This window comes from Rutilus rutilus (assembly GCF_951802725.1).
Source record: "Rutilus rutilus genome assembly, chromosome: 9".
Classification (NCBI taxonomy): domain Eukaryota; kingdom Metazoa; phylum Chordata; class Actinopteri; order Cypriniformes; family Leuciscidae; genus Rutilus; species Rutilus rutilus.
The window spans coordinates 4827194-4893059 of NC_140223.1; the positions used below are offsets into that span (position 1 = coordinate 4827194).

A 65866-nucleotide genomic window follows, 5' to 3' on the forward strand; every position below is an offset into this window, starting at 1 on the left:
CCTAGAATTTGCATAAACCCCGCCCCCTGAACACGATTTATTGATTATCAAGACATCAATGACTAGAAGATAACTACACATCAGCTTCATAAATTCATCAACTAACCATTCAGAAATGTCCTGTTGCTTCTACATGTTGTCACTTCTTCTTGAGTCTCTCCATCATTGTCTGACTCCGGTTTGAACATAAAAGACTAAAAGTTTTTGAAATGTTCAGAGCATGTGTGTGTGAGGTAAAAGGACACAAGCTGTTGAAGCTCCGCCCCCTGTGCCGGGAGCAGCAGCTCATTTGCATTTAAAGGAACAGACACAAAAACAGTGCGTTTTTGCTCACCCTCAAAAAGTGACAATTTTAACATGCTATATAAAAATATCTGTGGGGTATTTTGAGCTAAAACTTCACACACACACTCTGGGGACATCAGAGACTTATTTTACATCTTGTGAAAAGGGCATTATACCACCCCTTTAATGTTTTTAAACAGGTTTCCATGTGCAAATGTTCAAGAACTCATGGTTCATATCTATTTATGACCACTGAAACCAGAGTGAACACTGGGACTTTGAGCAACAATGATATTTGGGAAACCTGTTTGGAAAAGATCATTATTTAATCAATTGGGTTTGGTAGCAGTGCCACAAAAATAGCAAACTTCACTATTTATAAATCACAACGGGACATATTTCTGAGCTCAAAAAAAAAAAAAGAAAAAAAAAAAAAGAAATGCATGTTGAGATTCAATCTTATAAATCAGGAATCGATCAAAAAGTGACTGTATGAACAGGGACTAAAAGTTAAGATTTTTGACGTTTTGATTAAAAATTGAGGCCCAAAAAAGAGAAATATACACGGATGAATCATTCACGATTAGACAATATGATCTACAACATGCATTTAGAAAAAAAAGGTGAATTTTAATTTCATGCTGAAAATAAGAGGGATCACTGAACATGTTTATATGATGAAAATCTGATATATTAAGTAGTAAGTTTTGTTTTTAGCAAGATTGGGCAGTGCTACTTATTAATCAGCAAAATGGCAAATGACATCATCTACTTTTCTTGGTCTTCAGCTTGATTCATTAATGCGCATTATTACACGCCTCCATAAAAACAATAGAACTGCGCAGACTAGAACAGAACAGAATAGAAACAGAGCAGAAAAGAATAGAACAGAACAAAAGAACAGAAGAATAAAACAGAAAAAAACTGTGCAGACTAGAACAGAACAGAACATAACAGAATAGAGTAGAATAGAATAGAAATAGAACAGAATAGAAATTGAACAGAAGAATAAAACAGAAAAAACTGTGCAGACTAGAACAGAACATAACATAACAGAATAGAGTAGAATAGAAATAGAACAGAATAGAAATAGAGCAGAAAATAATAGAACAGAACAAAAGAACAGAATAGAACAGAAAAATAGACTAGAACAGAACAGAAGAGTAAAACAGAACAGAATAGAAATAGAGCAGAAAATAATAGAACAGAACAAAAGAACAGAATAGAACAGAAAAATAGACTAGAACAGAACAGAAGAGTAAAACAGAACAGAATAGAAATAGAGCAGAAAAGAATGGAACAAAAGTCCAGAAGAATAAAACAGAATAGAACTAAAATAGAACAGCGCAGACTAGAACAGAACATAACATAACAGAATAGAGTAAAACAGAATAGAACAGAACAAAACAAAACAATAGAATAGAGTAAAACAGAACAGAATAGAAATAGAACAGAACATAATAGAACAGAAGAAAATAGAGCAGAACAGAATAGAAATAGAGCAGAAAATAATAGAACTGAACAAAAGAAAAGAATAGAACAGAAAAAAAGAACAGCGCAGACTAGAATAGAACAGAAGAGTAAAACAGAATAGAACAGAATAGAAATAGAGCAGAAAAGAATAGAACAGAACAAAAGTCCAGAATAATGAAACAGAAAAATAGAACAGCGCAGACTAGAACAGAACAAAATAGAACATAACATAACAGAATAGAGTAAAACAGAACAGAACAAAACAATAGAAAAGAGTAAAACAGAACAGAATAGAAATAGAAAAGAACATAATAGAACAGAAGAAAATAGAGCAGAACAGAATAGAAATAGAACAAAACATAATAGAACAAAACAGAATAGAATAGAGTAAAACAGAACAGAATAGAAATAGAACAGAACATAATAGAACAAAACAGAATAAAATAGAGAAAAACAGAACAGAATAGAAATAGAGCAGAAAATAATAGAACTGAACAAAATAACAGAATAGAACAGAAAAATAGAACAGCGCAGACTAGAACAGAACAGAAGAGTAAAACAGAACAGAACAGAATAGAAATAGAGCAGAAAAGAATAGAACAGAACAAGTCCAGAATAATAAAACAGAAAAATAGAACAGCGCAGACTAGAACAGAACAAAACAGAATAGAGTAAAACAGAACAGAACAAAACAATATAATAGAGTAAAACAGAACAGAACAAAACAATATAATAGAGTAAAACAGAACAGAACAAAACAATATAATAGAGTAAAACAGAACAGAATAGAAATAGAACAGAACAGCGCATACTAGAACAGTATAAAGTAGAATAGAATAGAATGGAAAAAGAAACAGTAGAAAACAGAATGGAACAGAACACAGCAGAACAGAACAGAACAGAATAAAGCAATAAGATAGAATAGAACAGTGTGAATATGCCAAACTTATTGGAAACTGTTGAATAAAAAGATTTGCTATTTTTTTGTGTGATATAAATGCAAGAATTGAAATCCTAAAACCTGTTCCGTCATCAATAAAATAAAAAAATGAAATAACTTAAAATGAAAGATGACAAAATCAAGGATGTATTTGGTATTATCAAAATAATGGTATAATCAAGCTGAAGAACTCAATATCTGCAATTAAATCCTATAGCTCATTAATTACATAAGCAGATTTGCTCATATAAAAATTAGGCACATTTAATATTCATATATACAATCTATAATTCCCCCTACACAACTGCTGTATATTGTGTTACCTGAACGTGACATTTACTGGAGGACCGGCTCTATTGTACACCGAATCGAGATCTTCACGCTGTCAGTCGGTGTGTGTGTGTGTGTGTATGTGTGCAGCGGTGCGTGACAAATCGAGCAATTCAGTGTTTCTGCTGTTCTAATTATTAGTGTGTGTTTGTGTGTTAACGTCTGTAATGCCAAACAATGAACATCAATACACACACACTAGAGCAGGTCTGAGTTCACCTGTGACCCCTCAGCCTCATAAAACATGAACTCATTTACGGTTACACACGTGTCCTGACGTCCTCCGACCTGAACAACAACAGCTGCAAGACATACAACAACATCATCATGGCCATCACTGTACGGGCAAAATGACCTTTACACGACTGTCTCGCTCTGCCCTTCAAAAGTCTGGGATCGGGAAGATATTTAATGTTTTTAAAAGAAGTCTCTTTAGCGGCATTTATTGGATTAAAAATACAAAAAAAATAAATAAATACAAAAAAAAAAAAACTGTAATATTGTGAAAAATTATTCCAATTTAAAATGGCTGTTTTCTATGTGAATATATAGTAAAGTGTAATTTATTCCTGTGATCGAAGCTGAATTTTCAGCATCATTACTCCAGTCTTCAGTGTCACATGATCCTTCAGAAATCAGTATAATATGATGATTTTATGCTCAAGAAACATTTATGATTATTATCAAACATTTATTTTATTACGTAAAAAAAACAAAATTCAGGATTCTTTTGATGAATAGAAAGTTCAAAAGAACAGCATTTATCAGAAATAGAATATTTTGTAACATTAAACGCTGCCGTTCAAAAGTTTGGAGTTTGACTATAAATTCAAATAGAAAACAGTTTTTTTAAATTGTCATAATATTTCACAATATTAGTTTTTTTTAATCAAATAAATGCAGCCTTACTGAGCAGAAGAGACGTCTTTTAAAAACATTCTTACCAAACCCAAACTTTTGAGCAGCAGAATATACACACACACACACACACACACACACACACAGTATAGTATAGATAGATGGACATTTAAAGCCCCTCCAAATGCGTGAATTGTCTGTAGAGTTACACTGAACTCTCTTCAAAAATACCCACTGAAAATGTTTTTTTTTTAATTTGCAACACGACAGTTTAATGTACATATTCCTCCCAGGACTTCTCGACGGACACAGAGCAAACCTCAGTGACAGTGTTGACATGTAATAAACTTAATACTGCAAGTGTGCATGTGCATGAGAGCAGCGAACAGCTTATGATTCCTGTCCAAGTGATCGGGTCAACTACCTAAACTTGGTTCTGTTATTCATGACATTACGGAAACAGACTCTTTAAAAACTACTTTTTGTTTCTCAGAACTTAGTTATACTGCACATTTAAAGTCTTAAAGTGTTTCTTCATCAACTAACCATATCAGTTTAGTGTGCATGTTCTCGGAGAGCTAAAATACAGCTGTAGAAAACTAATGATTTGTTTCTGTAAATTAGCGGAAGGGTGTGAACCGCCCGCCCCCCCCACAGATGATCAGAGCTGACGGGGTGAACTCAAGGTCAGCTTCACAGGAACCAGCGAGAGAGATGTCATCCAAACACAATCAGATTATAAATCCAGAGCACATCTTTAGCTGAGCAGCTGCAAGTCTTGCAATATTTTATTCTGAGTTTAATTGCGCAGGAAAACAGGATTTACATCAGCACTGGACAGACTGAGCTCCACACACATTCATCAGAGACAACAGTACACACACACACACGAGGCATTCAAATCTAATGTTTAGGAGGAAAACAAAAATGTCTTGTGTTGAAGAATTAAAAAACAAAAATCGATTTTTGTCCGAATCTGAAGCACCTGAAGTTTCTCCGGAGGATTTTTCTCCAGATAATCCAAATTAGACGGTTAAATGCATACGTACAGTCTAAGATAACAATTCAGGCATCTCCAAGTCTTTAACGTGGTGTGATGGCTCAGCCAATCAGAGTTCAGAATGAACACACACCCCGTCTCTGAGAGGTTAGCTATCGCTCTTCGTGCAGTCGAACAGTTTCCACTCCTGAGCGAACTTCAGGACCTTCTTACGCTGGTCGTCGAAATTCTCGCGGATCGGTTTGCGCCATCGTCTCGGTTCCAGGTCGAGCATCCCTCCCAGGATTTCCTGACGGACACAGAACAAATCTCAGTGACTATTATTCGCATGCATCATATTTGTGTCGCCCTGCAGTCAGTCAATCATTTCATCCCTTAAAACTCATCTTTGATATTCAAATCAAAATGATGTGTTTTTTCCTTGAAAAAAATTCTTAAAATAGCTTGAATGTAACTCGACACCCTCATTTAGTATGCGTGGTTATATGAATATGCAAATGAGCCCCGCCTCCACTCACTCACATCAGCTCAGAGATCCACTCGTTCATGAATTTACACATGGTTTGTCTTAAAGCATATTAAAAAACACCATATAGACATATAAACAATATTTTTCACCACATGAGGACTTCAATTCCAAGAGCACCTCTTATGATTGTTTTCCATGTTCATCTTTCTTTAGTGTGTAATGTTGCTGTTTGAGTTCTTCTCTATATCAGTGTTTCTGAACTCCCTGAAACGCCTCCATTGTAGTCTTGAGTTTCTTCCGGGAACGAACACGTCAGAATATTCCTCATTATAATAATTCTTACGCAGAATAAAGGGGCGGGGCCTGGTTGAGTTAGTTAGTAGTGTGTTAATCTGGTGGTTATGGTAAGAGCAGGGCATTTCCCAAACACACTCGAAGCGCTCGACCAATCACAACACACCGCTCCAGCCGACCAATCAGAGCACAGTGTGCTTTTCAGAAGGAGGAGGAGCTTCATAGAGACAGGAACTAAACAGAGCGTTACTGACAGACTGGGAAGAGAGGAGCCGCAACAATGGAGAATATGAGGAAAATAATGTGTTTTATGAACATTCAAGCATGAAATCCTGTTTTAGTAAAGCCCCGAAAACAAAATCAAGACTTTGTAAGAGAGTAAACATGCCCAGAGTCACAAGCACAAGTGCTACTCTCAGACTTACTTTGCCGAAATAGTGTGGGAACTTCTGCTCGTTCTCGATGACGTGAGCAAAGCCGCCCTGCAATCCGAAATCCACGGAGAAGTACGGCAACCCTCGAGGGACCTGCGGAGACACAAACAACGTCAAATACTGAGACAGTGGAGGGAGAACAAGAGACATCAGGAGAAGACAGGAAGAGCTCACAGCTTGTCTGATGTCTTTCGATGAGAGATCCACAACTTTCTTATTCATGGCCCATTCCTCGTCCGCTTCCATTATGGCTTTCTGATAAACAAATAAACAAAGAAGTTTAATGAGCGTGTTCACATTCACATAAGTGTGTGCATTTGTTTTAGTGTTAATATTGTTAATGAAATCTATGACGAAAAATGTTCATTGACTACCTTTTTTTTCCCCATGACTAAGACGAGACGACACCAACGTCATTAAACGGAAACTGTGACTACATCAACATGCAATATTGTTGACGGAAAATGTAGTTAAAAATGGAAACTCGACCATAAACACTCATAACAGACTGTTTTCAACGCACTACAAGCATTGATGTATACGCTTGCCAGATTTCAAGAATTTAAATCCCCCAATCTGCTTAAAGGATTAGTTCACCTTCAAAAGATTTTTTGCTGATAATTTACTCACCCCGATGTCATCCAAGATATCCATGTCTTTCTCTCTTCAGTCGAAAAGAAATAAAGGTTTTTGAGAAAAACATTCCAGGATATTTCTACACAGAATGGACTTCAATGGCAACTAACTATACCAATGTTCAAAGAAGGTTCAAATGTCCGTCTCAATGCAGCTTCAAAGTCTCGACACGATCCCAGTCGAGAAATAAGGGTCTTATCTTGCGAAACGATCAGTTATTTAAAAAAAAAAAAAAAAAAAAAAAAAAATTATATATATATATATATATACTTTTTAACCACAAATGCCCGTCTTGTACCATCTCTGAGATGCGCCACGCATTGCGTCATCACGTTGGAAAGGTCACGCGTCACGTCATCTATCTAAGTTATTTGTCTGTGTTCTCCGGTTCAAAAAGGTTGGGAAGGGCGAAAAACTCCATCTCAGTTTCTCCTCCAACTTCAAAATCGTCCGACATCTTTGTTTTAATTTATTTTTATAATACTTTTTTTGGTTGCTGTGACCTTTCCAACAGTCCGAAAAGATGAGTAGGGAAAAAATGTCAGTGGCCTCCACCTGTAAAACCATTCCTGTTTCGGGGGTTGTCTCACTGTTGCCCATCTAGTGCACCTGCTGTTAATTTCATTAACACTAAAGCAGCTGAAACTGATTACCAACCCCCTCTGTTACTTAACTGACCAGATCAATAACCCAGGAGTTTAACTGACTTGATGCTAATCTCTGATTAAAAAGTGTTCCCTTTATTTTTTTGAGCAGTGTATATATATATATATATATATATATATATATATATATATATATACACATACAGTGCTATGCATAAGTTTAGACGCCCATGCTAAAGTTGACTAAAAAGAGGGATAAAAAAATCTTCTTTTGGAAATTGAACTTAATGCCTTAATTTAAAAAATGAGGAAAAATCCAACCAATTTTCACCACACCAATTTTCTTTGTGAATGAATAATGTATCGTAAATAAATAAATGTTTTTCCTTAAAATACAGAGTGCATAAGTCTGGACACCCCTATGTTAAATTCCCATAGAGGCAGGCAGATTTTTATGTTTAAAGGCCAGTTACTCCATGGATCCAGGATACTCTGCATCCTGATAAAGTTCCCTTGGCCTTTGGAATTAAAATAGCCCCACATCATCACATAGCCTTCACCATACCTAGAGATTGGCATGGTTTTATTTCAGTTAGCCTAATAGCTGGTTTGATTTGCATTGACAGATGATCTTATGGAAAGTACTCCATAAGAAGAAGTATATATATATTTTTTTTTAGAAAATGACAGATCGTTTCGCTAGATAAGACCCTTATTTCTCGACTGGGATCGTGTCGAGACTTTGAAGCTGCATTGAGACGGACATTTGAACCTTCTTTGAACATTGGTATAGTTGGTTGCCATTGAAGTTCATTCTGTGTAGAAATATCCTGGAATGTTTTCCTCAAAAACCTTAATTTCTTTTTGACTGAAGAGAGAAAGACATGGATATCTTGGATGACATCGGGGTGAATAAATTATCAGCAAAAACTTTTTTGAAGGTGAACTAATCCTTTAAATGAAAGTGTCATTCAGTCGACTAAATCTGAGATCAAACCTTCTCCAGTGATGAACCGTAATAAATCCAAACATGAATCTTGACTATATTTGCGATTGTGGTTGCTGAATAAATGCACTTATGCAACCTCTGTGTGACGATACAAAGTGTGTTTTGCTGTTAAATAGAAAAACATAAATGTAATTTGGAATTATTAGATTAGTTAAAATTATTGAGAGAAGTTTCTTCACAGACATTCTCTTGATTTGTGCATATAGGAGAAAGTACAATCATGTAAAAATACATTTCTCAAATGACAATATTTGTTGTGATTATAATTTTGAGCAAAATAATCAGGATTATCATTTTAACCATTAGCCGGCATGACGAAAAAGTTTTCATTGACCAAAACTAGACTGAAATAAATGTGCCTAAAATGCTCAGGCGACTAAACCTTGACTAAACAAAAACAAGGTTGACCAAATATGAAAAAAACTAAAAAAGTACATTTGAAACAGGACTAAGTCTAAGACTAAATTATAAAATAGCTGACAAAATGAACTAGTTTGTTTGTTGAAATTCCTGAACAGTCAGATTCCAGAAGTAAAAATCCTATTAATATTCATTATATGTAGCAAATGGTTCATTAAAGTCCCCCTGTGGTGAAAATCCAGCTTTTAATGTTGTTTATGTAAGACAAACTCATGTGTAAGTTCATAAGTCGACAGCATTGCTGAGTATTTCCTCCTTAAAACTGCAGTGAACCAAAGACAGTTTCAAACACACGCTTTGAAATCGCTGGTGTTTCTGACGTCACAAACTACCTTGTAACCAATCAGATCAACGTGTGATCGTCAACCAGTGGATCTCTGAGCTGAGTGAGTGAGTGGAGGCGGGGCTCATTTGCATATTCATAGAACCGCGCATACTAAATATAGTTACAGTCAAGATATTTTAAGGCATGAAGAAAGTTTAAAGGCATGAAAAAACGCTTAAATGTGTCATTTTGGTGATCAAAGATGAGTTTTAAGTGATAAAATGATTGACTACAGGGAGACTTTAACAATACGCCACAGCTACCGTTGCACTCTATTGTGAGGGTGTTTGTTCCAAGTGTGTGTGTTACCTTAAAGTAAATGGGTGCCATGTCTCCGAGCTCTTTGGGCATCGGCACACACTCGTACACCATGTGCAGGTGTCTTTTCGGATTCATATGAGTCTCCATAAACACGCAGTCCAACTCCTGAGACTCAAACATGCGGACCAAAGCACGACGGAACATCTATAAGAGAGCGATATTAGAGATAAATCTGCTGTGTGAGTGTGTGTGTGTGTGTGTGTTAGCGTGTTCTTTCCAAGCTGTGATCTAGAGATCCGGGTCAAGATGTTGTATAGTTACTGATCCTGAAATATGTGATATTGATGTTAAAATGTGTGTGTTTGGGGATGAGGCAAAACATGTCTGTATCATTATGTATAATAAATGCATTATATATTCAAAGATAAAGGAATCTACATTTTTACATTTACTAAACAACATCTTAATGGCGTTTGGCCACTTCCAGAACGTGTTTACAAGAACGCTTGCGTCTGTACCTGTATTTCGCTCCATATGTCCTCGTCCAGGCCTGTGGCCGCTGTGTGATGTTGGATGGGAACGATCAAACAATGACCTTCGGTCAGAGACACACTGTTCGGCAGACACAAGTACACCTGCGAGAGAATCACATACACACACACATGCGTCAGAGCTCAGAGCAACGTTCAAGCTTGCGCATTAATGAGGACAGCTTGCTAAAACCTAGAGCCCGTCCCGCAACCTGTCTTCTGTCATCCCAAACACACATGGACAAACTGAGCATCTGGGAAAATCCTCTTAGCGCACCCGAACACACGACACACGCAATGGACAGGCTGGCGGAGAGATTAGTCTTTTTTTGCTAAAGATATATTATTGTGTGTGTGTGTGTGTGTGAAAGTCTGTGAGTATGTGTGTGTGGAGAGTGCAGCATTTTAAGACGTCATATAAACAACATTTCAGCCTAAAATCTTCATGTTAACGTCATGCATCAGCTACAAAATTATGAGTTTGGCAAAAATATGATTTTTTTTTACAGGTTTAAAACTCACAATTATGGTAATTCTGTATGTACGGTAATGATTTGAAGTTAAACACACTATCCAAATAACTGTTTTCTGTTTTAATATGGTTTAAAATGTTATATATTTCTCTGATGGCAAAGCTGAATTTTCAGCATCATTACTCCAGTCTTCAGTGTCACATGATCCTTCAGAAATCAGTCTAATATGATCATTTGAGGCTCAATAAACATTTATGATTATTATCAATGTTGAAAACAGTTGTGCTGCTAATTTTTGTTGTTGTTGTGGAAACCATGATACACTACCATTCAAAGGTTTGGGATAAGTAATGTATATATATATATATATATATATATATATATATATATATATAAAATACTAATTTATTCATCAAGGATGCATTAAATTGATCTAAAGTGACAGTAAAGACATTTATAATGTTACAAAATATTCTATTTCAAATAAATGCTGTTCTTTTAGAACTTTCTGTTCATCAAAGAATCCTGACAAAATGTTTCACAGTTTCCACAAAAATATTAAGGATGCAAAAATGTTTTTCAAAAATTGATGAAAATAAGAACCAGTATTAATAATTGAGCACAAAATCAAGCATTTTTATAAGATTTCTGAAGGATCATGTGACATTAAAGACTGAAGTAATGATGCTGAACATTCAGCTTTGACATCAAGAAATAAATTACATTAAATTAGAAAACAGCTATTTTAAAGTGTAATAATATTTCACAATATATTATATTTTGCTGATTATATACTGATTATATACTGATTTTGCTGTATTTTTGATCAAATAAATACAGCCATGGTGAACAGAAGAGACTTCCTTCAAAAACATTTAGAAATCTAAATTAAAATGATAAATCTAAATGAAAAATCTAAACTTGTGTATGTGTGTGTGTATATATATATATATATATATATATATATATATAAATATATATATAAATATAAATATATATATATATTTGAATATAACTGCTTATTTGATATATATTATTTAAGCAATAATTCATATCATGTGCATCTTAGAAAGTCAAATTTCCTCTCAGTGTCAACAGATATTTAACTCAAATATGTTTCAAACCTGAGCCTCTAAAAAAAACTACAAGTTATCCCAAGTTTCCCAGCATGCAGAAGTGTTTGTGGTAAAGCTGCTATGAAACAGTAACGTGTCGTGCCTTGTTTCCGACGGCTGTGATGAGATGTTTGGGAAGTTCAGGACTGTCGAAACAGTGTCGGCATTTCTCCATCCGGCCCGCTAACCTCCGCGTCTCCTGGACCGCTTTATTCCTCTGCCTCTCCTCATCTAGACCCGCTCTTTCCTTCTGCGCCGCGCTCGACACAAACATGTCATCCAGCGTGTAGTTATCGCCGTCAGTCTTCCCCATCATCTGAAAAACACGTCCATTAACGACCCATTCACAGAGCTGGGTTCAAATTTATCTCAAAATACTCCACAGATATTTTTATAACATGTTAAAATTGTCACTTTTTGAGGGTGAGCAAAAACGGACCGTTTTTGTGTCTGTTCCTTTAAATGCAAATGAGCTGCTGCTCCCGGCACAGGGGGCGGAGCTTCAACAGCTTGTGTCCTTTTACCTCACACACACATGCACCGAACATTTTATTAGCCTGTTATGTTGAAACCGGAGTCAGACAATGATAGAGAGACTCAAGAAGAAGTGACAACATGTAGAAGCAACAGGACATTTCTGAATGGTTAGTTGATGAATGCTTTTTGACCAAAAAAAAAAAAAAGGAGTGAATGGATTGTTTAATTGTATGGTGATTGTGTCCACACACTGCTAACATCATATAAAAGTGAATCTTGCATCCGATGACCCCTTTTAAAGGTTCACTTTACTTCATTCGCATACACACTTTTATCATTAAAGGTTTACTCTGCATGTCTGTGAGTTTAATCTTTTAAAGGCTGAAAGCGGGTTCAGGACAGAGGAATGAGGAATGTTTTATGAGTTCTATAAATCCTGCTATTCTTGCACTTTAATAGTAAGACAAGTACGTACTAGTAAATGGAAATCTGTCTTTTATTGGGACATACTACAATGTTACAGATCCTCTTAAACTACAGCAATATTGGTCCAAAATACTTAGTACATTATCTTGCAACCTTTATATACTATTTACAATAATAATAATAATAATAGTGAATTTTAGTTATAATGCGCTTTTCTTAAACCCAAAGCGCTACAGTAAAATAGAACAAAAAGCAACAATAAGAACAATACATTTAATTAACAATTAATTGAAAACAACCTTAAATAATTGAGTCTTAACCAACTTTTTTTTTACTAAGTAAATTAATATCAATATACTATGATTTCATGACACCCTAATTATTATCTTCTATGATAATATGCAAATTAGGAAGGAGCCATGCACTTTTTCAGGAGGAAAAGAGGTCAGAAAATGAACAGCCATAAATATTAGTATTGTAATTTTACAGTTATATAATTATTATTATTATGTTATTATTTCTTATTTTGTTTTTTGTGGTCATTTTTATATTTCTATTTAGTAATAATAATAATAAATATTATTAGACTAGTATGCAAATATTACATCACAATAATTTCATCACAGTTGGTTCTTCATTCTTATTAATGTTAGTCAAAGGGAGATTCTCAAACTTAAAATATATATTTTTATTAAAATAAGAATTATTATAATTAAATATTATTTTATAGCCATATTGATATATAATGTTTTTTTTTTTTTAATTGGCCAAATTGCGCAGCAATTGTGGATTTGAAAAAAAAAAAATAATAATCACATTTAAAATTCCAATTTTACTAATCAGGAAAAATTGCAACTGGATTTTTCGCCCAAATCTTGCAGCCCTACCGGCATGTGATCTGATTGGGCAAAAGGGGTCTTGAAACCCAACTGTGGAGTAGCGATTGGATTGGTCGTCGGGAGTCATGTGATCTGACTGTGCGGATTTACTGCTGATTGCTTGTAAATCTGCGGGTCATTAGTGCGGGAGTAACATCCAGAAAACAGCAGTGGCAGATGTGACCAGGCCACAGGATTACGCTAACAGAGTGTGTGCGTGTCACGCTCTCTTCAGACACCAACACACACTAGCGTGAGAGAGGCTTATATTATTAACGGTGTGGTTCAACAAGCAGACAAGGAGGCGATGTATCCGTAGCAACGGGTGATCTGTGTGGGAGCGTGTGTGTTCACACTGGCATGTTTGATTGACAGATGGAGAGGAGTCGAGGTGAGCGCGAGAGTGTTGGAGAGTCTGGATGAAATCAGACTAAATCTACACTTATTCTCCGCATCGCTGCGTTCAGACTCCAGCTGAACCGTGAAAACCTAGACAGCCCAGAGAGTTTGAGTGTGTGTGTGTGTGCAGTTCTGTTGGTAATTGTCTGGATTACATGGACCGCAGAGGAGATAAACACACACACTACTAGATTTGCATTTTCAGAAGAAAATAGTAGAGCTTGCAAGGCAGAAAAAGAAAAGTTTCAGGTAATCGCAGGTTTATGTAGGACCACGTCCTAGTTTCAGTCGAGCGCTTGTGAATCAACACACAATACGATACGACACTGTAACGCTGGCTGTTAAATAGATGCAAAAAAGAGCAGTATGCAGATATGCTTCATCACTGTGAGGGAGATTTTAAATGATTCAAATTTAAAATGATGAATCATATAAATAAATTATATAATTATTACAAAAATAGTCAAATAAAAAAAACCAAAACACTAAAGCACATTTCATTATGCAAATAAATGCAAGCGAGAAAACTATTTGCATTTTTAGTAAGCAAATATTACACTGATATCACTGCTGTTGGTCATATTTCACATTTTGGACAGTCTATTAAATGTCAGTCAATGGGAGATGTAGAACTTTAATCGTACTTTTTTTTTTTTATCTTCTGGTGCTGTTCTGACTTTTTGACCGAAACATTTTACTTTTTTTTGGTGTGACTTTTTGACTTCATCGGAATGGTTTGAAACTTGGTTTTGGCACTTGTGTGAACACAAGAAAAAAAAAAAGTCACGGACATTATTCGAGCTTAAAGGGTTAGTTCACCCAAAAATGAAAATTCTGTCAGTAATTACTCACCCTCATGTTGTTCCAACCCCGTAAGACTTTCGTTCATCTTCGGAACACAAATTAAGATATTTTTGATTAAATCTGAGAGCTGGCTCACTCCTCCATAGGCTTCTAAGACACTATAACTTGCTGGCCCAGAAAATGTATTAAAGACATCGTTAATATAGTCCAAGTGACTCCAGTGGCTCAATCTTAAGTTTATAAAGCGACGAGAATACTTTTTGTGCGCAAAAACAAACAAAAATAACGACTTTATTCCACTTTTCAGCGACGAGAATACTTTTTGTGCGCAAAAACAAACAAAAATAACGACTTTATTCCACTTTTCATTTCCTTCTCTCTGGGCCTTCGAGGCGTAGCGCGTCTGTGTTGCACGTCACACGTATCACACACATGACCAGCGTCGCCCAATAGTGAGCCTACGTGGTGACGTGCAACACAGACGCGCTACGCTAAAACACTACGTGAAAAGACTCGAGGCCCAGAGAGAAGGAAATGAAAAGTGGAATAAAGTCGTTATTTTTGTTTGTTTTTGCGCACAAAAAGTATTCTCGTCGCTTGATAAACTTAAGATTGAGCCACTGGAGTCACTTGGACTATATTAACAATGTCTTTAATACATTTTCTGGGCCAGCAAGTTATAGTGTCCATAAGCCTATGGAGGAGTGAGACAGCTCTCAGATTTCATCAAAAATATCTGAATTTGTGTTCTGAAGATGAACGAAAGTCTTACAGGGTTGGAACAACATGAGGGTGAGTAATTACTGACAGAATTTTCATTTTTGGGTGAACTAAATAGTCCTGAAAAAAAAAAAAAAATACTTGCACTTGTATTGTTGACGGTCTAAAATGAGCGCATTGGAAACTAACGAGAGACGAATTTCCTCTAGTGGAAGCGTTTGGTACTGCAGCCGAACACAATCTCACTGAAAGCTAATTTTTTGAGATATCAGGCTTACATTTGGAGCAAAACTTGTTTAGATTTATTTCTTTGATTTTCTCACAGTTTCAGAGTAAAACGTGTTTTGGAAAATGTATATTTCATATAATTTTTTTTTTTTTTGTGCCTTTTTCATAATAATAAACAAACTTCTATGATTTAAAAAAATTTTTTTTTACTTTTCACATAAATAATCTGCCAAGTGTCATCTTCAAAAAGAGACCGAACTTAAGTGTGTGCTTGAGATTTATGACAGCCTTAATTTTCAGATCTATGCCCAAAATTCATAAATGGATCATAACTATTCCATAAATAAAATTGAGTACCATAAAATTTCCTAAAAATATACAATATAAAATAAAAAAACATTATTGAACTAAAATATAGTACATTCATTTAGTTGAAATAAAAATAAATAATCCGGCCGCACCAGAGGGTTGAGCATAATATTTCATAAAATGATGACCACAAAGCAACAGATGCAAAAAAAAAAAAAGAGACCAAGCACATTTAAAAGTATGCAAATACCATAATGATGTCACTGGGCTGTCAGTTAGATTTTGAATAACAAACATTCCGTCAAAGTGATGTAGATGTTCTAAAAATGATCTGCCAAAAAGTTTGAATGAAGGTAACAATGTCAACCAAGACGAAACTCAATGTTTGAGAAATATCACTACAATGCTGCCTTGCATGCTCTGCGATTACCCTGACTGACTAAACACTCAATTTTGCCTTCTGCTGATGAAATTGGTGAAATAAATATATTAATAACACTTTTAGCTGCTATGTTATGGTAACTTGGCAGAGAGAGAGAGAGAGAGAGAGAGAGAGAGAGAGAGCGAGAGAGAGAGAGAGAGAGAGCGAAGTGCCGCTAAAATGTGCAAATGTTTGTCACTTTCATATTTCTGGTCTCCATGGCGACAGTGACGTCTTAGTTTATTCTAACAGATTTGAGTCGCCCTGCCCGGTTTAAAGTCTGCGATCGGAGGAGAGACTGAGAGATTGATCACAGGAATACTCTGTGGCTTTTACCGCCACCATCTGCCGATGTCGGTCTGGCTCTCGACGACGGATGAGCACAGGAAGATATATGTGTGTGTGTGTGTGTGTCTGTGCTTCAGAAACTCATTTCTGACACACTGAGCATTTCAATCTTTTCTTTCCAGAAACTACGAAACACTGGAAAAGGAAAAATGTTTAGGCCTAAATTTAAGATAATTTAATTGAACTGCATGTAAAATTGACATGTATTTGGATGCATTCAATTTAATGCAATGCATTTTTTTTAACTGTATATTGTATACATAAATATATTTAAATGAACAGATCCATGACGCTTCTAAACAATTATGATTATCTAATTCAAATAAAATTGATGCACATTTTTAAAAAAGTAGCTGTTTCATTTATGAATGACTTACAAAGATGCATCACATTATGTTCAGTAGTTTGTTTATATTAAAACTGTGTAAACCAATTTTATATGCAATTCAAATGCATAAATCTTACATTTATAAAGATTTTTTGAGTGTATCTCACAGGAGACAACTCAAATGTGTAGTCATTACATTGCAAAACACAAAAAAATTATTGCATCGCATCACTACTCTCATAAAAAATATATTAACAACCTTGCTTTTTCACTGCAAATGTTTTTATGAACGTCCCTTTAGAATTACAGACTGTTCCACACTTTCATTTTTCTGTGGATTTTCTTTATATCTCCCAATTGCATGTTATAAAGTCAGAATTGTGTGATATGAACTCGCAATTATGAGATAAAAAGGCACAAAATGTCTTTTAAAATGTCTATTCTGTGGTGGAAACGAGCTCGCATGTTCATCAGTGTTTGGTGTGTGAGGAGATGGGCGCTCACCTTGGCGGCCATGCGCGAGTAAAGAGCGTTCTGATCCTCCGCAGAGCTCATCTTCTCCCGCCTGACCATCTCGCGCAGATCCATACCATCATCATCCTCAAAGTAGCGCACGCGCTCGCCGTCCTGATGCGTCTCAACCTATAAAATCACACAAGAGGAGAAAATGTGACTTCAAGACTTCAGGCAAATGTTCATTTAAAGAGGACCTATTCTGCTTGTTCATCTTTGTTTATTGTGTAATGTTGCTGTTTGAGTTCTTCTCTATATCAGTGTTTCTGAACTCCTGAAACGCCTCCATTGTAGTCGTGAGTTTATTCCGGGAACGAACAAGTCACAATATTCCTCATTATAATAATTCATACGCAGAATAAAGGGGCAGGGCCTGGTTGAGTTAGTTAGTAGTGTGTTAAACTGGCGGTTATGGTAAGAGCGGGGCATTTCCCAAACGACCAATCACAACACACTGCTCCAGCCGACCAATCAGAGCACAGTGTGCTTTTCAGAAGGAGGGGCTTCATAGAGACAGGAACTAAACAGAGCGTTACTGACAGACTGGGAAGAGAGGAGCTGCAACAATGGAGAATATGAGGAAAATAATGTGTTTTATGAACATTCAAGCATGAATATTTATGGAAGCTTGTTTCCGCCACAGAATAAGGAATAAAAAAGGTAATTGCGACTTTTTTCCCCCACAAAATTATATCTCGCAATTCTGACTTTATAACACACAATTGCGAGATATTAAGTCAGAATTGTGAGATATAAACTCGCAATTTCCAGTCAGTCTTTTTTTCCTTAGAATCAGACTTTATAACTTGCAATTGCGACTTTATATCGCACAATTCTGAGAAAAAGGTTGCATAAAATGTTTTATTCTGTGGCGGAAACAGGCTTCCATAAAAACCTGTTCTAGTAGAGCCCAAAAACAAAATCAAGACTTTGTAAAACAGCATAATAGGTCCCTTTTAAAGTAAATAAACTCCAAACAAAGCACCAAAGATAGCAAAATGCACATGTGAGCGTGTGTCTCACCGCTTTCCGCTTCCTCCGTCCTCCTCGAGGCTCCAGTGTTTGCGACGGGGCCTTGACCGGCCAGGCTCGTCCCGACGCGTCGGTTCTGAACAACACCACTTCCTTCTCCGAGTCGGTCGGCGCAGACGCTTGTTGGGTCTGGGCTCTTCTTTGAGCTCGGCTCTCTTTGGCTCGTCGGGCAGCATCCATCTGAGCTTTTAGTTTTTCCATCAGGGCCTGTGGATATTCACACACAAGTTTGACACCAGCAAAACATGCCATCGGTTTCTGAGTCTACTTTTCGCATACAAGAACAAGTCAAGTCACCTTCATTTATATAGCGCTTTTAACAGATTCAGATTGTTTTATTTAGTGCCATGTCAGCATTCAAAGCTATTTTCATGGCAAAAATTAAGTTACAAAAATACAAATATCCAGGGTTCTCAAGTCTCACGCACTGGCCGAGAGACACGCAATTCAACCAGTTCACACGCTCACACGCCACACCATGTATTTCTCACGCTGAAAAGGCAATGCCAACCAAGTTGTCCTGCTAGCTTTATTATATATACAACGTTGTATACGAGGCGCAGGCACACAAAGTGAAGTTGCCTGCCGCCAGCACGTATCTCGGCCAGATTGCGTTCGTTACTAGGCAACATAGATGCGCGAACACACGGAAGTTGACGGAACATTCTCGGCCAGATTGCGTTCGTTACTAGGCAACATAGATGCGCGAACACACGGAAGTTGACGGAACATTCTCGGCCACCGTACGTTCGTTACTAGGTAACCAACAACATCGCGCGAACACACGTCGTGATGGAGAAGGTAAGCTGGAAGAAAGCTCATCTAACATTTTTAAGCTAGAACACTTAATATATAGCCCATCGTATACATTATTATTGATGCAGTCAAAAACTCTACAACTACTTTGCAACAGGGCCAGAAGCTTTTGCTCAGTTTGGCTGTACACACACACACACACACACACACACACACACACACACACACACACACACACACACCTTAATGCTCTAATATGTCATTTGTTTACAATGTCCCACCACACAATAAATCATTATACCATTTCGACTAGACACATTCAAAATGCAAAAAGATTTGTTTTTCCAAACTGTTTGGAGCAATTTGTTATATTTTAGTAATTTTTGTATATTTGTAATTGTGAAATATAACATTAAAGAGTATATTTGATGTGATGAATTGCTCTGTCATTTATCAGATTTACCAATTGTTATAATTTCAATTTGTGCTGGTTAATTATGAACAATGGGTAAAATTGGGGGGCGGGGCTCCATTAGGGCTCCTCCCCTAACCGCATGTGATCTCACTCCAAGCTTTTGATAAAACTTGAGAACCCTGAATATCATATAAATACAATAAAAACCAAACAAACAAAAACAGCAAGTCATATTATACAAGATTTTTTAAAATTAACATATGATAAAAAATCTAAATCTATAGGTATGCACGTTTAAATATTTATGTGCGCAGGTGTGTAGAACAGCATTTTCTGTCCAGGTACGTCACTCACAAAGCTTTGATGAGCTCACCGTGTTTCCCATGAGTTCTGCCTTGACGAGTTTGGCTCCCAGTTTATTCATCTCCTCATCCGTTAGAATCAGTTCTTCCTCCTCCTCTTCCTCACTCTCTGAACTGGAAGATTAGCAAACACAATCCGTTTTAGCATAAGTTAACGAGTAAAAATGTCAAGAACTTGTATAGAACAAATCAATTTCCCTGACTTCACAATGACATTTCCCATGAATCCATTACTAGATATGAATTCCCAATAATCGTGTTGATTCATACAGATTTGCTAACAAATCACGTTTGACCAATTCAATGAAAAAGACCAAACGCAAAACAACGACAGAAATTTGACCATGACTAGTATGCCCTCATCTTGCGTAAAGCACGTTTTACTCCACAGAAGATCAAGATCAACCTGATTAAATATTTAAAAGCAAATCAAAACTAGACAAAAAAAAAAAAACATTATCGACATTTCTGACTTTTTCAGGCCTGAAAAAGCACAGCTTTGAAATTCCTTGACATTTGTAGGATTTACATGAGCACTGGAGTGTCTAGAAGAGCCTGAATTCACGATGTGAGTTCTAGAATTGATGTAAAATGAGTGCTTTACAATTCATAGAGTTCTAATGCTTATCGAGATCATGCTTGTGCTTTAATTCAGGATTATGCTTTTTTACAAGAAATGTACAATGTTAATATTACTACAATATATTATACTGTACATTAACATACATTAAAAAATATTACAATAATATGCAATAAATGTAAAAATATAAATATTAGTATGTATGCATGTATGTGTGTGTGTGTATATATATATATATATATATATATATATATATATATATATATATATATGGGGAAAGTTCCTGCGGTGGAAACGTGGCTTTACATATAAGGAAATAAGGCAGATAGAGTGAAGTATCTTCTCTTCTAAAACCACCTTCTGCTATTCTTCATTCTGACCTGCTCACTGTTGTTGTTGTTTTGCTCTCCTCCTGCAGGGCGGCGCTCTTCTCTGTGTGTTTCTGTGGGGTCGGCGTCGTCTTTGAATCACTGCTCTTCCTCCAGGCAGCTACAACCCCATCATCATCATCATCATCAGGTTTTCTGAATCCTGTCCTCTGATTGGATGAGGGGCCCTTCCGCACCCCCCTCCTCAACCCTGGCCCTGCGCTCGTGTCCTCGTCGGCCTCCGAGGGTTTGAGGAACTTGTCCTTGAGGCTGTACAGAGAGGAAGTGATGCGTCTCTGAGACTCCGGATCCTCGTCTGGATCCGGCCCGGATCTCTGATCGCGTTCCTCGTGGTCGAGAGACCTTCTCTCAAAGTCTTGCTCTCTTTCTCTCTTAGCATTTGGAGATTTGTCTCGCCGCCCTCTCCTCCATTCTTCATTCTCTCTCCCTTCTTCTCTCTTCCATCTCTCTCTCCCTTCTTCTCCGTCATCTCTTTTCCATCTCTCTCTCCCTTCTTCTCTGTCATCTCTCCTCCATTTCTCTCTCCCTTCTTCTCTGTCGTCTCTCCTCCATCTCTCTCTCCCTTCTTCTCTGTCATCTCTCCTCCATTTCTCTCTCCCTTCTTCTCCGTCATCTCTTTTCCATCTCTCTCTCCCTTCTTCTCCGTCATCTCTCCTCCATTTCTCTCTCCCTTCTTCTCTTTCGTTTCTCTTCCATCTCTCTCTCCCTTCATCTCTGTCGTCTCTCTTCCATCTCTCCCTCCCTTCATCTCTCCTCCATCTCTCTCTTCCCTCGTTTCGGTCTCCTCTCCTACCACCCCTCTCTCCATACGCAACCTCCTCCGCCTCTCGCAGTTTCTTCTGGAATTCCTCCATGGACTACAGAGGGAAGAGAGAAAACACATCATTAAGGCCAGTTTCTTCCACCAAAAGCGGAGCAGATTCACTAGAGTTTAGTGCATGTCGACCCCGGTGGGAAATGGTGCACTGAAAACATTCAAAACACCCATATGGGTTTCAGGGCTTCGGGTTCCAGAAGAGAAAATAACCATGAGCTCCATATGGCAGCATGATTTCAACTTCACTTTAAAAAACATTTTTATGAGCTAAAATACCCAGGAATCCTGAAGAAAAAGAACCATCTTTTTTACTTACTGCATTTATCTAATATTTGAATAATATATTACAACTCACAAACACACATACATACACACACACACACATATATATATATATATATATCTGCAATATATCTCTCTGCACTGGCTACCTCTCGCTGCTCGCATCAAGTTCAAGGCATTGACGCTTGCTTACAGATCTATCACAGGCTCAGCTCCCTCCTACTTTCACTCACTCCTACGAGCCTACATCCCTACCAGACGCCTACGATCGATCAACGAGCGACGTCTCGTGGTTCCATCACAGAAAGCCACAAAATCACTTTCCAGAACATTCTCATTCACAGTTCCATGCTGGTGGAACACTCTCCCCACCCTCATCCGGAATGCAGAATCCCTGACAACATTAAAAAAACAGCTGAAAACCCATCTCTTCCGTGAGCACTTACCTTCATAAAAAAAAATAAATAATAAATAAAAACCTTTCCCTTTAAAACCTCACTTATCGTGCTTATGCTACTCTGAATAATGCCTGAACTTCGTATTTTGAGCACTTCTTGCGTTGTTGTTGTTTTTTGCCTCTTCATGATGACTCGCTTAATTTAGTCCTAATTTGTAAGTCGCTTTGGATAAAAGCGTCTGCTAAATGACTAAATGTAAATGTAAATATATATATAAATATATATATATATGTGTGTGTGTGTACATATAAACAGATGATAGATAGATTCAAATATTATAAGACTGTATTAAATTATGAATATATATTAATATACAGCCTAATAAACCTACTGGCGTCTGTCTCATTACACAGTCCCTTCAGAAAAACGCGACTATGCGATCGCATAATTCAATGCATAATCAGCCAAAGTACGCATATTAATGCGGGGGCCGGAATTTTTTCAAATACGTCACACTTTCGCCGCATAAATTGCAGATTTCCGTGCGCAAAATATGCGGGGCTTGCATGATTTCATAATCCCCGCATTTTCGTTGCAAAAAAGTCACATATATCTTAGCAGAAAGATGAAAAATGTTGCGTTTCCTTCACACAAGAGCAGCCATTTTCCCCTGTTGCCATGGGAACGTTATGAAGTGAGGTTATTACAGTTGTAAGTATATTAGTAGTATGTAAATTTACGTTAATTTATAATAATAAAATGTACGTTTTCTCTTTTTCATCAAACCGCAGTTTTTGCAAGTTCCCGCAATTCCATCGCATTAAATTGCATAAATATCCCGCATATTCCATCGCATTTTTTAAGAAAACGTGCCGCATAATCAAGGATTTTTGCCCACAACAATCACAAAAAAATTCTGGAAGGACTGATTACTGTTAATCAAAGAACAAAAGACACAGAAAATCCCTCACTGGTCTTGACTGAATAACTTATGTAACTTTAATAACCGCAATCTATATTTTATTTCTAAAAAGAAAACGGAGTTATTTTACATTTGATTTCAATTTCTGAACTCTGTATTTATTTGTGCTTTTGCTAATTTGCTGATTTGTTCTTATCGTATTACTGACTTGTCTTTAATAATGTTTGAAACTTATATTAGTTAGTCTGGTTTATTAGTTGGTTGTTCTTTAGGCTGCTGATTTGTGTTCATACTATTCAGCTACAACAGAATGTTTCGCGAAAAAAACTATTTTACTTCTTTTCCTTCTCTTTTTTTTACCACATTGGGGAAAAAAACTGGGAAAATCAATAAGCAGAATCGGAAACGCAAAAAAAAAAATCAAACAATACCCAACCCTACTGGGCGGTATAAAATTAAATAATATGACAATATTGCATCCTTATTGGTTGCAAACAGCAATGAATATCCAGCATGACCAGTTTCATGAATGAATGGCTTGAATGAGCTCTTCTTCAACCTTACAGTGTGTGTAATTAAAGAGAGATGTGTGTTTGTTTATCGCTGTGTGTGTGTTTGCTCACCCCGTATCTCTCCGCCACCACACTCTCCACACTGCGCTGTTCTCTGTCGGCCTGCTCTTTCATCCTCTGAAAGGACTTTCTGAGCCAGCTCACCCCTCCATCATTCACCACTGAGGAAGAGAGAGAGAAATCTGTGTAAAACATCTGTGAAATAAACACTTCCCGCTCAGCGTGTACAGAGTGCAGATAAGAGCAACTGCACTGTCAGCTCACAGTCAACATTAAACGCCCCATTCTAATAACGTGACATATTTCAGAATGAAACAGTGCATTGAAATGACACAAAGAAAATGCAGGGAATCAATCATGAAAAATGAAAGAGGACGAGAGCAGCTTGTTGGCTTTTAACAACTTGGGTTGCACTATTAATAGTTTCATGTAGCCCGTTTTTTTGCGAAGTTTGGTCCAAATTGCAGCTTATTTTGGCTGAAAACTGACCACTTAGAAATCTAAAATCGTATCGATCAATGGGGTTATCAGCACTAACCTTTAACAATGAACATTTCTGTTAATTGAAATAATACGTTAAAATGTCAAAGGTCATTGCTGAACTGATCTACACTGAATACATTTGCTGTATGATTTACTTTGAAGCAATTTTTACTCAGAAATTGCAAGTGAATGTCACAAATAATTACCAAGAAACAAAAAGTAACACATTGAATAAAACATGACATTTTCAAGAAGAAAAACTGAATTAGTATTTTCCTGTAAAATGTAACGTAATTTTTTTAATGGATTTTTCACCTGCGACTGTGAGATAAAAATAATCTCTCGAAGTTTGACCATCTCACATCATCAAATTTATTATTTATTTAAATGTTGAATTAATTTAATTACTGGTATATGAGTGACAACAAGTTTTCACGTTTGTTTCTGCCTTTAAAAAAAACTGATTCCCTCACTTTTGATGTAGGAGAAAATCCATGGTATTTAGGATAAAATCCAATCATACAAACGTTTTCTAAATGACGTTCATTTCGGCTTTCTTGTTTCGGCATTCACCTTTTCTAACCGCAGTACTGGAGGAGGCCTCTGGGGGCAGACCACTTCCTCCATCCTTCCAATAAGGGTTCAACTCTAACTTGTGAAGACCAGCCTGAGAGACAGAGGAAGACAGAGAGAAACACACGATAAACACACACTCCTCCAACAACAAAATCACGCTCTACGAAAGTGATCATTTCAACACTTGGTTTGAACTGTTTGCATCAAGGATTTTTATTTATTTATTTATTTTATTTTCCATTGTTACTGTTCGTATCACTGTGTATAAAGTACCGAGGAAGATCCGGAGCTGAAATTCAGATATGGGCGTTTGATTACCACAGCGTGCTGTAAACGATCGACCAATCACAACAGACTGGGCCATCTGACCAATCAGAGCAGAGCAGCTCTCAGAGGGGCGGGGTTTAGAGAGACTGAATCTTTAAACGAAGCGTTTCAGACACTGAGAGAAAAGAGCTGATGCTGTAATGGATATTATGAGAAAATTAAAATATTTTTTGACCTTGGATGCACGTAAAACTATTGTAGGAGAGGCCAAAACAACATTAGGAACCTTTAAAATAGCACAATAGAGGCCAGTAGTGTAAAGGTGGATCTTCACCCAATAATAAACAGGAATGTGTCAGTTTTGAGTGTCCTAATGGCATTGACGTCAGCATGAACCAGCCAACATTTTACACAATATTGTTTGGAGACACAAACGTCGCTCACCTGTTCAATAGCCTTTGCTTTCTCCCTCTCCACCTCTTTCTCTGCTTCTTTCTGCGCTCGTTTCTCCGCCACGGAGGTCGTCTTCATCGCCAGGAAGTCAAAGGTCATCCATTCATCTCTCTAGGAAAGGTCAAACAGACAAAGACTATGAAAAAACTAGATTTAATGCATTGTTATGCCCAAAAATAAGATGCACCTTAAAAATAAGATTCTATATCTATTTTTTTTGCCGCTAACAAACAAAATGGAGGAATTCTGGCGGGTTAAAAAGCTTTTGTCTGTAACATGCATCACATTCATGTAAAGTTAACCTTTCGCATCTTCATCACGTCACTGGACACACGCACACAACGCACCAGCTCTCATTGAAAATGAATGACTTGCGGGTTGCTTTGCAAATGGATGTCAGTGTGACGCTCCTTACGGCTCAGAGAGAGAGAAGAGAGAGCTCTTCAATTCCAGTAATAACAATATTGAAGTTTCCACAAGTGGCTTTTGCTGTGTAGGACAACAATCACCCACTCTGACACACTCGTATAATCTCAGTGTCAAGACTGTGATTACAGACCACAGCAAGGATGGTCATCGGATCACGGTAAACTGTTGTATGACAAACCGCCTCCAATAACCACAATTATTACACGGCTCTGTGGAATACTTGATTCTGATTGGTCAATCACGCCATCCAGCGGTATATTATTCCCAGATAACAACCGCTGAGAACAGAAACGCAGGCTCATCCGGGTCACTGAAGTCAGCAGCGCTATACGCTCGCTAGGAACGGGTTTTCTTCATGGAAGTTTTGCTTTTGATGAGCTGATAAAATATTAAAACTCAGTCGAATCAATATTTTGCGTACGGTTATTTAAGTTTGCCATCCGGTATCGTGGACTCACTCTCTCTTGTTTCATTCAATCGCAGATGCTGCCATTTTGTGACTATTGTTTTGTACACTGTTGGATTTTAAGATGCAAACAAGTACGATTTTAAAACAGTTTAATCTGAAATCAATATCTCTTATCTCCGTAATTATTTATGTGGTGAAATGCTGTGTAATAAGTGGTTTGACTGTATACCGTATCTCTTAAGTTTGAACTCGCCGCGCTAGCAACTGCTCTATCCGCGCTTAAAGAGCTAATAAAATATCTCAACTCAGATCTATATTTTGTGTCTAATTACTTATTTATGTGGCAAGTAGTCGTGTAATAAGCGGGATAATGTACATCCAGCCGGTTGTTATCTCAGAATAAACCCCTTCAGGCTCAAACAAGACCCTCCTGATCACCCTGTCGGGTTTATTCTGAGAGAACAACCGGCTGGATGTACTTTATCCCAAACGTAGACTGGGATCTTACTTGGTTAGTACTGGCCACTGTAGATGTGGGCGTGGCCTCAGGCTCCGCCTTCCATGCCTTGTCTCCGCCCCCTGAAGGAATCTGGGCCTCCACCCACTCGTCCTCTGAGTCCTGTAAACAAATAAGGATCAACACAGGGAAGAAACGAATGTTGTACGCTTCCACAACTTGCAAACCCAATTGAAATTTACTGCAACATTTTAGTCATTCAGCCTGAAATACCTGGAGAAAACGCAGGATTAAATGTGGCATTAAAATGTGGTTAAATGGGGTTAACGTGATGTTAAAGCACATACTTCAGAGCTGTCACAAGATGCATTTTCCCCTGCATTTTTCTCTTTCTTGGCTTTCTTCTTCTTCTCTTTCTTCTCCTTTTTCACTTTCTTTTCCTTTTTCTTTTTCTTGTTTTTCACTGCATTCTCCTGTGTGCAAAAAAACAAACACAAAGTGTGAATCCGGTGTGGAGAGAAATGAGAGACAGAGACCAATTGTACAAATGTATCGTGTAAGACAACATTTTAACTTCTACAATATGGTATGAATATGTATTTACAGCAATATCAAGTCGTGAAATTTAATGTACTGTATATTATATTATTGAACAATAGGATTATCCCCTGTCTGTGTGGCATTGGTCGAATCAGATATGGTAATATATTATATTATATTATATTATATTATATTATATTATATTATATTTTCCATTCAAACTTGAAGGGTCAGTAAGCTATTTTAAGAAATCAATACTTTTATTCAGTAAGGATGCATTAAATTGATCAAAAGTGACATATTTATAATGTTAAAAAACAAACTGCACCAAAGAATCTTGAAAAATAAAATGTTCCCACAGAAATATGAAGCCGTTTTCAACATTGATAATAATAATCAGAAATGTTTCTTTGATCATCAAATCATCATATTAGACTGATTTCTGAAGGATCATGTGACACTGAAGACTGGAGTAATGATGCTGGAAATTCAGCTTTGATCACAGGAATAAATTACACTTTAACATATATTCACATAGAAAACTGGTATTTGCAATTAATAGTAATAATATCTAAGTTTTTACAGTATTAGTAATCAAATAAATACAGCCTTGGTGAGTAGAAGAGACTTCTTTCAAAAATATTTAAAAAATTGAAGTTATTTTATGAATCATCCTCAATAAAAATAAAACATTTCTGGTCATCTTTAATGAGTTTGACCTCTGACCTGGCCAATCTGCTGCAGTCGCAGGTCAACATCGGGAAGCATCCAAGTGTCTTCACCCCTGGCCTTCCTCTCGGCCTTCCTCCTCTCCTCGTTCTCATACTTCTCTTTCGCCTACAGACAGAGAAGCAAACAGAAACAGGAGAGGAAAGCAGATGAGGATCACATGTTGTTTAAATTCTAATTACATTGGGGTGATAAAGGTTTGTCAGGTCGTTTCCCGGCGTAATGTGTGCACAGAGAAACCCAACACAGATGGGAAGAGCGAGATGCTCTTCCGAATGGCCGATTCAGATACCGGCTGACGATTCTCTTCTTCTTTGTTTAAAGCTGCAGTCCGTAGTTTTTCCTCTGTGTCGCCATCTCTGTTCGAAATCTGCAATTGCAGTTATTCGCGGAATTATCAGCTTTACGTGGGTTGTGCCTCGGCACGGCACAGCGCGGATGAATCCACTGCTTTGAGGAGAATGTGCGGCTGTCAGTCGCCGCCGGTGTGGATCCTGGCATTCGCAATCACAGATTCTACTTTTGACCAACATACGAATTTTCATCGGAAAATGTCGTCTGAACAAATAACATCCACTTTTGTTCTGAGCAACTAAGGGGAAAAAAGCATTGCAGTAAATCGCGCTGATTAAATCTAACGATCACTTATATCACGTCAAACCGTGCAAATTATACTTAATTCTCAAATTGTTAATGTTAACGACATCAGCATTGCGTGACTACATTTAATGCCCTTCCGAATAGGGTTGTGCCGATAGACGATAGTATCGTGTATCGACGATAGTGAGAGATATCGCTGATGGCAGATGGCTATGACGATATCAGTACGATAATTGGCTCGTTTTACCATTAATGGGTTTCATTCATGAAACACGAGCAGAACAAATTTTTGTCTGAATCGTGTGTAAAGTGGTTCTGCCGTATATTTTCGGATTCATTAAAATGTTCGTATTTTCCAAACGTTAGTTGGTAGGTACGAAAGAAATCTACACCTGCTCCCAGCCACGCGTAAATAGTGCGTTTAACATCCGAACGTTTTGCTCATTAATAAGGCTGCATTTTAATTCACCTTAATCGGGTTTATTTGACGGGGTTACATGTCGAACCATTTTCTTTTCACTTCTGGGACTGTTCGATTAACAGATGAAACTCCATTAACTGCATCTGTAATATGCTGCCAAGCTTCCTTTTTTTTAGTACCTGATCGTTTGGTGTCATAATATGATGCCCATATATAGTTGTCAGTCGGATTTAATGGGCGGGATTTATGGTAATTGAGAATGAGCGTGCACGCGTGTCCCATTTACGACTGATTGGAATTCATACATACACACACACACACATTCACTATCACATCTGACGTTTACGAAGTATTTGTGAATCAGGAGAAGAGTTTTCGGGAAGGTCTCTTTACGCGCAAATCACACATATTTACTCGTATATTTACGAATGTTTCATGAATGAGACCCAATGTATTCAATTATTATCATTATTATAAAGCTAGTATTGTTATTAAGTTAATATTAGGACCTACAATTAATTTGCCTTGCCTAAATTCATAACGACATCACCACATAGCGTAACACTTGTGACATCACCGACACGTGCGTATGAGGACTCCTCTAAGAAAATGTTTTTAAAACAGACTAAAAAACCTACATCCCACATCAAAATTTAATTGCAAGGGGATCCTTTCACAAATTGTCAAGAGTGCTTGTTTTAACAGACGCATCATTTAGATCCAAGATGAAAACGGCATCGTTGTTCGTCAGTATTTTGTTTCCATTTTTTTTTACCTCACTATACCGGGAAATAACCTGATTTAGCCTATTAATAAACACTCCACCTTTGCTAGCAAAACAGAAAAAGATTCTCATAAATAAAACCAAGTAATAAAACATGCAAATTAATGAGTAAATAAGCAAGTTAATAATCAAATAAGTAAGCCCCGCCCCCCTCACGATTATATCGTGTATCGTCGATCTCAGGCTGACGATAGGACGATATGAAAATGGAGCATATCGATTTCTCCTTGTATCCGCATGGCCCGGTTGCAGTCTCTTTTTTCCGAAGTCGGAAGTGTTTTGCGTTTTACAACGGGTGAATCTCCTGGTGATTGTCGTTTGAACCTTTCTGGATCCGCCATCAAACTGATAAGTTTAATTATATCAAGTGCTGTGAGAAAAGGCTATAAATCTCCACCTCCAGCATCCTCACACTCATAGCCTACTAGCCGAGACTCTTCTTTATGTGGACAGATGTGACGTAATGACGCAAAGACACGCTCGAATTTCCCGCGGAAATCCACCAGTACCACTGGAGTTAAAAACATAGCTTACCGTTTTGAATCGAGCTACGGCAAGCAGAGAGTGTTGAACACTGGCTGGTTATGTACTTGCTCAAAAAATTATTTTGGATAATTTTTAACCCCAAAAAGTTACGGACTGCAGCTTTAAGCAAATTTACGTGTTGTTTATTTGCTCTATAACAGACCAAACTGGCCTTAAACAAAAAAATATCTGTAGTCGTTTGAAAATTATAGGCAAACACTGCATTTTAATCACGATCCAAACAGAGATGCTACACAGACATGCAATATGAGCCGTTGTTTATTATTTAAATGAGATGCAAATTAGAGTGCAATTTCAAGATTTAGGGGCCATTTAACATGACACCGTTTTCAACTACAAAACAGAAAACTTTTTGTGCGTTTTGGCCGTTGACATGACAACAGTGTTTCGGGTGCCTGAAAACACAAACTTTTAAAAAAGGGTTTCAAAGTATACGATACCGTAATCGTCTCTGTGTAAACTACAAAAACGTGAACTTGTGAAAAGGAAACAGTGACGTCATGCACATGTGTATTTCATGTTCAGTTTATAAGGCCTTACACAGTGTCCTAACCAGACGCGATGCGATAAGATTCCAGCGACAAATAATTTGTCTGTTCACACTAGACATGAGATGTGTCAAAATCAATCAAAACCCACAGCCAATCAGAACAGCGTGTGGGCGGAGTCTCGTGGCACCAGAGAGTAATCTCGACGCACTCGCAAGAAAATGGATAAGTAGCTACATAATCAAATTCACAAATATTACACCATTTAAACATTATTAAAAACACACAGGCTACTGAGTTACTAAAACAATCTTTGTCAAAGAATACACTTGTTCACAGTTTGAACGTTCTTGTTTCCATTTGTTTAATTTCAAGATCTGAGGTGAATTATCCATTGTTGCTTTTACAGCCACAAAGCTGGAGCACTAAATGATATTCAAAGTCAAATTACATACTTTTAACATTAGATAAAGCACATAAACAGTACCTGAGATTATCATCGCCACACTTTGTGTTAGTTGTTCCAGCGCGACGTCGCAGAAAAATAGAAACCGTTTCTAAAATAGACTCGTCGTGTGTCGCCGTCGCGGCTGGATAGGACAAAAACTCTGATTAGCATGGAAAATAACCTTTTATCGCGCATCGCGTGTAGTTAGGACACGGTGTTAGTGTTTCTTTACAAAGTGACATCGCCAACTACAGGCCTAGCATGAATAATACAGCGTTTTAATCGTTTTTGCAGATTCGTGTAAACGGGGATCGTTCTGACAACGTTGTCATCTGTACGTGAAAAACGTTGTTTTATTACGTCGTTGTCGTATAAACACACCCTTAAAGCAAAAAAACAGACTTTAGATTTGAGAAATTATGCAACATAACACACCAGCACAAAACAAAAACAGCAGACGGACTGAATGAAAAGGCAAATTCACTCTCTCCCAGTAGGGGGCGCTTGTGGAGAAGCAGTGGTTTCCTTGGTTAACGCCGCGCTTATAAACACTACTTTAAACGGAGGTAAAGGCCCATTCACATTAAGAACATTAACTATAAAGATAACTATATTAGTGTCCACAGCAGCGGACGATATCGTTCTGTTTATTATAAGCACATGCTTTAAATGATTGGTTGTCGATGTTTTTATCGTTCATCAGCTGGATAAAATCGTTCTGAAAGTGATTCCAACGATATCGTTTCTCTGAGCCGTTATCGTTATAGCTATGGTGTGAACTCTGCTATTCTTTAATATTGAAAATGATTTTCTGAACTATATCTTTATCGTTATCGTCCTTAGCATGAACAAAATGCCATCAAAACTTTTCTGAAGACAGTCAGTTCCCTTCAGAGATACATTCATATAAATCCCAATTCAATATTTATATTTTCCTTCCGATATTTTGAGCATCACGAACAGTATTTTCTCCGTTCTCCTGGTCTCTGTTAACATCCTGTTTACAGACTTCCTAATATTTCCACACAAATGACATTTTGGGAATTGATTTGCAAAGCAGTTTGTGTGCAAGTCCGGAACAGAGATCGGCCAAAATAAAACAGTCCGGTTCTGATTTATGGCCGGTGTATCTCTAGATAACACAGACACAGTACGTGTACTGAGATCTGGACACATCAATGGTTACGTCTGGAGTAGCATGATAATACTCACACTATTTCTGCAATTTGCACAGATATCCCAAATGACCTAGTTTTGATCATATTTTCAGTATGCCAAAAAGTGCAACATAAGTATATATATTTTTTCTGGGATGACCTTGCTGGATTAAACATACAACTAAAGCCCTATTCAGACGGGACTAGTTTAACATGGAGAGGTGGAGTAGAGTAATAATTACCAGAGCTACTCTGTGATTTTAGTCCCGTCCGAATGTCTCATCTCAGTGATCATCACGGACAATGTCGGTAAAGATTACGGCGACTTTTACCTTCAGTAAAAAGGTCTGGGAAAATGACCTCAGGTGATGCTAACCCCGTGCGGATAGACCCGCTGTAAACATGTACGTAAATATTTCCTGTTAAAAAGTAGTTTTCTGCAGTTTTTTCAAGTATGGAGACGCTTGAAAAAGCATCAGTTGCGTTCTAGACGCTGGAACGAGTCTGTGGCAAAACTCAAGTGTTTCACACACACCATTCAGATCAGAGAGAAGATCGACAGCACTTGTTAGAGGCGAAACATCTTTTAGCGTTAGATAAGTGTCTATAACCAACACAATCTGAAGTTACTTAATACATCGTTCCACCGGACATAAATGTTTTATATGCATATAGGTTGTTTGCGCATGTGATATCAGGAAGCAGCGTAACACACATATGAGTGTGACGGCGGTGTGTAAAGCGAGTTACTCTCCCACTTCTGCTGGTGTTACTGAGATCTCTGATCCCGTGCGAATTGGCCATTAATATTACAGAAGTCCTGTGGTAAAGTTACATCACTCCTTCTACCCTTGTAAAGTTAATCCCGTCCGAATAGGGCTTTAGTAAGGTCATCTGAACACTCTTAAAAATAATGTTTTTTTTTGTGTGCCATCAATGGTTCCATAAAGAACCTTCAACATCCATAGAACTTTTCCATTCCACAAAAGGTTCGTTATAGAATGAAAAAGTTCCAAATTTGTTTGTTTAAAAAAAAAAAAGTTCTTCCCACTAAGAAAAAAAAAATGGTTATTTTAAAAACTGATGATCCCTGAAAGGCTCTTTAAGGAACCAAAAGTGATTCTTCTATGGCATCACTGCGGAAACATATCTTTTATTTTTATTATTTAAGAGTTTGAAACATTTTTTGTAAGAAATGTAACAAACAATGTACAGTATATAACGCATACTATTGCACATCATATATTTTTATAAGCAGTACATAATTATGCATACTGTGTCATATGCTAACATTTCAGACTGACAGTCAAATATCTTTATATAGTTATATCATATTTAAGTTAACTTTTATTTGTTCATTTCATTATCATTTTTGTTATTGGTATTTGTTCATATTTCTATTTAGCTATTAATTTTTCCATTAGTTTTAATCATTTTAGTACTTAGTAACAGTTAGTGGCCAAGACAATGTTTCTGATTTTCATTTAAGTCTAAATTTTTCATCTCTAATATTTATATTTGGGCTTTAATTCAATTACAGACAATGATTTGATAACACTTTACAATTAGGTATCATTTGTTAAGATTAGTAAACATGAACTTACAATGAAAACTACTTCTAAAGGATGTATTAATCGTCGTTAATATTATTTTACATATAACATTTACTAACACATTATTAAAATCAAAAGTTGTACAGTAGTAGTTTTATCAACTAACTTTAAGAAAGATTAATACTGTAACATATGTATTCATCATGGTTAGTTCATGTTACATTAACAAATGGGACCTTACTGTAAAGTGTTACCAATGATTTTTAGTATATGAAGTTTTAGAGTTAGTAAACATCACACAAGCAAAGAAATAAAATAAAAACACCAAAGAGGAAATCAGAAAATAAGGAAATGATGTTGAATTACACGGCAGCAACTTTAAATAAATGTTTAAAGGCCAGGAAGTAAATCAAATAGACCTAAATAGAGCAGCTGTCTGTGTCTGTTATCAGGCGAGGACAGAGTTTACCGTCCTGTTAAACACTGATGATCAGTGGTGTTTATATTCTCCTGCTAATCATCATTAGACATCAGGAGGGAAAACATCAACCTGGACATTATCCAGAAACACTGAGAGAGAGAGAAGCACTGAACATTTACAGGTGAGTGACTGCACATTTCATGCAATTTTAAAAGTGATGCATATAATTTTTTAATGTTAAGAAACTTACAGAAATACTTCTCTTCTTATAATAGCTCATATTGTACACTAAACATCAATTGCAAATATGTTATCATGTTTATTATTGATCAACTATGTTATCATCCAGATACACACTTATGGATGACTGTGTTCTCCTGTCTATGGACTGGTATCGCCCCCTAGAGGTAGTTTAGTGCCGGTTCAGCTCAGAACTAACTAGAGACCAAAACTAAAAAAAAAATTATTAATATCCTATCAGATTTTCAAAATGTGAGAGACCACAAACATGACAATAATAATAATAATAATACTGATATAAAGTCCCCCTGTGGTGAAAATCAGGTTTTTAATGTTGTTTATGTGTCTATGTGGTGTTTTTAATATGTTTTAAAACAAACCATGTGTAAATTCATAAGTCGACAGCATTGCTGAGTATTTTCTCCTTAAAACTGCAGTGAACCAAAGACAGTCTCAAAAACACTCTTTGAAATCGCTGGTGTTTCTGACGTCACAAACTACCTTGTAACCAATCAGATCAACGTGTGATCGTCAACCAGTGGATCTCTGAGCTGAGTGAGTGAGTGAGTGGAGGCGGGGCTCATTTGCATATTCATAGAACCACGCATACTAAATGAGGCAAGGGTGTCGAGTTACACTCAAGATATTTTAAGGCATGAAGACTTTTTTTTCAAGAAAAAAACATTTAAATATGTAATTTTGGTGATCAAAGATGAGTTTTAAGGGATAAAATTATAGACTACAGGGGGACATTAACAGTTTTGTATAGGAACATATCACCTACTTCTGAATACAGTCACGACTGTGAACACGGGAAATCTCGCTGAATCTTCAACAGTCAAACTTAATTTTTTCTTGAGAAAAACAAACATGCAGATGACGGGCAAGAAAAATGTCCTCGGGTTTCCCCCCAACACAACTGATCATAACTATGTATGCAACATATTGGACATTTATGATTTGAGATCGGTGCGGCCCTGACGTTCTTCTGAGCAGATTCACTCTTAACACACACCATACCACAGGAAAACCTTTACCTAGGATTGTCAGAAGGGGAGAACTGGCTGCAAAATCGGCTTATTATCTTGTAGTGTGTGGGAGCCTTTAATCATTCATTATCATGCTATTTTGAGATGATGATGATGATTGTGACTGCTTGGCCAATTAAAAGTTATGTCCCAATTCTACAAAACATACTGACATCTTTGTCAATGGAAGAATTTTTTTTAATATTTTTGATTATGTTTTGAATATTGTGTTAAATTATATCCAAACTTTACAGTGGTGTTTTATAGTGTATTAAGTTTTATAGTGTATTAAGTCAGTTCTTCTCAAGTTTACACAGCATTAACGTTTGATAACCATAGACAATACTATAAGGTCATTATGAATTATCTTGTGGGCTTGGCCATCTTTTTTTAAAATGAATGACACTTGCTTTAATGTTAAATATGAAATTACTAAGTGTGTTTACTAAATGAAATCTATTAAAATCATACGAATATTTGTGTTTTTCGTGTGTTTATTTGTTTGTATGCCATTGTTGTATTATTTGTTCTATGTATCATTACATTAGTATTACATTTAAGTTCTTTGTACAGCCCTTTGGACAACTGTTGTAATAAATTGTGCTTTATAAATAAAGAAATAATGAAAGAAACTCACGGCATCGATGTTCGTAATAATTGCAGCAAAATATTGACACATATCGGCAAAAAATTATACATAAATCAGCTAAGATGCTGAAGGATCATTTATGAAACCATCTATAAGATATCTGGACACAAAACCAAAATGACATAAAATATACATTCAGAATAAACTGGTATATTGATGAAAGTATGAATGATGAATGAGAGATGAATGTAAACAGATATGTTAAAACAACATTCGCTTCTAATTCTTGTAAGTCTTCAAGTCTTTATCCGACTGAATCAGTTATTAGATGTTAGTTTAAAGTGTTTATTTGTTTTACCTGTTGCAAAACGTGCTGTCTTTCTTCTCTTTTGGACTCTTTTCTAGATTTAATGCTGCTTGAGCTCTCAAAACTCACACCGAACGCCGCCATGATGCTGCCGCAAAGCGCGAATCCTACTGTCGTAAACATCTACCGTAATGCGGCAGATGCTGCTCGCTTGTTTTCCTCCAGGGGGCGCTGCCGCTGTATTCTCCAAACCCTAAGCAAGGTGCATTCAAATTTAAGGACGTTTTTAGACATTTCAGCCATATTATAATAATTTAAAAACAATGTGAGATACGGGGGGAAATTCCATGCATTGTTAAAACGCATTAATAATAATAATAAGCGTTGTACAGAAGGTGTTCACGACAGTGGAGAGCATTAGCATTATGAAATCGTGATGCCAGTTTAAATCGGGACGCGAGACGAGAGAGAGAGAACAAATACTACAAAAGGTAAAACAAATAAACACTTTAAAATAACTGTTATCTGTGTGTCTTAATCTGTTTTCATACAACATCTGGGCTCTTACTGTAACATTTGTCAGTATCAGCGTAATTAATTATATGCGTGTAAATTAAGCCTTTTGGGGTTAATGTCATGAGATTAATTCATGCATTTATTATTATGATTTATGTAGGTAAAATACATACTGTTATTATCACTGAATCAGCATCATCATAAATTATGACTAGCAATAGTATCACTGGGATTTTGAATATGTTGTGTTAAGAGCATACTTTGGCTTGAATCCGAATAATTAATAATATATGATGTCTATAATACTCTTTGATTTTAAATGCAAAGATAAATAATGAAAGTAAGACAGGAATTCAATAACTGTGAGATAAAATTGTAAAATAAGACAGACACGTGTATTAACTTGTATTATTTTTTATTTTGGCAGACAAGATCATACATCGACTGTCATCCTACAAGAGAGGAACAAACAAGCAGGTGTAACAAGTGAAATATATGTACTATGTATACTATAGTAAAGACAGAGTTTGTCGAAGAGGAGATCGAAGACATGAGTGATCCAGAACCATCCAGAATAAAACATGAAGACACTGAGGAACAAACAGGTTGGTGTCCATTCTTGATTCTTCATTATTGATGGTGGAGGAACATTAATGTGCCAAAGCTTCAGAATTTGGTGGCTGAATTTAAGCAATCATAGGTAAATACCCAGCTAACAAAAATATGACTAAGAATGTTTTACAAAACTTTGAAATTTCAGCTCTTTAAAGGGATAGTTCACCCAAAAATGATCATCAATTACTCACCCTCAAAGTTGTTCCAAACCCGTATGAGTTTCTTTCTTCTGCTGAACACAAAAGAAGATATTTTTAAGGATATGGGTGACAAAACAGTTGATGACTTCCATAGTGTGGGGAAAAAAATACTATGTAAGTCAATGTAGTCCATCGACTATTTGGTTATCAGCATTCTTCAAAATATCTTCTTTTGTATGACTGACAGCATAACAAAAAAACTCATACCGGTTTGGAACAACTTGAGGGTGAGCAAATGATGAAAGAATTTAAATTTTTGGGTGAACTATCCCTTTAAATGTTTTTATTTTATATGTATTTTTTTATACGAATGTTAAGGGAAGATTCCGACAAAACAATATTGATGTGGGCCCCCTCCACCCTCCACCAATATCATATACTGTACAATAGATGAGCATGGAGGCCCACATTTAACAGAAGATGGTGATGTTGTTGTAAAACCTTTATTTTAAAAGTTAAATGTTTATATAAAAATTACAACTAATAAAAACTAACAAATCGCAAGAAATTGTTTAATGATAATAATAAAACCAATTTAAAAAAAAGTAACTGCAAAATTGTTTTTTTCCCCCCATCAGTCTGTCATAAGTCATAAATCAAAAAGTAAACATTTAGAAATTGACAAGAATGCAGTCAAATTTAAAACATAAAATCATTTATTGTCTAATTAAAGATAATATGGAACTGGTAATATTATTAAGTAAAGCTAATAGAAGTATTCATCCAAGTGCAAGTCCCTATTCATGTTTTCTTGATGTAATAAATAGCCTACATCATCAGCCGGCAGGTCAGGTGCATAATGCAATGCGTCGTATACATTTTTTATCTCTATTTACAATAGTGTAAAAAGACAGGAATTTTGACCACGTAATCATTCGGTCGATTGTGGTGCGCACCGATAATGAAGTGTGACAGAACCCGGCAGGCTGTAGACGGTAGTTTTCTTATTCCCAGCAAAATAACAATACAACCTGTCTTTTACTCTCTTCTGGCCTCCTTCTCCTTCTTTTCATGGCGTTTCTGATACCCTGATTTATGTTTTCTTTTCCCCGACATTTTTCAGTCAGTCAGTCTCCTGCTTTTCCACCAAGTTCATCGTTAACTTCAGGCACTCAACTCTGATTGGTTCTGTTCACGAGCTGGGGTGGGACTTACAATTCTATTGGGTCCATCTGATGTTTGTCACTGACTGAATAATTAATAAATACTTTAGATCGGACTAAACCATTTTTAGGGAGGGAAGAGAAGCAGATATTTGGAAAAAAATATTTAACCAAATTGCATGTTTTTTGTGGTTTTCATTTAAATCTCAGGCATTCAACTAATATAAATATTAGAATTGTTCATACAACAGGGGCCTATATAGTATAACTGCTGGATTTTGTGGGGCCCCCTGGGCAACGGGCCCTGGTACCCACCCCACCCCACCAGCGACGGGCCTGGTAACTACTAGCTATTTTGGAACTAACTCTGTAGGCCTACTTTATTCGGTTGCACCATTTGTTCAGGCAGAAAGTAGCTTGTAGGTCGTAAACCTTCTGTAAAGAAATGCGTATAGTTGCATATTATGACGTTTACCCTCAATGATCCAGTAGCGGCCTTTAAATATGAGAGCAGAAGTGAATGCTGTGAATTTAAGTGTATCCCTGATTCTAAGTTGTGGCCTAATGGTTAGATAGTCAGACTTGTGACCCGAAGGTTTAGGGTTCGAGTTTTAGAACCGGCAGGAGTTAAAATTTAGTGCCCGTTTACGTCAAAACGTACAAAGGGACCTAAATAACTCTGAACAAATGTTACATTAAAGGATAATTCCGGTATTTAGCACTTTGAGTCTCTTTTCTGGTTTGTTTTGGATGAACTAGAGTGGTGGACACAGAAATGTTGACGATGGGTCCTGTCTCGACTTTTTGACTCGTTTAGAGTCGCCTTTGACCGCTTCAGAGTGGCTGTCTACCGGCATGCACGAACATGTCCTTAAAACAACCCTTAACATTCGTTTTCAAAACTGTGCAACTCACCGAGTGGTTAGTGGTGTTCGTTGATGTTCCAAAACAAGTAGCGTAGCGAAATACAGTTTCTGTCGTGTTTTATTTGGCATTTTGTAAAATCCCATTGATTTCTGTTGGAGGACTCATTGCTGGTTGATATTACTGCGCTTCAGACTCAAATATCAAGCGGAAGTTTATACGCGGTTGTGAGGTATCTGAAAAAATAGTTCCACTATAGCAAATAACACGGATTGAAATCATACATTGCGCCGATATATTTGTTTTTAAATCAACAACGAACATCACTAACCACTCAGTGAGTTTTGTCCACCACTCTAGTGCATCCAAAACAAACCAGAAAAGAGACTCAAAGTGCTAAATACCGGAATTATCCTTTAACATCACTGGAAGAACGTTTGTTCACAACTTTGAGAGAACCATGTCTGAACATTAGCTAAAGTTCTGAGAACATTCTTTGTTCACAAAAAAAAACGTATGTAAATGATTTTAACCTTGATTAGATGGTGTTGAATGAGAATGACTATCTAATTTTAGCACATCACATACATGATGCATTTGTTTATTGAACTGATTTGGTATGTATTATGTTTTTTTGTGTCTTGACAGACATAAAAGAAGAAAGTGAAGAACTGAATGAGGTGGAGGAGAAACATCCATATCAGGAATCTTTAATAGCTGAAGAAACATGTTCAAAGACTGAGAAGAACGAAACTCAAAGAAGCGAAGCCAAAAACTCCTTCACGTGTCCTCAGTGCGGAAACAGTTTCACACGAAGAGACAGCCTTAAGGAGCATTTACGAATTCACACGGGAGAGAAACCGTTCAGCTGCCACCACTGCGGGAAAAGTTTCACGCGTAAAGAGAGCCTGAAGTATCACGTGCGAACTCACACCGGAGAGAAACCGTACGTGTGCCACCAGTGTGGAAAGAGTTTCACGTTTAAAAACAACCTCAAGGTTCACGTGAGGATCCACTCCAGGGAGAAGCTGTTCATCTGCCCTCAATGCGGAAAGGGCTTGACGTGTAAGAAAGGCCTTAGGGATCACATTAGGGTGCACACTGGAGAGAAACCGTTCAAGTGCCATCGCTGCGGAAAGACGTTCAAGTGGGCGCACAGCCTCAGTAATCATCTGCACTCTCACTCTGGGTTGAAGCCTTTTAACTGCGTCCATTGTGGAGAAGGTTTTACTTCATCATCCATTCTGAAAAACCACCTGAAGGTTCACACGAACGAGAGGCCGTACGTGTGCTCGTTGTGCGGAAAGAGTTTTATATGGCCGGGCAACTTTAAAGAGCACCAGAAAAGACATACGGGTGAGAGAGATCACGTGTGCTTTGAGTGCGGCAAGACTTTTACCACGGCTAAACGACTGAAGGAGCACCAGAGGATTCACACGGGGGAAAAGCCTTACAAGTGCTCGCACTGCGACAAGAGGTTCACTCAGTCGGGCTCGCTGAAGGTCCACGAGCGAGTTCACACCGGAGAGAAGCCGTACCACTGCCCGAACTGTGGGAGGAGTTTCTCTCAATTGACAAATCTTATCACTCATATTAAAAAGCATTGCAAGAAATCATCACAGTGAGAAGGTGTTTTCATGTCCGAGTGTGGATGAACTGAGTATGTTTCTCCCAAGCAGCGTAAAAGAGATTGGTATGGGAATGGATATGGCAATGTTCATGTGTTTGGTTTTGGCTACGCTGCTGCAGAACAAGTGCGGAGACTTTCCACTGCCAATACATTCACAGACATTGCATTGTAAGACACATGTAATATGATTTAAAGGGTTAGTTCCCCCATAAATGAAGATTCTGTCAGTAATGACTCACCCTCATGTTGTTCCAACCCCGTAAGACTTTCGTTCATCTTCGGAACACAAATGAAGATATTTCTGATGAAATCTGAGAGCTGTCTCACTCCTCCATAGGCTTCTCTGGGATCGAAACTTGCCGGCCCAGAAAGTTAGTAAAGACGATGTTTAAAATAGTCCAAGTGACTACAGTGGCTCAAGCTTAAGTTTATCAAGCGACGAGAATACTTTCTGTGCGCAAACAGTCGCATCAAGCATGCCGGAACGAGTGTTTGAAGTGATCAACAAGAACTGTGGGGCTACTCACTACGGAGTGCTTTTTTTACACTTTTAGCTCTGTTGTGGGTTTATTTTTGGGCTATGGTCTTAAACTTTTGATCAGCTGATGAACAGCCTGTTTGAGTTCAAATGCAGTTTTCAATAAATTGCCTACTCCATATTTTTTGTCTCTTGCTCCTGTTTATTCTTTTGCCATTTTAAAGCAGTACTTACAACCCGGTTATGATCCAACCGCGCGAAATGCGAACACTTGCAATGTTTCCCCCGCTCTTAAGATTTTGTTTAGGAGTGTATATATTTAATCGCATCTAACTTGAAAGTTTTTGTTTACATAATGTGTTTATATATATTATTATATTTATTTATATTTTATATATATATATATATATATATATATATATATATATATATATATATGTGTGTGTGACCCTGGACCACAAAACCAGTCACGAGTCGCACGGGTATATTTTGTGGCAATCGCCAACAATACATTGTATGGGTCAAATTTATCAGTAATATTTTCAAAATAACTGCCATAAATCATGAGGATATTAAGTAAAGATCATGTTCCATGAAGATATTTAGTAAATTTCCTACCTGAAACATGTATTTGTGTGAGTGGATGCAGCACAATCGTGAACATAAATGAACAACTTTAAAGGAGATTTTCTCAATGTTTAGATTTTTTTGCAACTATTTACAATAGTTGTATCTCGACCAAATATTGTCCTATCATAACAAACCACACATCAATGGAAATTTATTCAGCTTTCATCTGATGTAAAATCTCAATTTCCAAAAATTGACCCATGAGACTGGTTTTGTGGTGCAGGGTCATTTATGTCTATTTGCACATGTATACAAATTAAGATGCCAAAATCGCTTCTATGCAAATATACAACTTTTATTTTGATTGAGAAAAAACAATGAACAAGCAGAATTTTAAATCAATGATAAGCACATTTTTGCTTGACACATTAAGATGAAAGAATAACAAAAAATTTAAAGAAATTACATTTATTTATCATACTGAAGAAATCGAAACCAATATTAAAAAACAAAAACATAACTATGGGAAATAACGTATGAATAACACATCAAATATGTCATTCCCAAACCCCAAAAGTACATCTGTTTGTCTAGGTAGGAAATTCAATGTTGTTAAATGTCCAATAAAAAAAAAAATGCACTTTTATAATAGGGAAAATAAGTTATTAATAGCTCCTTTCATATTACTATTATTATTATTATTATTACTACATCCCTTAAAGAAAGAAAATCAAACTAGCAACACATAAGATCTCTGAATTAAAGGGATAGTTCACCCAAAAATGAAATTCTGTCATCATTTACTCGCAAGTGTTTTCACAGCACATTCAGTGACAAAGGAAACAGAAATGAAGTGATGACAGAATTTTCATTTTTGGGTGAACCATATTTAAAGCGTAACTCTCGCCAAAATGCAACCTAGGCTCTTTTTGTGAATCTGCCCGAGGCAAACTTTCGTTTAAAAGCATAATTAGGATGGAAACGCCACTTTTAAGTTTGACCATATTTTCAGTTTCGGTTAAATTGCCTTGTGAATGGGAGTGAATGGGGCACGACTATGATAGCTATTTTTAAAACACTAATGCGGCTCGACACAACATGAAACTGTGCTCTCAGTATCACCAGAGGCTCGACACATGAACTCCAGCATTGAGAACAGTGTTTGTATTCACAGAGTTTACTAAAAAGAAAGATTTTGAACAACTCACTGTCTCTGTGTCCGCCGGCATTTTGACAGTCAAAAATAGTTTATCTCCAAATGCAACGTAACAGGGAGGAGAGTAAAGATGGAAAGCTCCTAAAGTTCAGTTCCATATAAATTCACGGATAATTAGTTGTTTTGTCGTTAGTAAAAATCAATATTGACCTTGTATTTGAAAAAGGATCCTCATATAAGAAGCAATACTAAAACTCAGAGTCAGTTCATTCGCATTCGGAGATCGACTATTTTTGACTGTCAAAATGCAGGCGGACACATTTACAGTGAGTTGTTCAAAATCCTTCTTTTTAGTAAACTCTGTGTGTACATAAACTGTTCTCAATGCTGGAGTTCATGTGTCGAGCCTCTGGTGATACTGAGAGCAAAGTTTCATGTTGTGTCGAGCCGCATTAGTGTTTTAAAAATAGCTATCATAGTCGTGCCCCATTCACTCCCATTCACAAGGCAATTTTAACCTAAAACGAAAATACGGTCAAACTTAAAAGTGGCGTTTCCATCCTAATTATGCTTTTAAACGAAAGTTTGCCTCGGGTAGATTCACAAAAAGAGCCTAGGTTGCATTTTGGCGAGAGTAAGGCTCAATCCCAATTCACCCCTTGCCCCTACCCCTTGGCCCTACCCCTCTGTTTTGCAGAGGCAACATGACTGCCATCTGCCAATAATCATTTTCTTTGTCACATTCAATCTTGTGTTCATATTTACGGTCATGTTCTTCAAAGAAACGGTTGCAAAAAAACGCTAAAGTTCATTTCCTGTGACGTAGGCGCATATAGCGACGACGTATAATGAAACGGTGTAGTAGTGGTGTCCCATTTCTTAGGGGAATATTTTCACCCCTACGTCTTGGCACTCTGTTTCAAGGGGCAAGGGTTAGGGGTAGGCGAAGGGTTAGGGGTAGGTGAAGGGGTATAAAATAGAATTGGTATTGGGCCTTAGGCTACGCTTTAATAAGATTACATCACATAAATTACCTGTGATGAACAACACGACACCTTGACTCCACATTTGGCTTTTCCGAATCGAAAGTTTGACTTCTGATGTGAATATGAGTTCTGCTCACGGTGACAACTTTGGACAACGTTTTTTATGTTTAAACAACCCCCCCGATCGGCTGAAGCTCTTCTCGCACCGAGTGCAGTGAAACGGCTTCTCTCCGGTGTGAACTCGCTCGTGTGCTCTCCGGCATCCCGCCCGGCTGAAACTCTTCTCACAGTGGGAGCACTTGTAAGGTTTTTCTCCGGTGTGAATCCTCAAGTGTGCATTCAAGTGTCCGACTCTAATGAAGCTCTTCCCGCACTCCAAACACACATGATCCCTCACGCCGGTGTGTGTTTTCTCGTGCTCGTTTAAATGGCTCAGCCGGGAAAAACTCTTCCCACAGAGAGAACACAAGTGAGGCTTCTCTTTCTGAGTGTTCGGGTGTTTCATTACTGTAATAGTGTGAGAGCGCAGGTGAATGTTGCGTTGATTCGGCTGACTGAAACTCTTTCCACACTCATGGCATGTGTATGGCTTCTCTCCAGTGTGAATTCGTATGTGCCTTCTTAAATCGGCTTTTTGTATGAAACTCCTGCCGCACTGCGGGCAAGTGAAAGGTCTCTCTCCGACGTGAAGTCTTGCGTGGTGATCCCTCAGGTTATTGCTATGTTTGAATCTCTTTCCACACTGAGGACAGATGTACGGTTTCGCTGAAGTGTGAACACTTAAGTGGTCCTTAAGGTTGTTATTGTATGTGAAGCTCTTTCCACACTGATGGCACGTGTACGGTCGCTCTCCGGTGTGGATTCTGATGTGAGTAATAAGAGTTCCTCTTCGAGTGAAACTCTTTCCACATTGAGGGCAGGTGATGGAGTTTTTGGCTTCGCTTCTGTCCTGAATGCAATTCTGCTCAATCTTTGACCACATTTTTCCAGAATGTGGATTTTGGTGTTTCTTCTCCACGTCATTCGGTTGATTTTTTTCATTCAGTTCGTTCAGGTCTGAAAATTTAAATTTTAAATCATTAAAATCAAATCAAAAGAGAAACAAAAGGGGAGAAAGTTAATAGCATAAAGCAACAGAAGTTACATATGTGACCCTGGATCACAGAACCAGTCACGAGTCGCACGGGTTTATTTGTGGCAAATAGCCAACAATACACTGTATGGGTCAAAATTATCGCTTTTTCTTTTATGCCAAAAATCATGAGGATATTAAGTAAAGATCATGTTCCATGAAGATATTTAGTCAATTTCCTACCGTAAAACTATAAAACATGTATTTTTGTGAGTGAATGCATCGCCAACATAAATTAACAACTTTAAAGGAGATTTTCTCAATGTTTCGATTTTTTTGCACCCTCAGATTCCAGATTTACAATAGTTGTATCTCGACCAATATTGTCCTATCATAACAAACCACACATCAATGGAAAGCTTATTTATTCATATGGTGTATAATTCTCTTTTTACAAAAATTTACCCATGTGACTGGTTTTGTGGTCCAGGGTCACATATATATCTGTATGTAATCTTCAATGTGATGACAAACATAACTGGTACTGAACTGCTATATTGACGATGGGCTCTGTTGCCGCATTACCGCCTCGGGTGTGCATTATTTTCTAATAACTCAATGGACCTGAGTCAATTATTACGCTTATTCTAAGGTTACCACACCTCAAGACTTAGTCAGATGTTGTATTTCAAGACGTTTGTCAGGTTTTTGACCTTAAAACGCTCTTGTGTGTGGGACTAATTTCTTACGCATCTCATCCCACGCCTCCGTTGCTAATTTCAAAACGTCATTCAAGAGCTCGTAACGGAGGCTTGAGCCACAGATAGCAGACCCATGCAGTTATTAATGCTGTTATTAGAGAGAGAGAGTGAGATTAAAAGTGTGTGAAATACCTGAGTCTCTCAACAGTGTTCGGCAGCAGCGTCTCTACTAATAGTGAAACTGTAAGTTTATCAGCTTCAAGAACAGCGCCGTTATTTCCTCGTTAGTGAGAGACGTCATGTAACTTTTAAGTTGCTAAACTATTTTACAGATAAAATTATCAGAGCAGCGCTGAAAACACATTTCTGTGCAAGTGTGTGTCCGTACTGTATGTGTGTGCGTTTGCGCGTGAAAAAGAGAGTATGTGCTGTCCGTACATCAGGGGTGGAACGATACATGTATTCGTATTGAATCGAAACGGTACAGGTGTCACGGTTTGGTGCATAAATTTACACGGAGAATACACGGTTTAAAAATAAACAAAACTCGCATGCAAATTAAAGGGACACTTTACCTCTCGAAAGATAGGTGTCCTTAAAAATAGGTCATTTATGTAGAAGAAATGTGAAATTATTTTTGAATTTGGAGCTTTCTAGACTAAGAAAAGCCAGAAAATGTATTTTTGGCTCATGTGGATGAAAGACAACAACTCCCAGAATGCACTTGCTTCGCTGCCCTAAGAGGCCACTCCCAAGCCACGCCTACCGGTAAGAGAGGGCAGTTGACAACAACAAAGCTAAGCTACTAGTGAGTCTCCGTGATGAGTTTGCCCGGGATTTCGAGATCGCCCAAAATGTCCGGGATTCGGCTTTTGCGTTCTACAGTCGCCATTCATCATGTTTACTGTGGCGAGTAGGACGAGGCTGAGGGGCGCGGGAGAACGGCACGAGGCCGGTGGCGTGATTACTGAGACGCACCGGTCTCGTATCTCTCACGGAGGAGCGGGTATTTTCTTAGCAATGTTAAAACGCACATCAACCGATCACTTGTTTAGCGTTCATGTAAACACTACATTCAGATTCACCAATCGGAATGAATTCAGCTAGATTGAAACAAAAGGTGTGCATGTAAACAATGAATGGCGACCGCAGAAAGCAAAAGCCGAATCACGGACATTTTGGACGATCTCGACGGCTGGACATGTCTGGGAAAAAGAGGATGGCATTGGAAATCAAACGCACTGGCACTGATCTGTGATAGGTCTGTTAGCGCATTAGGTCCAACCCCCTATGGGCGGGTTTGAAAGGGTGGGAACTAGTACTTGTAGTCTCAACAGAAATCCTCCCCTCTTACACTTCCTCCTACAATGACGCAAAATGACGATTTTGTCATAATTTTAAAGGGATACTCCACTTTTTTCGGAAATATGCTCATTTTACAACTCCCCCAGAGTTAAACAGTTGAGTTTTACCGTTTTAGAATCCATTCAGCCGAACTCCGGGTCTGACGGTACCACTTTTAGCATAGATCATAGCATAGAGCATAGATCATTGATTCAGACGAGTCCAGTAGCATTTCTTTCAAAATGACCAAAGAGTTTCAATATTTTTCCTATTTAAAACTTGACTCTTCTGTAGTTAAACCGTGTACTAAGATCGACGGAAAATGAAAAGTTGCGATTTTCTAAGCCTATATGGCTAGGAACTACTCTCATTCCGGCGTAATAATCAAGGAACTGTGCGGCTGTACCATGAGTGCAGCAGGCGTAGTGATATGACGCAGCGCCTGAAAATAGTCCCCAGCTCGGTAACTTCTTCCAACGTGACCGGGACTAAGTTTGTCTAACCTATTAGACCTATTTTCAGGCGCTGCGTCATATCATTACGCCTGCTGCACTCATGGTACAGCCGCACAGTTCCTTGATTATTACGCCGGAATGAGAGTAGTTCCTAGCCATATAGGCTAAGAAAATCGCAACTTTTCATTTTCCGTCGATCTTAGTACACGGTTTAACTACAGAAGAGTCAAGTTTTAAATAGGAAAAATATTGAAACTCTTTGGTCATTTTGAAAGAAATGCTACTGGACTCGTCTGAATCAATGATCTATGCTAAGCTATGCTAAAAGTGGTACCGTCAGACCCGGAGTTCGGCTGAATGGATTCTAAAACGGTAAAACTCAACTGTTTAACTCTGGGGGAGATGTAAAATGAGCATATTTCCGAAAAAAGTGGAGTATCCCTTTAAACAGTGGCGCAAATAGTATTACTGTTTAATGCACTTTGTTATTCTTCAAGTCAATTCACCGGAAATAGCTTACTTCCACATTGAAAAATAAGTTGGATAGGGAGAAATGTCTTTAATAGCAGCCAGTCAACAGTGAATAATTAAGACAAACTGAAGCTTTGTTAGTGTTTCTCAGTTGTCAACAATGAAGAATCAAGAACTGACACCAACCTACTTGTTCCTCAGTATCTTCATGTTTTATTCTGGATGGTTCTGGATCTCTCATGTCTTCAATCTCCTCTTTAATAAACTCCATCTTCACTATAGTGCGGCACACAGATACACCTGGAGTTTCTCCTGCTTGTTTAGATGCACTTCTAGCCTGGATGATGAGAATATTCCTAGCATTTATCGCTGAATTATTTTGGAAGGGCTGTGATCACTCTGAAACATAAAGACCCAAGAGAAGAAACATAAATTACTGATTTAAAAAAACAATCCCACAAAAACTATAATCTTACTTCATTATAACTCATTTTGAGATACCTCTATCAACCAAAATTGGAAGAAAATGTAACCAAGTAACGTTAATGTAAAAAGAAAAAAGAAAGAAAAGAAATTACAGCATAATATAAACATTATAATGTATAAATAACAACCGATCTTCAACAGATTTAACTGATTGATGCTCGTATGCTCTTCTAGGAACAATATAATGAAAATGAATAAAACTAAAATAATGCAGTGCTGACAACATCTTTAATTAATCTGCACACAAATAAATATTAAAAATGCCATAGTGTATTGTTTAACGAAACATAGCATGGAATAACAGGAATCGTGTTAAAATTAGGGTTAAATGTAAATATATATATATATACGTTATTTTATAATCTACTTATTTAGAAAAGTAGAACATAAATTGATGACCAAAGTGATGTCATTCATGTATGTAATTAAAATAGACTGCAACTTAAAATAAGATGACACGATATTCTCGGCACTGTAGTGCAGTAAAAATGAGCATGTGCTTGTAATAATAATTACTCATTATTATAATTAAACCTAAACACTAAATATTAAACGGACAGTTAAGAATTTCGCATTTATTTACAAAAGATCCTTACGCTGTCCACTGCCATGTTGCTGCCGCAAACGTGTTCAGAACTGTAGTAAACATCTACCGTACGGCGCATGCGGGTGTCGCACTGAGCAGATTCTTCCTCCAGGGAGCGCTGAATGACTCCGTAAACAGAAACCTCAAAGACCAAAAGACCCATTTGTAGTTTAGTCTACATTGTATTATAGTTTAAAATAAATATATTAAGGCCAAATAACAAACGCAAATCCACAGGATATATATCCAGTGATGTGTTGAAACACAGACAGTAAGAAAACAAACACAGTTTGAACCATGCAAATAAACTATTTATGGAGATAGCCTAGTTTCCTCTAAATCAGAAAAATCAAACCATTATTTTTGTTTTTGTATTTATTTATTTTTGTTTGTTTGTTTAATTTATTTATTAGAAAAGGGACCATGTACAGTAAACATAGGTTGCAGGCTTCTGTCAAACACAGCACATCTAGATTATGATCTCCAATCATATCTTTTACTATAAGTGCTTTTGATGAAAGGGACTGAATATTCAACAGCCCGAGCTTTGTCCTTTGTTTATCTGAATTATACATGTTTTTTATTTGTTGAACATCAATACAAATGTTACCCTTAAATGAATTTGGGAGCCACTTCTAGCCAAAATAACCTTGAGTTTGGTTACATGTAGTTTTTGCCAAAATAACTTGCGAGGTGTATGATATTCCATCAAGCAAAGTCAACAGTGATTACAAGGTCTTTGTTTAATTTCTTTGACATGTTCTATATGCGTTGATGATTATAGTCTATTCTAGGGCGATGGTTAGATGTCTATTAATTTTTCACTGACAGCCCAAATTTCGCCTGGTTTTAGCCTAGACGTCTGGGCTGGGTTTCCCGATAACGTTGTCTCTTAGTGCTACGAAGACTCGTAAGGTATAACTTAACTAAAGGTATACCATTACTAGGTGTGTTCCCCAAACTAAACCTTATAAAGCTGCTTAAAGGTGCATTGCGCAACTTTTCATGTTAAAAATACCCGTTTTCTAACCCATACATGCTTAAACAATTGCCTGATGGGCTGACTGAGCCCTTCTCTGATCACTGCGATTGCCTCTATAATCCTGTACAGTAAAATAAATAAGAGGGATTCGGGTCGGAATCTGAGACTGGGCGTGACGTCATGCGCGTTCACGGCACGCTCATATGTCTGGCAGGTTTGTGATTGTGTATGCGCCGACGCCGCCATTCTCCGTAGAAAATGGATTCTAAGAGACCGGCTTGTAGTTCATTTCAAACACCAACGCAAACTCCACGTAAGATAAAAAAAAAAAAGAGAACTTTTGTCTAGTGCAACCAAAAGGTCCAAATTGGAGTCAGACAGGCGTCGGGGTAAGACGAGAGTAAACATAGGGAAGGCTTTCAACAAATGGAGAGATCTCCGGTCTGCTCTAGGGCTCAAACGGGATCCTCAGTTGGCTTTTTTCTTGATAAAAAGGTAAGATATATCCCATTCTCTAATGTCTGATACGGCCAATAATGACAATAAATGACGATCCATAAAATGTGTAATGCTTTAGCGTAAGCTAGATAAATGTACAATCGGAATAGGTTTTACTAACTTACCATTGTCAGTGATCAGGTTCAGAATGATTGTGATATAAAATGCTGATATATAAGTTAGATACTTAGACACAAATTTTGAGCAAATTACTGCTTAATTACGATGTATTGCTATTGGAATATGCTACTTAGCTGATCAATAAAACAGGCTAAACCCCCGCAAATCTTCGGCGGATTAGCCTGTTTGGCTTTTATGGTAACGTCATAGTGCCACTTGATTGTTTATTACCTTGAGACATTTGGGTGTACTTTGTTGACCGACTGTGTATGGTATGGTATCATGATTACAATTTTGAGCTTTTACAAAGTTATAACTTATATTGTTCATGAACGTGTTTCCATAATAATAGTCATAAGTGGATACAGTAAACACATAACACAGTTCAACATGGAGATAGATGGGAATAAAAAACGAAGTTTTCTACTACCCCCATTTTTTCCCTCACACATAAGTGTGTTATTTACTCAATTGCCTTTCCTTTCACATATTTTAAATTACTTGCAGATTTAAAACTTTATTACCTCTGAAGACATTATGATTGTAAACAAAAGATTTGTGCGGCTGATGCTCCTTGGGTTATGACCAGCTCGAGCTCGTGCAAGCGTGCGTGTGCGTGTGGTCCGTGAGCGTGCACACCTCTGGTTGCAGTTTCGCTTGCCGCCAGAGGGGGCGTAGTTCTGCGAAAACTCAGACTCTCGCGCAATGCACCTTTAAGATATACCTTCTTACGTGCGACGTTAGCCGGTGCTGTCCTATGGCGTTGATATCGATGGCTCGAGAATCAATTATTCTCTTGTCCAGGGGCTGTTTCACTGCTTTATGCTAGAAAGCGGTGTTCTTTATAAAATAAGCACTTCAGAAATAGTTGAATTTACATTTATTAGGACTATTGGATATTATAAAAAATAATCCAAACTATAATTACCTATAATAGCCTAGCCTACATATTTTAAAATTGTAACATACTGTATATTTCTGCAACAATAACCATTTCAAAAATGTTACGTGCTTTCATCTCTTTCCCATTTTTTGTTCGCTGAGGTGGAGCTGCGATGAAATATTGTTCTTGTAGCCTTGTATTTCCCAGCATTTCAGTAATAAAAGTGTACATCTTACATACGGTGCTCGGCAGTGATCAAAAAGGATTTAAACAGTGAATTTTGAATCTCTTGTTGTAAACTCAGAGATGGGGATTCAGACGACAATTAAATTACCGTACGACCTGTTTGTCAAAAAACAGTAGGCATAACTTGGACAGGGATTTTTACGCGGGTTGGGTGAGAAAAAACACTGATATTATGGATTCGGACGGCACTAAAATCACCAACTTACCCCTGTAAAATCCGTCCTTCGGATGAGACGTAAAACCGAGGTCCTGACTTTCTGTGGTCATTGAAAATCCCAGGATGTCTTTCGAAAGAGTAGGGGTGTAACCCTGGCATCCTGGCCAAATTTGCCCCTTGGCCTCTGTCTATCATGGCCTCCTAATCATCCCCATATACTGATTGGCTTCATCACTGTCTCCTCTCCACCAGTAAGCTGGTGTGTGGTGGGCGTTCTGGTGCAATATGGCTGCCGTCGCATCATCCAAGTGGATGCTGCACATTGGTGGTGGTTGAGGAGATTGCCCCTTCTATGTAAAAGCGCTTTGAGTGCCGAGAAAAGCGCTATATAAATGTAATGAATTATTATTATTAATTAAATGTTTAAAATACCGGACGACCCCATGAGAAACAATATTAGCCTCCGAATAGGACTTAACTGACAGTAGCCTATATGCTTTCACTGGCCTTTAAAAGCGCTCTTTTATTAAATTAATAATGTAATATATAATAATAATATAATTAAAATTCCAACAACAATCAGTGTGATTGACAATTTTATTCTTTGCATGAAAACACTTGAATTAGCCTATATGAACACTGTCTGTGTGTATTAAGTCAAGTCAAGTCAAGTCAAGTATATTTGTATAGCGCTTTTCACAATACAGATTGTATCAAAGCAGCTTCACAGTATTAAATTAAAATAATACAACAAGGTTTGTTTCTAGTGGAATTTATTGATTGATAAAATCAAATTAAATATCCCCAAAATATCCCCAACTGAGCAAAACCGAAAAACTCCATCAGGTGACCTAATGGAGAAAAAAAACCTTGGGAGAACCCAGGCTCAGTCGAGGGCCAGTTCTCCTCTGGCGTTTATTAACTAGAGGCCGGATTGTAATTTGAACTGTAAGATTAAAAATATTACATAAATGCCTGGCTGAAGAGATGCGACTTTAATCTAGTTTTAAACTGGGAGAGCGAGTCTGAGCGACGAACAGTATCAGGAAGACTATTCCAGAGTTTTGGAGCTAAATGTGAAAATGCTCTCCCTTCTTTGGTGGTTCTGGATATCCTAGGTATGACCAAAAGCCTTGAATTTAGTGATTTTAGAGAGCGCGATGGATTATAGTGCGATAGAAGATCCGTTAAATAGACTGGAGCTAAGCCGTTTAGGGCTTTATAAGTCAGTAGCAATACCTTGTAATTAAAGGGTTACTTCAGGATTTAGCATTAAGCTTTGTATTAGTAGAAAACCTGTAGTATGTTCGAATTACCATGCTTTCCCCCCTTATATCCCCCTGAGACAAGAGATTTATGTATTTTTTGTCTGGAAAAAATCCTCCGATGACGCAAAAATCGTCATTTTGCGTCATCGGAGGATTTTCTGGCCAGAGGCTAAAGACTACAGCCAGTAGATGGCGTTGTTCCGCATGTTTTCAGCCCGCCCATAGAGGGAGGGATCTCACTCACAGAATGTACACAGTGTCAGCCGTCTTTCTTTGGAAGCTAAGCTAGCAGGCTCTTGTTCTGTGGAGAAAGCTGAATAGTAGGAGAAAGCTGAGTAAGTAACCAATAACCATCCTCCTTTTCCCGGACTTGTCCGGCGGGCGAGATCGTTCAAAATGTCCGGGATTCAGCTTTTGCTTTCTGCGGTCGCCATTCATTGTTTACATGCACACCTTTCAATCTAACTGAATTCATTCTGATTGGTGAATTTGAATGTAGTGTTTACATGAACGCTAAACAAGTGATCGGTTGATGTGCGTTTTACCATTGCTAAGAAAAATTCCCGCTCCTCCGTGAGTGATGCGAGACCCCGCACATTGCACATTGCCTCAGTAATCACGCCACCGGCCTCGCGCTGTTCTCCCGCGGCCGTCAGCCTCGTCCTGCTCGCCACAGTAAACATGATGAATGGCGACTGTAGAACGCAAAAGCCGAATCCCGGACATTTTGGACGATCTCTAAATCCCTCGCAAACTCATCACGTAGGCTAGCGTTGTTGTTTTCATCTGCGCACTCTTACCGGTAGGCGTGGCCTCCTAAGGCAGCGAAGCAAGTGCATTCTGGGAGTTGTTGTCTTTCATCCACATAAGCCAAAAATACTTTTTCTGTCTTTTCTCGGTCTAGAAAGCTCCAAATTCAAAAATTTCTTCACATTTCTTCTACTTAAATGACCTATTTTAAATACACATTCATCTTCCCAGAGGTGAAGTACCCCTTTAATACGGAACTTTATAGGTAACCAATGCAGTGATGATAAAATCGGTGTTATATGATCATATTTTCTTGATCTAGTAAGAACTCTAGCGGCGGCATTTTGGACTAACTGTAGCTTGTTAATTGAGGATGCAGGACAACCGGCTAATAAAGCATTACAGTAATCTAGTCTCGAGGTCATGAATGCATTAACTAACTTTTCTGCATCAGAAACTGATAGCATATTACGTAGCTTAGCAATATTTCTAAGGTGGAAAAAGGCTGTTTTTGTAACATACGAAATATGATTTTCGAAAGACAGGTTGCAATCGAGGATCCCTGCGGCACTCCATAGTTTACTGGAGTTATGATCGATTTTTCTAGACAATAGACAAATTGACATTTAAATAGACAAAATGGTAGCGGCCAGATAAGTATGATCTGAACCAGCTTAATGCTTGTCCTTGAACACCAGTATAATTTTGTAGTCGATCTAAGAGTATTGTGTGATCTATAGTATCGAACGCAGCGCTAAGATCAAGTAAAACTAGTATGGAGATACAGCCTTGGTCAGAAGCTAAAAGTAAATCATTTGTGATTTTAACGAGCACAGTTTCAGTGCTATGGTGCGGCCTGAATCCAGACTGAAACTTTTCATAGATGTCATTTTCTTGAGAGGCGGTATTAACATTAAGTGACATGGCATCTGACGCACAGAAGCCAATGGCACATGTCACTATGCGTATTGGCACATCCGGTGGGCGGTGGCACATCCGGTCTTCATTGGCATGTGCCAGTGGTGGATAGTGGCATGTGTCACTGACATCGCGACACACTGACATGACACCTGACTGACACCGAGTCGCGGAACATGTCACCGTGTTGCGACACCGGTAGTGACTGACAGATTAATCGAACACCTATAGCCTACTGACGTAATTGTGGCACAAAATCCTGAATAAATAGCCTCATTTTGTGATATTTAAAATAACAATTAAACGATTTAAAGTGCATTAATATTTTATCAAACGTGTTATTTGTGTCACGTCTGTATTTGATTGGTATATGTGACACTGAATGTTTTGTAATACCAGTGCTACTTTATGTTGTTTATCTCGCAAAGTCACAAACTGGCCATTCTAGGAAAGACATGAAATAAATCTATCATGGGTCACTACGAATAACGTATTAACAGTCGCGTCCGTTACTGTAACCTTTATTGTTGCATGATGCTCCATGCACGCCAGTAGGTGTCAGTAAGTCCACACTGGCTAGCGCAAAATAACCTAAAACTTGCGACAGTTGAGGAACATCTGGTGGTGGTGGTGTATTTGTTTGCGAGTAAGACGCTAGCAAAAACTAAATAAAAAAAATATAATCATAATCACTATAATCATTATACTCATTATAATCATAAACTATAATCATTATACCACAATCATTTTGGTCAAACATGAACGGTAAGTCAAGCGATTTCTTCGTCGATACTGAGGATGAGTAGGCTAACTTAAGTCAATGAAAGTAACTTAAGTTAAAGTAAGCCATCGAGATAAAAATTCCCAAAAATGAAATACCCTTAAATATAAACAACGTAGAATGATGTAGATTCCATTGATTATTACATTATGTATAATATGCATGTCATGCAGTGGTATAGCCTGCTATAGCTTATAGGCTGAGCGTAGGCCTACTTAAAGGTGAACTAAGTAACTTTTTTACCTTAACTGAACAGCTTCGGAGTCATTGGAATGGTTATATTACTTATTTCGGGTTGAATGGTGGTCGTTTCGCACCCCCCTGGTGCTGTGAGCGGAAAATTCGCACTTGCAACTTTGAGACGGCAGGCCGCCGGGTCAGGAAGTATCGTGTGATATCAGGTCTCGCGATGTAAACAATTGCTTTACGGCCAAAAGAAATCTGCTAAAATGCTGTCATTATTGCGCTCCCTCACGCTGTCCGAACCCGAATGAAGAAGACGTTTTAAAGAATGTCCCATCTGCTTTGATGTCATTGATCTACTAGCCTCTGGTGTCTGAGAATCGCCTACGAGTTTTTACAACAGTGTTGTCAAATATCTATACCGAAGCTGTGGGGGGAGCCAGAGAATGTCTAATATGGCGAGAAGTTTCACTCTCACTACACTTCCGGCTTCTGAACTGGTTGCAGTTCCACTCTGATTCCATATGAGGGCGCTCACAGGACGAGTGCAGAATGAATGGAGGTCAATGGCGGTATACCCCTCAAAATCCACTTTTCTCAGGATATAATTTTTTGTCTAGTAATTTGAATGTTGTATTCGAAAGGAGATGCAAAGAAATGACACATTGCTGGGTGTTAGATTTTTTTAGAGTCACTTATTTGCTTTAAAAAAGTCTTTCAAAATGTCAATGACGTCAGGATGCTGACGTCATTAGCAGAATGCTAGCGTGTTATGGGCAACAACAACTCAACCTGTAAGAAATCAAAACGACATAAGTACTCGTTCATTCAACTTTCGACCTAAAACCCATGTTGAACTTGCAAAATCTACAATCACATCTGAGATTTCTCAACGGCAATCGGGTGAAAGAGACAAATTTAGCCGTCTAGCCCCATTGACTCCCATTCATTTTGCACTCATGGCGAGCGCCCCCAGTGGAACTCTGGTGGTACTACAACCAAAATTCGGTACAATAGGGCTTAATAGGGAGTGGACAGGCTCTCCGTAGACGGGCTCTGGGGGGAGCTCTAGAGAGAAACCTGCGAGCAAAAAGCGAGAATACAGCGAAGAAATCCCGAAACTACTGAGTCCTGCTTTAAGTCGTATCGTAAAATGTTATTCGCATATACCACTATAATTTATAAGCTATAGTTTAGAATTGTAATTATATTATAAAATATATGATTATATAAACGCAATTGTTTATTAGGTGCAGTATTGTATTGTTTTGTCCCTTAGGTCTTCAAACGTTCAAAGACCGTATTAGTTTAATTAAGGCCAATGAAGGGAAAAACTGCCAGCTATGCAGACAGGCTGTGGATGGGTCAGAAGAGCACCTAGAAAAAAAGCATTTTAAATATGCTGTGCACTTCAAAGATGGGGATTTTGGTGAGCATATGTTGGTTTTGTAACATATTTTATTCACTAAATTATTAGTTTTATTATACACTATTCCTCTTTATGTGTTTTTTAACAGTTCTGTTCACTGTACCATGCTTTTGTGACAGAATTGACAAATTAAAAAGAAGTCACTGGCATTGCTTTAAGTGTGACAGGATTTTACAAAGGCGAAATGCATTTGAAGATCATCTGCAGAAACATGGTAGGAATTAATTATGCTATTACTTGATTATTAATCATGCTATTGCCAAACACATAACCTATTAAAAGTACTGTTTTCACTGACTTAATATACTTGTTTTGCAGGTTGCATGGTAACACTACAGAAGCGTATTGCATTCACTTGAGGAAAAAAAATCTACTCTGTTTTTCTGAATTAACGAGTTAATTATCTCAGAATTACAGGATCATTTTTCATGATTTTATTTTTTTTGCTATGTTTTTCTGAATTAACGAGTTAATTATCTCAGAATTACGAGATAATTTTTCATGAATAAAAATGTTTTGCTCTGTTTTTCTGAATTAATGACTTAATTATCTCAGAATTCTGAGATAATTTTTTCTTGAAATAAAAATATTTGCTCTGTTTTTCTGAATTAACGACTTAATTATCTCAGAATTATGATATAATTTTTCATTTAAAAAAAATTTGCTCTGTTTTTCTGAATTAATGACTTAATTATCTCAGAATTCTGAGATAATTAAGTCGTTAATTCAGAAAAACAGAACAAAATATTTTTTTATGAAAAATGATCTCATAATTCTGAGATAATTAAGTCATTAATTCAGAAAAACAGAGCAAATATTTTTATTTCAAGAAAACATTATCTCATAATTTTGAGATAATTAAGTCATTAATTCAGAAAAACAGAGCAAAAACTTTTTTTTTCATGAAAAATTATCTCGTAATTCTGAGATAATTAACTCATTAATTCAGAAAAACAGAGTAGATTTTTTTTTTTCTCAAGTGAATGCAATACGCTTCCGTATAACACCATTCAGAGACCTGCCAAATAAAAGTATGCATTTGTTAATTTTATATTTGCATAGTTATAATTTTCTGTTGATATTTCAAGCCTACAACACTTAATGTTTTCGGTCATTTCATAATATCTAAATTGGAAACTAATTGTTGTAACAGATGACTTTTAGTCTTGGTCTCTATAGTATGTGTACATAACATGGTCCATAGCTATTAATTAAGCCTGGTACATAACAACATATGACATACTAATCAAACTCACTCGCTAATTCTGAAACTGCTACTGTAATTTATTTACATTTTTAGGTGAGCCAAAGAAAAATGAAAATGCAGTGAGTGCTCCTGTTGGTGAGCAGAGCTTTCTGTGTTGCCACTGCTCATCCTCTTTTACTACAGCAGGGAGTCTTCGTAGACATGAAAAAGAGTTTCATGCAACATCAGATCCTGTTTACTGTGTTGATGTACAGCAAGGCATCTTCATCACAGCCAAAAATAGTAGAGGCCAAAGAGTCCCAATACATATGCAGAAAAGCACCACCTCTCAAGTCATTGGCTGTGAAGTAGCAGAGTGCCGGGAGTTCATGACTCTGGCCAAACTTAGTGGAAAGCCTGGTGCAGAGTGTGAACATTTAATCAGAGTTTCTTCTGCTCCACCATACATTCCTCCTGAGCCTGTGAGAGAAGAATCTTTGAAGACGATGCAGGAAAAAGGACTGATTTCCACCACCAGACTGACGGAGTGCACTGAACTTAACAGTTCAGCGTCATTAGAGGGAATCTGCTCTGTTTTTCCTATTTTCTTTGAGAAACATGGATATTCTGGCAGATTTGTTTACTTTTCCATTTATTCGGGAAAGAAAGAAAGATGGTGCCTCTTTGGGCGGACAAGAGTGTCCTTTGACAAATTGTTGGGGGACTGGTATTGCCTTTGTAAAAGCACAAAGAAACAGTATCGATGTGTCCATATCTATATGGCAATGTGGTGGCTCTTCCAAGAAAGAGAAGATTTATTAATTGAGTCTTTCAGGGCAGACAGTGACTTGTCAGGGGACCCCTCTGAAAATGAAGAGATTGAACTTGGTGTTGTAGGGGAAGGACTGAAGAAGCACCAACTCGTTGCCATGACCAACTATCTCTGGCAAAACAAAAGAATACCAGAAACTTTGCCACAGCAATTAAGGACTCGGGAAAGTCAGGTCCCGATAAGGTGAAAACATGTCCTTATTGCCCTGGGCCAACCCCACCAGGTCTCACAGAACCAGTGGTTGCCACAAAGACTGCGTCAGTCTACGATATAGATTCAGTGAAGAAAGGTTTGTACATTCAATAAAAAAAATTCAAACATTTGTAAATGTGTGATAATGCCACAGTAAAGTATGTTTTTTTTTTTGTTCTCTTTCCTAATAAAGGTGTTACAGTGTGTGTTAAATACTGCCTGATCTGCAAGACACCAGTCAGATTTCAGGAATACACTTCAGGTTTTCATAATTTCAATAATAGAATCATTTTGACTACTCGTCTATGTGCTATGATGACATCTGCCCTAAAGGTAAGAAAAAGTTATTTGTAATACATATGAACAGCATGTCAAATTGATTTTAAAGTATGTATTTTAAGGAATGTTTTTTTAATTACCACACTTTAAAGACAAACACGGCCATTGGGTGATTTTTGTCAATGATGGAGGACCTTCTTCAAGTGACAATTCACCCTGAGGAAAGCATTTTTTTCATTTCTGGGCAATGACCAGATATAGCTATGACTTTTCTTGTATTCGCTGTGGCCATGAACCACCTATCCTAATTGCTGATGGTAATTGGAAGGTGGCCTTTGATTTACCTGGTAAGCTATTTATAGAAATTACAGTGTATATAAATAAAAGTCATTTATGATTGGTGTAGTGAATTTATGACATAATTTTTTCCACTAGTCAATCTCCTGAAGAGACCATGTACTGAGAATGTACAACCAAGTGACCTTACAGTTGATGTTGATGAGAGATATTCATCATTGGAAAAGGAATTAATTTGTGTTGGTTTCAGTTATGGTAAGAACTATACTCACAAACATTAATTTATGTGATCATATGGATTGTCATTTAAATACTACTTAATTGCTAAGATATATAATTTGTCCTTTCCCCCTTCATCACCTATAGAAACAAAAGAGAGAAACCCTTTCTCCAGTGAACTGTCCTACTCATCTTTTGCCCCTTGGCTTGGATCCTCCTGCAGAGCTGGAAAAGTTTTAACAAAAACAGAGATCCTCAAAGGGTTTTCAGATCGTCTAAGACTGACAAGTCGCCACCTGTGGACTCGCATGCTGCTGAGGACACAGTGCTAAAACTGCTAGAATCAAAAAAGGTATTACTATGCCATAATTAGGGTGAATAGTGGTAAAGTGGGACAATGGGTAAAGTGGGACAGTTAAGCTTTTTAATTTCTATCTTTACATGTAAATCATTCCATTGCTAAAAATCAACACTGAGCTCATCATAAGCAAGTATGTGATAAAAAAATATAGATTCTGTGTCTATGACATCACTTCCGGGGGTGTGGCACACCATATTCAACAACCTTACAGTGAACCATGATGGTAAAGTAAAATGACATAGCATTCTGAGGTGAATATTGTTAAGCTTATAAAAATTAAAACACTCATGGATCATTTGTAATTGTTATATATTTTGTTATAGGATGTAATGGTGAATCAGAATTTGTAAAAATCACATTCATATGAATCTTTTTTTGTTGTTTTTTATGTGATTTTGACACTGTCCCAGTTTGCCAATAGCGTATTGTTAAACTGGGACAGGGTATTACTGGCAAACTGGGACAGTCATTTAAGTCATTCTAATGGGGAATTGAGTTCCCTTTTTGTATGCCCCTCATAAATTTAGTTAGCTAGCTACATATTTCAACAAAGATTGAAAACTGATTTAAAAAAAACAATGCCAATTCCAAAAAAAAAAAAAAAGAAAGATGGAGGATACAAGCTTGTATGGCAAACATTTGCAAAAAACTTTTCAACAAAAAGAAATGAAACTTGGCCTGTGTGGAACAAAATTAGCCTACAAGAAGAAATGTTTATGAAGATTTCTATTTTTTTAATTTATATGAAATAAACTAAACCCAATACAAAATATTGTGGACAGGTGAGGGAGGGAGGGGTGGAAATAATCTGCTGTACTTGCATCCCTCCTTAAAAAAAGTGATTTTTATTATTTTCTTGTTGTTGTTTATATTTTTATTGTGTATTTAATTCATTGGGCCTACATTTGAGTAACAATTGAATGTGTTTGAAGTGTCCCAGTTTGCCAATAAGGGTGTCCCAGTTTGACAGTAGCGCCTGGAAAAATGTGGTTTGGGGTCAGTGTGTGTTTGAGGAAGAGTCATCCATCCTGTGTTTAATGTTTCTTTCTTTTTTATTCTGTATAGAGTATAGCTCTTAAGCTATTTAGAATAGTATCATATGAGGGGCTAAGACATTTGGATCATAATAAAACATTATGCAGAAGGTAAATTATCAGAAAGTGTCCCACTTTACCACTATTCACCCTATTACTTATAAACACACATTTTATTGTGAATCAAAAAACTAAATAGTTACATTTCTTTTTCAAGCCTTCCAAAAGTGAGCTGCCGGCAGCATGTGCACAACTTGGAGTATCTGTTGCTGGCTCTGCCTCAGATATCATTAATCGCTTGGAGGAGCTACTTCTATACAAAGACATTTACCCCAAAATGTTCATCAAACTACAGAAGACTGGAGGTATGGCAACAATGTACAATTTTTCAATTGAGTTCGTTAGAAGAAATGTTTTAGCTTTTGTCGATCCTTTTTTTTCAGGTGGTGTTCTCCATGTTGGCTGCCCACATGCCATCGTTTACGTTTGTTCACCTCTTTGGTGGCAAGAGTCAGCGAGGGACCACGTTGATGCGCTTTTGAATTTAAAAACTCCACCGACTATCTACATTTCAGATGTAGCGGGACGTGTTGCACGACATGCTAACAATAGAACTCGACAGGCATTTTTCAGACCTTTTGATGGCAGATTGTGTGACGCCACAGCTGAAAATGTGGCCAAGGCCTCAGCCAAGGAGCTTGTCGTCCATTTACCCTGGGTTAAAACCATGATAGAAGGTGGACGTGTCCAGAGTCAAGGTAATCAAACCACTGAAGCACTTGACGAACCTCACCCTATCACAGGAACTTCAGATAGACTTTCACTGTATGACCGCTTCCATCAACGTAACCAAAAACAGGAAAAAGAGAAACTGAGAAGCCTTGATCTTGTCCCAGAGCTCCTTGGTCTCATTAACTCTTCAATGGCAGAGCAACTCAATCGGGAACTTGCCAACTCTCGATACTTTCTTTGTCAGCTGAAAGATGTTCATTTTATGCTTGCACTTCGTTTGGTGTTTCATTTGCGTAACAGTAAAGTGAATAAATCATTCATGGACAAAATGATGAGACAGACACAAGGCGCAGCTGTTGTTGGCCTGGATGGCAGGCTGAGTCTCTTCACTACATGTGAGATTGATATCTTATCTTAATTTGTGCATTTAAAGTAACACTAAGTAACTTTTCAACCTTCATAATATATTTCCAAAATCCTTGTGATGGTACATCGACTTAAAATAGGTTGAATGACACGTCTGCCATAGCCTGACGGGGTTTGTATAGTTTTTAATCGTACTTTTAAACTTCGGGGTTCGGGCCCGCGCACAAAAATAACTACAAAATTCGACTGCTTTACGGCATAGGCTACCTCACTTCCCCCAACACGTCCTCACATGCTGTTGGACTTGTAAGTATATTGCTTATATTGTATATCACTCGGACAAGCACCTGGCGTTCTTGTTGATGGATTAGTAGACATCTTCGGAGGCTAGCTGTGCTTGTTCGATGTCCGACGATTTGTAACGCGTTGTGTTTATTTCCAAATCGAACTCGTGTAACTGTCTGTCACACGTTCTACCATCCACAGCATTACTTGATAGACAAAAATAGGACAAGAATGAGCGTCAAACAGAAACAATCCGCTTACGGGGTGTTCGAGGCGCACATACAATACAGACTGCCGACAGTTAAACAGGGCGCGCGCAGCTCTTAAAGGGGCCACACCTTATTTCCACTCGTTACAGCTTCTGTTCTATCCGACTGAACAGGGACCGGTATACAGGGGGGAGGGAATCTGGCCGTGAGTGAAGAGACTGCTCTGCGTGAGTGGTATTTACGACAGTAACGTTAAATACAAGTAGTCCACAGCGACTCTAGGGGTCGTTGTTTGACCAAAACGGAAATCCTACATAGTGGGGCTTTAACCTTATAACTATCTTGCATAAATGTTGATCTAATCACTGTGAATTGTTACAGATAGAGGCACTGACTCAGGATTTCAAATTGGAAAATTAGAAGGAAATGAATAGTGGAATAAAGTCGTTATTTTTGTTTGTTTTTGCGCACGAAAAGTATTCTCGTTGCTTGATATACTTAAGATTGAGCCACTGTAGTCCCTTGGACTATATTAACAATCTCTTTAATAACTTTTCTGGGCCAGCAAGTTTCAATCACTTAGAAGCCTATGGAGGAGTGATCAGCTCTCAGATTTAATCAAAAATATCTTAATTTGTGTTCCGAAGATGAACGAAGGTCTTAAGGGGTTGGAACAACATGAGGGTGAGTAATTACTGACAGAATTTTTGGGTGAACTAACCCTTTAATAATTTTAAAGCAAATTTTAATATTACTTGTCAATTAATAAATTATAATAACTATATGAATATATTACATGAATTAAAAGTAATTATTATTCTTATAATATAAATATAAAAATTTGCAGCAAAAGATGGGCAATTTGCTCTCTAAAGTTTGTTTCACACTATAAACTGCTTTGATTCGGAGTGAGAGATACAGGGGGAGTGGCTTTATTGTATCAGATACATGTCACTGCACTGATTGGTCCAGCCGTGTAGCGTAAGTTACCATGATGATGAACACAACTAAAACCAATCCCAAAAAGGCCAGTTTGCTCAAACTAATCTCGAACTTTACCTGTTAGTAAATGAAACCGGCTTTGTGCAACAGGCCACAGGATGTTTTACTATAGACAAAGAACTGCCTTACACTGACAGCTAAATGACAAAACTTACGTCACAGAATTACATTTATGCATTTGGCAGATGCTTTTATCCAAAGCGACTTACATTTCATTTCAAGGTACACATTTACATTCTTATCAGTTCTTGCTTTCCTTGGCATTACAAGTGCCAGCGTTCTACTGTTTGAGCTACAGGAAAACTTTAAAGAATTAAAGTATCTGAATCTTTATCTGAATCTGTTTATCTTAATTATTGGATCAGTAGAAACCTTTTACTCACAAAATCACACATTGCCAGTGAAATTGTCATTTTATTTGTTGTTATGTTGTGCAGAGTTATTGTAAAGATGAACATTATTGTATATACATCTGTTTATGTAATAACAGGTTTTATGTAACTAAAAAAATAAAATAAAATAAAATAAAAATCTGATCAAATTCAGGGAATTGTTTCATATATTAACAAATAACAGATTGTTGTTGTTTTTCTACATTTGTTTCCAGTCTCTTTTAATTTTGAGCATTCAATCAAAATAATTTTCTTTCTTGTTCTCTATATAAAA

General features: G+C 37.4%; 3 protein-coding genes across 3 annotated transcripts; 1 reads left to right on the plus strand and 2 right to left on the minus strand.

Moving 5' to 3' along the window:
* Positions 1 to 4656: 4656 nt before the first annotated feature.
* On the minus strand, positions 4657 to 37001 carry cwf19l2 (CWF19 like cell cycle control factor 2). Its single transcript, XM_084418469.1, has 17 exons — positions 36810 to 37001; positions 28174 to 28284; positions 27255 to 27380; positions 26959 to 27069; positions 25604 to 25723; positions 24890 to 24983; positions 23885 to 23994; positions 20834 to 21699; positions 19885 to 19987; positions 18332 to 18547; positions 17300 to 17437; positions 11561 to 11773; positions 9858 to 9974; positions 9388 to 9543; positions 6258 to 6338; positions 6075 to 6176; positions 4657 to 5175 (listed from the first exon to the last, which is right to left on the minus strand). The coding sequence occupies exons 1-17, from the start codon at positions 36939 to 36941 to the stop codon at positions 5035 to 5037; spliced, it is 2937 nt and encodes a 978-aa protein (XP_084274595.1). The 5' UTR covers positions 36942 to 37001; the 3' UTR covers positions 4657 to 5034.
* A 29-nt stretch (positions 37002 to 37030) lies between these two features.
* On the plus strand, positions 37031 to 42344 carry LOC311296666 (uncharacterized protein). Its single transcript, XM_084418552.1, has 3 exons — positions 37031 to 37249; positions 37702 to 37879; positions 40705 to 42344. Exons 2-3 carry the CDS (start codon positions 37777 to 37779, stop codon positions 41679 to 41681), a joined length of 1080 nt encoding a protein of 359 aa, XP_084274678.1. The 5' UTR covers positions 37031 to 37249; positions 37702 to 37776; the 3' UTR covers positions 41682 to 42344.
* A 2176-nt stretch (positions 42345 to 44520) lies between these two features.
* On the minus strand, positions 44521 to 50094 carry LOC311296669 (uncharacterized protein). Its single transcript, XM_084418554.1, has 3 exons — positions 50002 to 50094; positions 49106 to 49318; positions 44521 to 45932 (listed from the first exon to the last, which is right to left on the minus strand). Exons 2-3 carry the CDS (start codon positions 49188 to 49190, stop codon positions 45010 to 45012), a joined length of 1008 nt encoding a protein of 335 aa, XP_084274680.1. The 5' UTR covers positions 49191 to 49318; positions 50002 to 50094; the 3' UTR covers positions 44521 to 45009.
* Positions 50095 to 65866: the final 15772 nt, after the last annotated feature.

Coding starts and splice junctions, on each gene's coding strand:
- LOC311296669 (XM_084418554.1), bottom strand. CDS start 49,190: ATGGAGTTTATTAAAGAGGAGATTGAAGACATGAGAGATCCAGAACCA. Junction 45,933..49,105: donor AGATACTGAGGAACAAGTAG/GTTGGTGTCAGT, acceptor TTAAATTTTCAG/ACCTGAACGAACTGAATGAA.
- LOC311296666 (XM_084418552.1), top strand. CDS start 37,777: ATGTATACTATAGTAAAGACAGAGTTTGTCGAAGAGGAGATCGAAGAC. Junction 37,880..40,704: donor AGACACTGAGGAACAAACAG/GTTGGTGTCCAT, acceptor GTGTCTTGACAG/ACATAAAAGAAGAAAGTGAA.
- cwf19l2 (XM_084418469.1), bottom strand. CDS start 36,941: ATGTTTACGACAGTAGGATTCGCGCTTTGCGGCAGCATCATGGCGGCG. Junction 27,381..28,173: donor GACTGCAGCAGATTGGCCAG/GTCAGAGGTCAA, acceptor TTTTGCACACAG/GAGAATGCAGTGAAAAACAA. Junction 24,984..25,603: donor AAGCAAAGGCTATTGAACAG/GTGAGCGACGTT, acceptor TCTGTCTCTCAG/GCTGGTCTTCACAAGTTAGA.